Source organism: Daucus carota, chromosome 4 (assembly GCF_001625215.2).
Source record: "Daucus carota subsp. sativus chromosome 4, DH1 v3.0, whole genome shotgun sequence".
In the NCBI taxonomy this organism is placed as follows: Eukaryota; Viridiplantae; Streptophyta; class Magnoliopsida; order Apiales; family Apiaceae; genus Daucus; species Daucus carota.
In genome coordinates this window covers 15,219,731-15,291,819 of record NC_030384.2, presented here as the reverse complement: position 1 = coordinate 15,291,819, position 72,089 = coordinate 15,219,731, and the positions used below count along the sequence as shown (strand labels likewise).

Here is a 72,089-nt window from a genome sequence, read left to right as displayed (position 1 = left end):
TATAGAATGGCACCGGTAGAAATGAAGGAATTGGCAACCCAGTTACAAGACTTGTTAGAGAAGGGAGTGATTAGACCCAGTGTATCCCTGTGGGGAGCACCAGTGTTGTTTGTGAAGAAGAAGGATGGTAGTATGAGACTATGTATTGATTACCGGGAACTTAATAAGTTAACTATTAAGAATAGATACCCATTACCCCGTATAGATGATTTGTTTGATCAATTGAAGGGAGCGAGATGTTTTTCGAAGATTGATTTAAGATCGGGATACCATCAACTAAAGATTAAACAGGAAGACATACCTAAAACAGCTTTTAGAACCCGATATGGCCACTATGAGTTCTTAGTGATGGCCTTTGGATTAACCAATGCCCCCGCAGCTTTTATGGATTTAATGAACAGAGTCTTTAAACCATATTTGGATAAATTTGTGATTGTATTCATAGATGATATTTTGATTTATTCCAAAACCACTGAGGATCATGCAACCCACCTAAGGATGGCTTTAGAGATATTGAGAAGAGAGAAGCTGTATGCTAAGTTTTCAAAGTGTGAATTCTGGTTACAAGAGGTTCAATTTCTAGGTCATATAGCAGTAAAGAAGGAATTAAAGTAGATCCCTCCAAGATTGAGGCAATTATGAATTGGGAAAGGCCAAGGACACCAACAGAAGTTAGAAGTTTCTTGGGTTTGGCAGGTTATTATAGAAGATTTGTTCAAGATTTCTCAAGGATTGCTGTACCAATGACAAGGCTTACCCGGAAAGAAGAAAAGTTTGTGTGGACTGAAAAGTGTGAAGAAAGTTTCCAGGAATTGAAGAAAAGGTTAGTATCAGCCCCAGTGTTATCATTTCCAGATGAACAAGGAAGTTTTGTAATTTATAGTGATGCTTCTCATAAAGGATTGGGTTGTGTGTTGATGCAACATGACAAAGTCATTGCTTATGCATCCAGACAACTCAAACCCCATGAGCAGAAGTATCCTACACATGATTTAGAGTTAGCAGCCATAGTGTTTGCATTGAAGATTTGGAGACATTATTTATATGGAGAAAAGTACGAAATCTACACGGATCATAAAAGTTTAAAGTATATCTTTACGCAGAAAGAGCTTAATATGAGGCAGAGGAGATGGTTAGAATTGATAAAGGATTATGATTGCACTATCAATTATCACCCCGGAAAAGCAAATGTAGTGGCAGATGCTTTGAGTAGAAAGGAGAGATTGAATGTATTGACGTTACCCAAGGAAATATATAGAGAATTCGAAAGGCTGGAATTGGAAGTTAGAGTGAGAGAACCCTCAGAAGCTGGATTATATACAATGACTTTTCGACCAGAGTTACTAGAAAAGATAAGGAAATGTCAAGAGACCGTAATGGAACAGGATGTTAATAATTTGGTTGGGGAAGAGCTATGCACCCAGAAAGACGAGCAAGGTATTGTAAGATTTTCTTCTAGAATATGGATTCCACCAGTACAGGAGTTAAAGGATGAAGTTTTAAGTGAAGCACATAGTTCCGCTTATAAAATTCACCCTGGGAGCACTAAGATGTATAGAGATTTGAAAGAGAATTATTGGTGGCCAGATATGAAGAGAGAGATTGCAGAGTGGGTAAATAAATGTTATACGTGTCAAAGAGTGAAGGCAGAACACCAGCGACCGAGTGGATTGTTACAACCCCTAGAGATTCCAGAATGGAAATGGGAGCATATTGCGATGGATTTTATAGTTGGATTACCTCAAACGAGGGCAAATCACGATGCCATATGGGTTATTGTAGATAGACTAACTAAGTCAGCTCATTTCCTTCCCATTAACGAAAGATTCTCATTAGACAAGTTAGTCCATATGTATCTGAAGGAGATCGTCGTTCGTCACGGAGTTCCAGTCTCCATTGTATCCGATCGAGATCCACGATTCAACTCGAGATTCTGGAAGAGCTTTCAGGAATGCTTATCATCCACAAACTGATGGTCAGAGTGAAAGAACTATTCAAACAATCGAGGATATGCTACGTGTTTGTGCTATCGACTTTAAAGGCAATTGGGACGAACATCTACCGTTAGTGGAATTCTCATACAACAACAGTTATCATGCAAGCATCGGAATGCCTCCTTATGAAGCTCTATATGGACGTAAATGTCGATCACCCGTATGTTGGGATGAAGTAGGAGAACGTAAATTACTTGGGCCAGAACTAGTTCAGCAGACGAAAGAAGTGATTGAAACCATTCAAAGAAGACTGATTGCAGCACAGAATCGTCAGAGAAAGTACGCGGATCAAGCCAGGAAGGATATGGAATTTGAAGAAGGAGAACCTGTATTACTGAAGATTTCGCCATGGAAAGGACTATCCCGATTTGGCAAGAAAGGAAAGCTAAGTCCCAGATACGTCGGACCATTCGAGATCTTGAGGCGCGTTGGTAAAGTGGCTTATGAGTTAGCGTTACCCCCACATATGGAGCATATTCACAACGTCTTTCATGTGTCAATGCTTAAGAAGTATCATCCAGATTCTAGGCATGTGATAGAATATGAGCCAGTAGAGCTTCAGGCAGATTTGTCTTATGTTGAGAATCCAATAGAGATTCTAGATAGGAAGGAGAAAGTGTTAAGGAATAAAGTGGTGAAAATAGTGAGAGTATTGTGGAGAAACCCAAAAGTTGAAGAGTCAACTTGGGAGTTAGAAAGTGATATGTGTGAGAAATATCCTCACTTATTTTCTTAGTAGATTCTGAGGACAGAATCCTTTTAAGGGGGGAAGGATGTAATATCCGGGATTTCGACATGTGTTTATTTATACCAGTATGTAAATATTTTGTGAATATTATGTGAATTAATTGTGAATTATATGTTAAGTGACTTGTTGAATGATCGTCTATGTATGTTATGACTTGTTAAATTATAATTTTTGTATGATCAGATCAAAATATGGAGAATTTAGGCACTCATTTGGCAAATTATGGATTATTATATGATTTGATATTTGATTTAAGGATTTAATTAAGTATATTATAAAATATTATTATTAAATTGATTTTAAACCCGTTTACTCGATAATTAAACCCCGGGGGGCTTCCGGGAAAGTTTCGCCGGTTTGTTATTTGAGACATTCTGAACAACTTTCGTGTTTTAACTTTTCCCATCTGGTGTAAGGATTTACGTGAAAGATTTTCGGAACGATTTTATGAATATTTTATTATTATTTATCGTATCAATAATTGTGTACACCGGATAATTTTAACAACCCAAATTATCTTGACTCAAACATTATATTTTCGTACTTCGTGCCAGACAAAGCTCGGAGCCCCATAAGTTTCTCGTAATGTGTGTATTTAATATTTATCTTCAAAGTCGGTCCCGAACGGATCAGTTTTATTGATACTTAATGATTAAGAAGTGTATTTTATGTCCGGTATGATCCAAATGGGGGCCAGTTATTCGTAATTATAAATAGGATAATTATTATTTTATTTTTCATAATTATCATTTCAATACACGAGAATCGAGAGAAACCGAGTTATCGTTCTTCGTGTTCTTGGAGTTAAATTGAAGATATCAAAGCGTAGAATCCATATCAAGCATCAAAAACCACTCTAGATTCACAGGTTAGAAGTAATTAGGGTTTTTAAATTCGAATTAACTAGGGTTAAATTAGGGCTTTTTGATTTTGATGTGTTTTATGTGATTTTATGCTTCCATGTTGTAGATAATCTTCTCCTGATCATTTTGGTATATCATATGCATGATTTGGAGTTCAATAACATGTTCAAAATTGAGTTTAATTGTTCGAATTAGGAATTAGGGTTTATAGCCGTTTGAATGTTTTTAATTGGAAATTGGGGTTTTGTTATTCTGGAGTTAGAAGGGTAAATTGAAGTGTGGAATAGATTGGGGATGTGTAGAGGAGTCGACTGGTGGTATCAGAAGTAGGGTGAGGTGTCGGGATGGCCGGAATCGAAGGAAAGAAAACTCGCCGGCGACGGCGAGTTTCTTCGCCATTTTCCGGCCAAACCACAGCTTGGTTGATCAAATTGATTGTATGAATAGATTCCTGGTGGCTTGGAGAGCCGATCTGCACTTTTTGAGCGCCAACGGAGGCCGGGAACTCCCCCTCTGGCGACCGACGGCGGTTCGGGGGCGGCGGCCGTAATTTTTACAGTTTATCCCCTGAACTTTTGAAGATGATGAAAGTTTAGCACTGTAGTTTTAAAACTTGCGATTCAAACCTTTAAGTTTCAAAAACTTGCAGTTTAAACCTTGAAGTTTTAAAACTTTTAAAAACTGATTTATTTTAAATTCTTTTAATTTCGAAAATCATTTAATTATTTTCAAAAATAGTTTTTAATTATTTCTTTATTCAAAAACAAATCTAATTTAATTTATTAATTAACTTTAATTAGTAACTAATTATTATAATTAGTCAATTAATTTAAATATTAATTGATTAATTGTTTTAATTATTTATTAATTGATTTTAATTGATTTATTAATTAGATTTAATTGTTTTAATTGTTTTAAAAATCCAGAAAAATAGTTTCAAGCTTTAGAAAATTATTCTAAAGTATATTGAAGGTTTGTTAATTGATTTCAAATGATTTCGAACCTTATTATGAGTATTCGAACTCGTTTATTTAAGTATAAATTGGTTCTTTTACCCGATTTTATTCCGAAAAATGTTTAAAAATTCATAATAAATACCTGAAAAATCATTTTTAACCCCAAGCCTTTTCTGAAAGGCTATTTTATTAATTAACTTATGTGTTATGTGCTATGTGTTACTTGATTGATATGTGAAATGCTTATGTAAACATTGTATGCCTGTTTTATTAGTATCTTTTGAACCGTCTATCGGATTTAAGTGAAACGAAAGGTAGCTAGAAACTTGTTTCGATTATGAAACAAATAGAATGATATGAGATTGAGTATTGATAGATGAATATTGTGATTATCAGAGAAGGACAGGCTTAGGAAAGGAAAGCAAGTAGTATTGGAGTGATTCTGTTTAGTGAAAGCTATAAAGAGAAGTAAATCTTCCAAATAAGGCAAGTGCTCTATTCTCAACTTATACTTCTGTAAATTCCATGAGTCACTCTTCTGTATATGATGTTGTTATCCTGGATGAACTTGGAAATGCATCTGTGGCTATATTGTGCTATTGATCCTGATTATTGATAAACCTTATTTAATCCTTTCAACACCTGAATTACGAGCTGAACCTTGATTTTGATTTCAATTAAACTTATACCCATTTCTTTGAGACTTGACAACACAAATCATTTGCTCTGATATTCTTCCATCCTTGAATGACCAAACAGTACAAGCCTATATGCTACAATTCTTCACCAAATTATACAATGTCTTACCAAATACCTATATTACTCTTTTGAAGAATGTTCACACATATACACCCTAACACTTGAAATTCCTACAAGTTAAACACATTTGAAACCTCAAGCTATTCTCACTTACATTGTTCTCTCTACAAAACCTCAGAATAGCTTCACCATATACTTGATCTTTCTTTCAACCTCAAGACATTCTTCAAACATATTGTGAGGATACTTAAACCTACTTCTGAATTGTCCTTTGATCCTGATATGTATTGAACCACTAATTATCATGATTCTGATTTGACGAATATGATTCTGTTTTGGTAATATTGCTTCTGTTCAAATGGGATTGATTCTGATTTATTGAGATATTGTTGATTTCATTATATTGTTAAAGAATTGGATGGTTTTATAAATGTGGACCAGATTCGTGGTCAGACCAGAATCGTGGTCATTAGGCCAATGTGTGCCTTGGATCCAGTGATAGAGCTGGGTATGTACCTGGCTCGGGGTTAGTGCGTGACTGATCAGCAGCCTAACCTTGGTTTTTAAATAAAAATATGAATATCCAATTCTAATCACTGCTTTAAAAAGAAATTTGATATCTTGTTTCATTCTTATGGATAAATGTTGAACTTCAGTTTATTGTTTATATTACTTGCTGAGCTGTAAGCTCACTCTTGCGATGCCTTATGTTCTTTTCCAGTGAAGAAAGAGACTACTGTTAGCGAGGACCCACAGGCTAGCCATCAAGCTAAGGTATCAGGATGAGTGTTGGGAAGCCTTGCTAGGAGTTGCTGATATTATAAACTTTTGAGTATCGTTGTGTGTAAGCACTGCGTTTTATGTGTGTAAGTTGTAAGATATGAATTGGGATTTGACGTATTATAATATAATAACTTAAGTTGTGGCTTGTTTCATACTATAACCTGGAGCGATCCGTGGATGTTTAGGGTCAATGCATATATTATTATGGTTTACAGGTTTATATTGTTGCGTGACCCCCAAGTCTATGACCCGGATTTGGAGGGTGTCTCAGTGCTCATATATCTGACTCCTCCCAGGAAGACCTCCAATGAGGGAGCGCCCTGTTTGAAGGAGAACGATACATTTGGCTTGTTTATGTAAGAATGATTTATATGAAAATTAAAAGGGTAGGAAGGAAAATGTTGTACTTAGAGGGACACCATTAAGTATGGATAGAATCTACTATTAATTGTTGAATACCTACCTTGTATTCTGATGAGCTATCGTCCTTCGGAGGTAGAGGACGAAGACTAAAGAAGACCTTGTTATGGATTTTGACGAGTAGCCCTCGTCGGGGATGTGACGCCCTCCAAATCAGGGGTCTCGATTTGGGGGTCACAACCTGACTCACAATAATATAATATGCCCAGCGGAATAAAATGCTAATATTATAAGACAATAATATGACCCGTACATGCAACTGGATCGTACACAACTTATGATATGAAACAAGCACTAAATAAAACCATTATGTGATTACACACTACACACTAGATTAGAATAACTTCTACAGGAAACTACACAAATCCTCCAAAGTCTAGATAAGTTTTATGACTAATTCATATTTTATTACACACTACAAAAGTTCTATGTACTCCTTAGGTTCTTCCTACCTGTGCGGGAAGATGAAACCTGAACAATTGGGGATGGTTAAGTGGCACCCTCTTCCTTGCGGGAAGACGCATTCTCGGCATAACCAAGTCCAGCTGAAAGATTAGCACAGCAACAACAAAGCAAGAATGAGCAACTAGAAGGCTAAGCAATATATATATATATATATATATATATATATATATATATATATATATATATAATGCTTAAATGTAAAGCATTAATGAGTGCTATCCTTCTAGAAGTAAAGAGATAAGAAACAATAGTATCTAATGGAAAACAAAAGCAATATTAGCTTAAGTAATCAAATCATAAATTTTGATTGAAACTTCCACTGACGGGTGTACTATCACAGCTGATCAGCCCGTGTGATAGCACGGGATCACACTTCATAGAAGCATGTCCTAATTCACAGGTACCAAATATAAGGCAACACATTGGCCTTTGGCAGCAAAGTATTATCATATTTCAATAATACCCAAATAGCCCTTCACTGGACCGCCGTCCCGGCCTCTTACGCAAACACCCAATCCATAAAAATGTTTTTCTTAGGGAGTTGAATCAATCAACTCTCTCATTCAACAAACTCACAATTTCACATGGTCCGGAGTAATCCCAACAATCGATGGCAACATAACTAGAATAATTAGTTAATTGCTTATTAGGAACTCAAATTTATACTGTATGGAGTATATCTAGATAGAATAGTTTTTCATTATCTATCTTGAAAGTAATTCAGGGATTCTAGTAGAATGATTACTAGAATGTAGTGAATTCAATCATTGGAATGCATTGAATTTAATCATTATTTGAGTATCTGTATGGTATATCTTATAATGGAATACAGAACAATAATTATATTCCAAGCATATAATATTCTCGGATTCGAAATACAGAATATAATAATTGCATTGGCAATAATTAAAAGTTGTGGAATAGAAGTACTTGCCTTTTGCTGTACTTTAACTGGTACTCGCTTTAGAACTTGGAGTCACTACCTACTCTTGAATCTATAAATAAAATATTGATTCCACAACTCGGTCAACTCACTAGACGTAATCATACATTTCGCGAAAGATAAACTACCCAATCGATTGTACTAATCATGGTATTTTCACCTAATTCACGTATCACATAATCAAGTGTTGCATATAATATGCGATTCATGCTATTATGAGCCAAGTATCGAATATAATATTTGAATCAATTGTTAGGTCCAGATACGATTGTAGAAGGGGGGGGTTGAATACAATCGTCACAAAATAATCGCGGCGGAATAAATCTGATTGGAATGTAACTTGTTAATCAGATTAAAATTAATTAATATAACAATGTTTTAAGTCATTATATAATTAATATGGTTCGTTTTAATGTCCACTAGTTCGTAGAATAAATTTGACAGAAAGTATTCTAACTCGGTGGAACAAAACAACCGAATGATCAAAGCACAGTAAACTGCGGATTTAACGAATAGCAAGTTTAGCACAACTTGAAAGCTTTACAATACTTTGAACAAGAACAAATGAATGAGGGAGAGCCATATTTATAGGCAAAACCCTTGAACTAGTAAGACAATGGTGGCAAAGACAATCCCTAGCTTGCTAAGACAATTTGGCACTTTGTCTTGCTATTTTAGACCTTGTAAGACAATTAAATTAATTGTCTACAACTAGTAAGACAATGAAATCCGTGGGCAAGACAATCTAGGGGTCGGTAAGACAATTGAGAAGTGCGGTAAGACAATCTGGGAGATTGTCTTACTGTTCTACAATCGGCAAGACAATCACAAGGATTGTCTTGCAAGCTACCAAGGCAAGACAATGCATCAATCGGTAAGACAATCACAAGGATTGTCTTCCCGTGTCAAGGAGGGGGAAGAAATGCGGTAAGACAATCTAGGAGATTGTCTTGCCGTGTTGTGAGAAGGCAACAGTCGGTAAGACAATCCTTTGGATTGTCTTACCTTGCTTAAAACAGCAAGACAATCCAATGGATTGTCTTACCTTGCTTGTTTTAGCAAGACAATGCCTTGTATTGTCTTTCCTTGTGTTTTAACACTTAGACAATCAATTAGATTGTCTTTCCTTCTTGTTTTTCAACTAGACAATCAAATAGATTGTCTTTCCTTGTGTATTTCAAGTAGACAATCCATTTTCCCTTTAATTAATTAACCAATTAATATTCACTTAATTATTTTAAATGCATAGATTCATAAATTAAATTAATTCGAGATAGAATTAATTTAATAAATAAATTACACATCCAATATAATTATTTTGAGAAGTGAAATAATTAATTAGATAATTAATTATCCTTTTCCTTCTTCAGCAGAGTCTTCAGTCTTCTTTAAATAATTATGATCTTCGACTTGATTGAACGACCACCTTCTCTTGACTCAGAATATTTAACCGGATGAGCTGATACACAAATGTACTGTCTGGTTCATCTGTAACTAGCTGAATTAAATATTCCTTGTCAATTAAACAATTAGGCAGTGGCTTGTTAGTCGATTCTTCGTCTTCTTAGTTCATCTTCATTTGTTGACACAATATGGAATCTTCTGAATAAATAAAGTATTTAAACTTTATACCATCTGATCTTCTGGACGTGCTACAAAAGATTATTTGTACACTGAGGCTTGATCATATTAATGAACTTCTTCCAGTGGTTTGCAGCAGCATTCTGAAATTCTTCTGACATAAAATCTTCAATAAATCATTTGACGTTCTTCGTACGGATTCCGGATAACAGTACTTGCTATTTACTTGCTTTCTTATCAGAGTTGAGTTGGTTCCTCTTAATTACAAATAGGCTTAACATATGCCTTTCAATCTCCCCCTATTTGTTTGTTAACATAACATGCAAATTATCGAGAGGATAACTCAACTAACTGATAAGACAAAGGATTAAACATTGAAAGATAAATAGCAAAAGTTTCTGGTATTCATTAAACATTTACCAGATTCAAACATTAAAGATAGATTACAAAAGGGGTGTTCCTTTGGAACATATATTACAATACCCTATAATCTATAGATCAACTTCTCCTTCTTCAGAATCAGAACTGTGAAGAATAGGAGTTGAAGGTTCTTCCCTGGATGGCTTTTCTGCAGTAGTGGCTTCACCACGTTTCTTCCTTTCGTTAGCCAGAGCCAGTTGATGCATAACTTCCAAATCCACAGGGTCCTCCTGAAAGTCAGCAGGCTGAGTCTTTGTGACTTGCTTCATCTTCCTTGTATATTTGGAAATACCATTCCGAAGACAGTAGTCAGCTATAACTTTATCAGCATCAGCCTTCTCTTTCGAAGCGAATCCCTTGGTTCTAAGGAGAGTAGATGCAAGAATCAGTTGGTTCACAGGATACTTTGGGAATGCTTCATCATTCAGATACACAGTATTTATGACGTCGTCATTGATGAACTTCAGACAATAAGGTTTCTTGACAATCTGAGGACTATTGAATTCAGCATGTTCCATCAGCTTGTCTCGAAGGAGTTCATTCAAATTAGAGCTTCTTTTAACTTTGTTACGAAGCACCCAGAGCTCAGTTACTGTAAATGACTTTAAGAATTCAACTGAGAGTCTGAATGTCCCGTTCCTCCTGGTGTAAATGATAAGCTCCCATTCATCTAGCAAGTTCCTGACAGCAACTGTAATGTATCACAGTTCAAGAGATAGGGCATGCATAAATAAATCCTCATCAGGGTTTACCTCCCTTAGATCATAGATCAAAGACATGAACTTCTTGTCGTCGAAGGGTTCCCTTTGAGGTCCATTGATGATTCTCCGTGCAATGTCCCAACTCTTACCAACTTTGTGCTTAATATCAAGATTCTTCTGCACACAGGCAGCATCATAGATTTTCTGCTTTTCCTTCTTGATTTCTTCTTCTGTAATGAGCTTGTCCTCCAGAAGCTTTTGAAAGTCCCTGAGCTTTCTCTTCCTAGCTTCATTTTCCATCTTGAATTTTTTTTCACTAACTCTTCATGTTCAAGATCTACAGCTTCCTCTTCTGTCTGGAACAGATAAGCTTCATCAAATACACCATCTTCTTGATTCTGACAGTAAGTGGCATCAAACACATCATCATCATCCATTTCCTTAGGAAAGGCATCATAATTGTCTTCCTGTTGATGCATGGGTTGCTTGCCTTTAGACTTTTCAGTTTCTCTGCCAGGTGCAGAATCAGAAGTATTGGTGTTAGTGTTCCCTTTGTTGCTTTGATTGGAGCTGTTTCCTTTGTCTTCTCCTCCCTTGCCTCTATTCTCCCCCTTAGTTGAGGGATCCTCTCTGGAGGTTGGATCATCAGACTTGGAGTTACTGAGAAGTTGATCCAGTTTGCTGTCGATTTCATCAAATTTAGACATATAGAGCTCATGGTTGGATCTCATCTCGACAGTTAAACTCTGGATATCAGCTCTAAGCTCATCCCTGTAAGTACTGGATGGCTCCTCCTCTACTTTCTTCTCTAAGGTGACCAGTTGTGCACCTTTTAACCTTTCATTCTCAGCAATTATTCTTGCAAGTTCAGCTTGTAACCTTGCAATCTGTTCCTCAAAAAGAGCTGTGTTAGTGTGTGCACTCACCTCACGTACACTCAAAGCTGTTTCACTAGCCTCTCGTGCATGTGTATCGCTCGGTGTTTGCCTTTCATCACTCGAGTCACTCATAGCTCCAGATGTACCTGTATATACTACCAATGTTCCCTGAGATGGGTTCAAAGGTAGTGGAGGAACAAATTGTCCTCCGGATGCCATTGACGGCAGATGTACTTGCACATTGCCAAGCAGCTCCTGATCATTAAAGAAAGAATGATCAGCAAATTTTTCATACATAGTAAATTGGTTTTGAAAAACTGTGCTCTCAGAAAGTGTAATCAGAAAAGTTTTCATTTAACATGTTTTGAAAAACTGACCATAGTAAGCATCCACGTAGATAAAACATTTTTGATACCAATTTTGAACAATAAGGTTTAAATTTGGTAAACAGTGGGTGTCTCACAAAAACATTCGGCACGTGTATCACTCGACACTCAAAATATCTATCAGTTTATGGGTAAAGGGGTCACTCATAAATTCTGTAAGTGTTTCACTCCACACAAATCCTGAGCTTCCAAAGTGTGATGTACCTGCAATTAAGATCACCTTTGCCTCCTCATGGAAGGTCATTGGTGGTGCAATGAGAGTTCGTATTCCCAGTCCTCGTTAGACTCGTCGGATAAATCCAAGTCATAGTCCACAAGTTGCCAACTACTTTCAGAGAGTAGTAAATCCTTTAAAGGATCCAGAGTTTGATTCTGGGAGGGTAGACAATAGGCCTTTCAATGGCATGAAACCTATGTTTCCCTCAGATACCTGTTAAGGCACTTGATCCTTAGAAGAATCCTCTACCAGAGTAGATTGCCTTTCACCTTCAAGGGTGAAAGATCCCTTTGGGGATCCGGAAATGTTCCTTCCGGGAGGGTAGACAAGGACGTTTTAGATGGCAACGTGTCCAAGTTTCCCTCAGATGCCTATGAAGGCACTTGGTTCAATAAAGAACCAGCAATTCCAATGTCTATCCCTGATATGGTCGACAAAGTTATTGCAACCGTCAATTATTTGAATATTTACAAACCACATAAATATTCACAATATTAGTTTCGCAACATAGATACCAATAAGAAATACTTTACAAGCATGCAACAAACTTAAAATAAAAATAAATATATAAAATATGATTTTCGATTTATTTTAAAAGATAAAATGTTTTACACATTAAATCAAAAATCTAATATAAAAACAATATTATATAATACACAAATATTTTGTAAAATTCAACTTTAATTAAATATAAATATTTATGAACTTAACTTTAATTCATGAAAATGAATTAACTTAAATTCAAATATTTATGCTTAATTAATTTTGAAAAATACAAAATAGATACAAATAATTATCTAAATGCTTAGAGAATAATACAGGGAAGTAATCAGGCATTTAGAAAACTACAGGTAAACATATAGACATGCATAATTACACAGATAATCATCAAATAATATACAGACAATCATATAAAATCTAATAAATACCTATAAATACATAGAAAATTCACAAAATTATATAAAAATATATAAAGCATATTAAAAATATATACAATGAGAATCATGTCATATTTAACATCCCTAGCTCACAAACCAACTTAGAGAAAGTGGATTCATCAAGTGGTTTAGTGAAGATGTCAGCGATTTGATCAGCCGTGGGCACAAAATGTAACACCACCGTACCATTCATGACATGTTCTCGAATAAAATGATACCTGATATCTATGTGCTTGGTTCTTGAATGTTGAACCGGATTGTTGGAAATGGCTATGGCACTTGTGTTGTCACAAAATATTGGAATTTTGTCGACAGAAATCCCATAATCATTCAATTGGTTTCTGATCCACAGTATCTGTGCACAGCAGCTTCCAGCAGCTATGTACTCAGCTTCAGCAGTAGAAGTAGACACTGAATGCTGCTTCTTGCTGTACCAGGAAACCAACCGACGTCCTAGAAATTGACAGCTTCCAGACGTACTTTTCCTATCAATCCTGCATCCTGCATAATCAGAATCTGTATAGCCGGTTAAGTCAAAACCAGTATTCTTAGGGTACCAAATACCTAAACCAGGTGTACCCTTAAGATATCTAAAGATTCTTTTGACGGCTATAAGATGTGATTCTTTAGGATCAGCTTGGAACCTAGCACACAAACATGTTGCAAACATAATATCTGGTCTACTAGCAGTGAGATAGAGTAAAGAGCCAATCATACCTCGATAGCTTGAGATATCAACTTTCTTACCAGATTTATCCTGGTCAAGCTTTGTGGCAGTGGCCATGGGTGTCTTTGCCGGAGAAGAGTCTTCTAGATTGTACTTTCGCAGAAGATCTCTGACATACTTTGAATGGCAAATGAAGATGCCATCTTCCTTTTGGCTTACTTGAAGACCAAGAAAGTAGGACAGCTCACCCATCATACTCATTTCATAATTGCTCTGCATTAACTTAGCAAACCTCTTGCACAAGTTATCGTTAGTAGAACCAAATATAATATCATCAACATATATTTGAACAAATATCATATTATTATCATGCAATTTGTAAAAGAGAGTTTTGTCTATGACACCTCTAGTGAAATTGTTTTCAATTAAAAACTCAGAGAGAGTGTCATACCATGTCCTTGGTGACTGCTTGAGCCCATAGACAGCTTTGAATAAGAAGTAAACAAAATCAGCAAATTCTGAATTTTCAAAGCCAGGGGGCTGTTCCAGGTATACTTCTTCTTCTAGCTTTCCATTCAGAAATGCACTCTTCACATCCATCTGATAAACTTTGAAGTTGGAGTGTGCAGCAAATGCAAGGAATATTCTAATGGCTTCAAGACGAGCAACTGGAGCATAGGTTTCATCGTAATCAATTCCTTCTTCTTGAGAATAACCTTTTGCGACCAGTCTGGCTTTGTTTCTTACAACAATGCCATCACCATCTAACTTGTTACGGAAGACCCATCTAGCTCCAATTGTAGACTTTCCTTTTGGTCTTGGAACCAGGGCCCAGACTTCTTGTCTCTCAAATTGATTGAGTTCTTCTTGCATGGCAAGAACCCAATCAGGATCAGCAAGTGCTTCATCTATTTTCTTTGGTTCTAATTGTGATAGAAAACCAGAGAATAGACATTCATTTGTCGTAGCACTTCTAGTTCTTACACCAACATCAGGATCACCAATTATAAGATCAAAGGGATGATCTCTGCTCCAAATCCTTTCCCTTGGAAGTTGTGTCCTGGATGATTCAGCTGTATTGTCAGTAAGCTGATGTGTATGACTAGTTGATCCACCAGCTCCCCCTGAGTTGTTGCCAGGTTGACTTGATGATCCACCACTAGCATCAGTGGAATCTCCAGCATTATTGCCATTTCCTCCACCATTGTCTGGATCATTATCATTATTGATGACATCACCTGTTGCAACCTCAGGTGGCACATCATCATCTGAATCAGAATCTGGATAGTTGTCAAACTTCAGAGACTCAGATGGATCAGCAGATTGTAAACTTGGTAGTTTAGTGTCATCAAATGTTACATTGACACTAACTTTCACTGACAGAGTATCAATTACAAAAACTCTATAAGCATTATTAGTATAACCAACAAAAATTGCTTCAGATGCCTTTGGTTCAAACTTGTTCAAGTTCTCTTCACCATCCTTGAGAACATAACACTTGGCTCCAAAGACATGAAGATGTTTGACATAAGGTTTCTTGTTGTTATACAGATGAAATGGAGTTTTCATATGATCCTTGTTGATCAAAGTTCTATTCTGGGTATAGCAGGCAGTAGACACAGCTTCAGCCCAAAAGTACAGAGGAAGTTTTGCTTCAGCAATCATAGTCCTTGCAGCTTCAATCAATGTACGATTCTTTCTTTCGACGACTCCATTCTGCTGAGGAGTCCTTGGAGCTGAATACTGCCTTCTAATTCCCTTTTCAGAGTAAAAGTTGATTAGAGTTTGATTCTTGAATTCTGTGCCATTATCTGACCTTACAGCTTTGACTGGCACACCTTTATCCAATTCAACTAACTTTATATGATCAATCACTGTCAACGGAGTTTCATCCTTAGAAGTAAGGAAGTAAACCCAAGTAAATTTCGAGAAGTCATCCACAATAACCAAGGCATATCTTCCTCCATCAATTGATGCAACATTTACGGGGCCAAACAAATCCATATGCAGTAAATGAAGTGGATCTGTAATGGTATTGATGGTCTTGCCTTTGTGAGATGCTCTCTTCGCTTTTCCTTTCTGACAAGCTTCACAGAGATCATCAGTTGAGAATTCCAGGGAAGGCAAACCTCTCACTAGATCTCTCTTGACTAGAGAGTTCATGGTTTTGAAGTTGAGGTGTGAGAGTTTCTTATGCCATAACCAACTATCTTCAGTAGACGCTTTAGCGTAGAAACAGTGAACTTCGTTTCCTGGTCCTGAAGACAAATCAGCTACGTATATATTGCCTTTCCTTACGCCACATAGTGAAGGACGCTTATCCTTGATATGTTTGATGATACATATCTCCTTTTCAAAGTGAACATAATATCCCTTGTCACAAAATTGACTGACACTCAGGAGATTATGTTGAAGTCCTTCAACTAAAGCAACATCCTCTATGATGATTCTTCCAATTTTGTACTTGCCATATCCCACAGTACGACCTTTGCTATTATCAGCAAAACTGACTGTAGGGCCAGCTCCTTCTCTTATGTCTTCCAGCAGGGATTTATTGCCAGTCATGTGCATTGACGCTCCACTGTCAAGCACCCAGGTAACACGAACAATTCCACTGGCACCCTGCAAAAGACAACTTGATTAAACATTCTTTGGGACCCACACTTGATTGGGTCCAGCAAACTTAAAGAACTGATTTCTATCAGGTGTAACAACAGAGCCTCTTGGACTGATATTTGGCTCACTCTTGACTGAACTTACTTCCTTAACAACAGCCTTATAAACCTTGGTTTTAGGCTTTGGAACATAAGTCTCCTTCCTAACACGAGTAGGACTAGCAGTCTTTGATCTAGCATGCTTATTGTTTGTGTGTTGTCTAGGTGATGTGTTTTTATTTTTAGCATGCAAATTTCTAAAATAAGCAGACATAGTATTGAAAGCACAAAGCATACAGTTATCAACACCACAACATTTATGACATGCATCAAAAATAGGAGCAACAGGCATATCAGTCATAGTAGCAGGAACATCAATAGATTCTACTCTAACCTTGTTAACAGATTTAAAGTTCTCAGTAGAATGACATCTATTGTCTCTGTTCTTACTATTCACAAAGTTATTAGGCTTGTTGAATTTAGTTCTCTCAGAGTTGACACCTAAACCAGCTTTAGGCAACCTAACATTGCCTTTCACTTTGATTGGTTTTAGTGATGTCAGGATCTCATCTCTTTTCTCATTACTCTCTTTCAATTTAAGGTCTTCCTGTTTGAGTTCATATCTAATGACAACAGGAGTCTCTAAAAGAGGTTCAGCTACTGAGGTTTTAAACAAAGGTTTAGGGGAATCTTTCAAAACAAAAGGAATCCCTCTCTCCTCAGCACTCTTTTTAAAAGGAGTAATGTTACTAGCCTTACCTACAGATTTGTTATAGTCAAAACCTATTCCAACAGTTCTCTTGATCTCTTGTTTATCATTAAGTTCTTTGACTATAGTGGAGGCATCCTTAAAGGCTTTACACTTCACTTTCTCTTCGTCTAGCTGAAGTCTTAAAGCAATCTCACCTTTCTCTAGAACTTTGACTTTAGCACATTGTAATCCTAAATCCATAGTCAATTGTTCTATTTTAGGTTTTAATACTTTCATCTCATTCATCTTATAAGCATGAATTTCTAAGACTAAAGTATCAATTTTAAGATTGGCAGCTTTCATCTTTTTAATAGCATCATCTCTTTCAAGTCCTAATTGCATAAAAAGTTTAGGGCATGTAGGATCTACCTGAAAGCTTCCAGCAGGAGGAGGTGAAGATGATCCAGCATTAGCCATGAGAGCAACATTCCCTATCTGCTCTTCTTCATCACTGTCTGTATCATCCCAGCTTTTCCCTTCTGCCAGATAAGACTTGCTCTTGAAACTTTGACTTCCAGAAGTGCCCTGATGCTTTCTCACTAGTGCATCATACTTCTGCTTCAGCTCGTCGTACGAATCCTTTCTCTTTCCTTGAACCTTGGGCTGTTTGCATTCAGTTGCAAAGTGTCCCGGTTCACCACAGTTGAAACATTTAAACTTGCTTCTATCCACCATCCCAGTCTTGTATCCTCCTTTGCTCGTAGAAGATGAATAACCTCCTTTCTGAAACCTGTTCACAGTAGGTTTGTACTTGTAGGAGGGGTTCTTCTTGAATCTCATGTTTCCAAATTTCTTGGCAAACAGTGATAGAGATTGATCTTCTAATTGTTCTAGCTCTTCCATTGTATAGAACTCTTCGTCACCACTAGAAGAGGCAGTCTGACCCATCTCAGGTACAACAAATTCCTGAGTGGTTTTAGAAGGAACAACAACATCCTTCTTTTCTTCCGGTGCAGGTGACTCAACAACTAGAGCTCTCGAATGGTTCTGTGTTTTACCCCAGCCATATCTCTGTTTACTCTGAACTTGCTCCAGTTCATAAGTTTTCAAAACTCCGTAGAGTCTTTCCAGAGAAATCTCATTCAGATCTCTGCTTTCCCTGATGGCAGTGATTCTGTGTTCCAGATGTTCGGGAAGTGTCAAAAGAAACTTCATGTTGACCTCTTTCTTGTCATATTAAGTCTGATAAATACTTCTGAAATCCCTTCTCCGGGATTGGAACCAAATTGTTCATACTGAGCCATCAGTATCTCTTTCTTGTTTTCCCTAACTTCCTCTGAGCCTTCATTGATAATCTCTAATGTATCCCAGATTTGCTTGGCGTTCGTACAATTTACAACAGCATTGTACATCACTGGATTTAGAGATTCAACCAAAATTAGTTGAAGAGCGTCATCTAAGTTCATCTGTTCACTCTCTTCATCTGTGTACTCAGAAAGTTCTTTCGGAATGACCTGATGAGGTATTAACACACCATCTTCTTCGTGTGCTAATATGACATTCATCGGAGTAGTAACACCTTTGTCCAAAATCCCGATGTATTTTCTGTTTGCTGTTCGGAGGAATAGGAACATGTGCCTTTTCCATAGGCCAAAGTGTTCTTGGCTGAACGGTGGGATTTTAATGCTACTAATCTTTTGGGTACTCATTTTTAAGGATTTAAAGTGAATAGTGTTTGGATGAGAAATGGATTTTTGAAAGAAAAATATTTTAAATCAAAATTAATTTTTTTAAAAAAAAATTAATTCGAATTAAAAATATTTAAATTTGAAGTGAATAGTGTTTGGAAGAGATTTGGAATTTTGAAAGAAAAATATTTTAAATCAAAATTAATTTTTTTTTTTAAAAAAATTAATTCGAATTAAAAAATATTTGGATTTAATGTGAATAGTGTTTGGAAGAGATTTGGATTTTTGAAAGAAAAATATTTTTAATCAAAATTAATTTTTGGAATAAAATTAATTCGAATAAAAAATATTTGGACGTTACAGAGTGTGTATAGGATCTGATACGGTAAAATGGTATCAACCGCTCTGATGCCAATTGTTAGGTCCAGATACGATTGTAGAAGGGGGGGGGGTTGAATACAATCGTCACAAAATAATCGCGGCGGAATAAATCTGATTGGAATGTAACTTGTTAATCAGATTAAAATTAATTAATATAACAATGTTTTAAGTCGTTATATAATTAATATGGTTCGTTTTAATGTCCACTAGTTCGTAGAATAAATTTGACAGAAAGTATTCTAACTCGGTGGAACAAAACAACCGAATGATCAAAGCACAGTAAACTGCGGATTTAACGAATAGCAAGTTTAGCACAACTTGAAAGCTTTACAATACTTTGAACAAGAACAAATGAATGAGGGAGAGCCATATTTATAGGCAAAACCCTTGAACTAGTAAGACAATGGTGGCAAAGACAATCCCTAGCTTGCTAAGACAATTTGGCACTTTGTCTTGCTATTTTAGACCTTGTAAGACAATTAAATTAATTGTCTACAACTAGTAAGACAATGAAATCCGTGGGCAAGACAATCTAGGGGTCGGTAAGACAATTGAGAAGTGCGGTAAGACAATCTGGGAGATTGTCTTACTGTTCTACAATCGGCAAGACAATCACAAGGATTGTCTTGCAAGCTACCAAGGCAAGACAATGCATCAATCGGTAAGACAATCACAAGGATTGTCTTCCCGTGTCAAGGAGGGGGAAGAAATGCGGTAAGACAATCTAGGAGATTGTCTTGCCGTGTTGTGAGAAGGCAACAGTCGGTAAGACAATCCTTTGGATTGTCTTACCTTGCTTAAAACAGCAAGACAATCCAATGGATTGTCTTACCTTGCTTGTTTTAGCAAGACAATGCCTTGTATTGTCTTTCCTTGTGTTTTAACACTTAGACAATCAATTAGATTGTCTTTCCTTCTTGTTTTTCAACTAGACAATCAAATAGATTGTCTTTCCTTGTGTATTTCAAGTAGACAATCCATTTTCCCTTTAATTAATTAACCAATTAATATTCACTTAATTATTTTAAAAGCATAGATTCATAAATTAAATTAATTCGAGATAGAATTAATTTAATAAATAAATTACACATCCAATATAATTATTTTGAGAAGTGAAATAATTAATTAGATAATTAATTATCCTTTTCCTTCTTCAGCAGAGTCTTCAGTCTTCTTTAAATAATTATGATCTTCGACTTGATTGAACGACCACCTTCTCTTGACTCAGAATATTTAACCGGATGAGCTGATACACAAATGTACTGTCTGGTTCATCTGTAACTAGCTGAATTAAATATTCCTTGTCAATTAAACAATTAGGCAGTGGCTTGTTAGTCGATTCTTCGTCTTCTTAGTTCATCTTCATTTGTTGACACAATATGGAATCTTCTGAATAAATAAAGTATTTAAACTTTATACCATCTGATCTTCTGGACGTGCTACAAAAGATTATTTGTACACTGAGGCTTGATCATATTAATGAACTTCTTCCAGTGGTTTGCAGCAGCATTCTGAAATTCTTCTGACATAAAATCTTCAATAAATCATTTGACGTTCTTCGTACGGATTCCGGATAACAGTACTTGCTATTTACTTGCTTTCTTATCAGAGTTGAGTTGGTTCCTCTTAATTACAAATAGGCTTAACATATGCCTTTCATCAATGGTCCGAAAAATCGTGACTATCATTACACCAATGTTATAACTAAACATACGATTTAATCAAATGAATAGTGATGAGAGAATGCATTTATAAAAGACAGTTCAATATATTTGCAATCATTTCCGGATTTCAAACATCAATAATCATGACTTTTATTATGAATAAATAAAATTGGGACTTGAAATGATCTTCAGACTAAAACAGTTATAGTCCCTGGAGTTTAATTTATTCATATAAATATGGTCGTAATACATAAACAACTTAGAGTCCGGACCGGATTACACTAACCATCACGTAGTATAGTACTAATAATACTACACGTGCACATAATATAACCACACAAAAATACATATCGATTTTATTAACATTACTAAGATTATTGTTATCATCGAATAACAATAACAATAATAGAATTAATAAAAATATAATCAATATTTATATTTTTTTCTTTTTCTAAAATATTCCCGGCATCCACCGTTGCCCGGGAACTCCGCTGTCGGAACCATTGTTAACCCCCTCCCTTGTTCTCGCTTCCTCCGAAACCCACATACCTCTCTCTAAATACAACCACCAGGCCACGCGACAGAGCCGCCGCCCCTGGTCGGACTCTGGCATCACTCCAACCTGCTAACCTCCCTTCCAACACCGTCCTTTCTTCTTTCTGCACCGCCACTCCCTTCCGCCAGCCTCTGTCCTCCTCTCGCAGCAACGCCGCCTCACCCATCAGCGTGCACTCACCGGCGAATCTTCGTCGTCGCCGTGCCTCCTCAACACCTGAACCTTGTCTCGTCCACAATCGACGCCAACAACCAACGACACCCAACACTCACCGAAACCCAACCGTTGTTTTCAAATCACCACCACACTCCTCCGCCTAACGCCGATCGAAAACTTCGACATCTTCTCCTGCGATTTCGCAGCCTCCGTACACCTCCAATTAAACTCGGCCAATAGCCCTCCTCTCTCCGATTCAAACCCAATCAACAATCATACAATCATATGCACGTATACACATATAGAATTACAGTGAATAAAACCCAAACCCTCACCTGAACTCTCGATTGAATGGATATGAAATTAGCACTGAAAACCCTAATTCTTCTCTTCTTTCCAAGCGCCGCAGTGTGTTACGTGTTTTTGTTTTGTGATGTTTATCTCATGTATATGACTATATTTCATACATATGTTGGTCACACCCGTAGGAGCCACATATAACCTACTGCACTGCTATGTGTCTGTTAAATACACGAAGTGGCCACGTTTAATAGATACACCTGCTTGTCACTAATTCATTTTATTACTTAAAACTATTATAAATTACACTCCCAATTTTATTAAAAAGCTAGACCTTAAAAATAATATAATTACGGGGTCCGAAAATGTTTCTAAAACATTTAACTAAAAACACCCAAAAATCTTAAATTTTCTAAGTAGAATAAATCCGTGAAAAGTTTTATTTTTGAATACTTTTTAATATTTAAATTAAATTGTCCGAATAATTTTAAAAGTGCAAATAATCAAAAATGATTATCTGCGAGATTTATAAATATTTTTAAATCAGTTAAAACATAAAAAATATCAAAATTGAAATATTCCGGTAATTTTAATTGGACAATATTTTGTAATATAAATAAACACGGATTTTAATATTTTTAAATCAAAGAATAACTCTGAGTTATAAAAATTCTAATAAACCCGATTTCTAAACTACTCACTCGGGTCGAGAATAAACAAGTATAATTATAAAATTAATCACGTACCACAATTAATTCAATTTATAGCATCAAACAATTATTATTGCAATAAATCATGTTATTCACCAAAATTAATATAATCACAAAATTTGCAATTATGCGAGAATTCATTTTATTGGCAATTAATAAAATAATCATGCTTCAAGAAAATGACAATAATTATGCATGGCCAGATAAACATTTAATAGTCATTTATATATATATGATTAAAATATCACAAAAAATTTCCCGGATATAACATTCTTCCCCCCTTAACAGGATTCTATCCCCAGAATCGACTTACGAAAACAACTGAGGATACTTGGCAAGCATTTCGCTTTCAAGTTCCCAGGTCGACTCTTCCACTCTAGAATTTCTCCACAAAACTCGTACTAAGGATACAGACTTATTCCTAAGTACTTTCTCTCGCCTGTCTAATATATGTACTGGTCTTTCTACAAAAGACAGATCTGGTTGGATCTCTATTGGCTCATACTCTATCACATGATTAGAATCAGGCAGATAACGCTTCAGCATAGACACGTGTAACATATTATGGATATGTTGCATGTGTGGAGGTAGTGCCAATTCATAAGCGACTTTTCCGACGCGTTTCAAAATTTCAAAAGGACCACATAACGAGGGCTTAGCTTTCCTTTCTTTCCAAATCTGGACAGTCCTTTCCAAGGGGATATCTTTAATAACACGGCATTTCCAACTTCAAATTCTAGGTCTCTTCTAGTAGGATCAGCATATTTACGTTGACGATCCTGAGCTACTACTAGCCTTTTCCGGATAAGTTCTACTTTTTCCTTTGTTTGCTGGATCAATTCTGGACCCAAAATCTTCTTTTAACCAACCTCATCCCAACAAATAGGAGATCGACACTTTCTGCCATATAAAGCTTCATAAGGAGGCATTCCAATGCTAGCATGATAACTATTGTTGTATGAGAATTCAACCAAGGGTAAATGTTCATCCCAACTCCCTTCGAAATCTAAGGCACAAACTCTGAGCATATCCTCGATTGTCTGAATTGTCCTTTCACTCTGACCATCGGTCTGAGGGTGATAAGCTGTACTCATGTTTAACTTTGTTCCGAGGCATTCCTGGAAACTCTTCCAAAATCTTGAATTAAATCGAGGATCTCTGTCAGAAACTATTGATACTGGAACCCCATGTCGAACGACAATTTCTTTCAAATACAAGTGAACTGATTTGTCCAATGAGAATCTCTCGTTAATAGGAAGGAAATGTGCTGACTTAGTTAATCTGTCGATAATCACCCAAATAGCATCATGATTCGCTCTAGTTCTTGGTAAGCCAACCACAAAATCCATAGCAAGATGTTCCCATTTCCATTCTGGGATATCTAAAGGTTGTAATAATCCGCTAGGCCTCTGGTGTTCCGCTTTGACTCTTTGGCAAGTATAACACTTACTTACCCATTCTGAAATTTCCTTTTTCATATTAGGCCACCAGAAATTTTCTCTTAAGTCTCTATACATCTTGGTGCTTCCGGGATGAATCGAATATCTATTGTTGTGAGCCTCTCGTAAAATCTCTTCTTTCAATTCCCTTACATTTGGGATCCATATTCGCGAGGAAAATCTCAAAATTCCTTTGTCATCCCTTTGACTTCCTTTTTCTTCTCCTGTCAACTTATCATTTTCACTACTCATAACTTCTTCTTGATGTTTTCTGATCTTCTCTAATAACTCTGGTTGGAATGTCATTGTATACATCATATCTTTAGCTGACTCAGGGGTACGAACCTCAATTTCCAATTTCTCTAATTCCTTTGCTAACTCTTCAGAATAGGTTAACAGATTCAATTTTTCCTTTCTACTCCAAGCGCCAACTACCACATTGGCCTTTCCCGGATGATAGTTGATTGAACAGTTGTAGTCTTTAATTAGCTCTAACCAACGACATTGTCTCATGTTGAGTTCTTTTTGGGTGAAGATATACTTCAAGCTCTTGTGGTCTGTATAAATTTCACACTTCTCTCCATATAAATAATGCCTCCAAATCTTAAGTGCAAATACTATTGCAGCTAGTTACAAATCATGTGTTGGATACTTCTGTTCATGAGGTCTCAATTGCCTAAAAGCATAAGCAATAACCTTTCCATGTTGCATCAAAACACATCCCAATCCTTTGTGAGAAGCATCACTGTAAAATACAAAGTCCCCTTTATCATCAGGTGGAACTAATACTGGTGCTGTTACTAACCTTTTCTTTAACTCTTGGAAACTTTCTTCACATTGATCATTCCATACGCACTTCTCATTCTTTCGGGTCAACTTCGTCAATGGTGTCGCGATCTTAGAAAAGTCCTTAACAAATCTCCGGTAGTATTCAGCGAATCCCATAAAACTTCTAACTTCAGTGGGCGTCTTTGGTCTTTCCCAATTTATAATTGCCTCAATCTTTGCTGGGTCTACCTTGATACCTTCATTACTAATTACGTGCCCAAGAAATTGCACTTCTTGTAACCAAAACTCACACTTAGAAAACTTAGCATACAATTTCTCCTTTCTCAAGACTTCCAAAGCTAATCTTAAATGTTCAGCATGCTCTTCTTCTGTCTTTGAATATATCAGAATGTCGTCTATGAACACAATCATGAACTTGTTCAAATATTTCCTAAAAACTCTGTTCATGAGAGCCATGAAAGCTGCTGGTGCATTCGTTAATCCAAACGCCATTACTAAGAACTCAAAATGGCCGTACCTTGTTCTAAAAGCAGTCTTTGGAATATCTTCAGGCTTTATCTTCAACTGATGATAGCCAGATCTTAAATCAATTTTAGAAAACCTGTTAGGCCGAATTAACACACTATATGAATTAATATAGTGAACACAATCAATAACAGAACACCAGTATAAGAGAATAATTCAACTAAACTCTTATTCACAAATCACAGTAGCTTACAAATAATCTCTTAGTGATTTATATTTTATCACTAAGAGCTGCTAGGTTACACGAATGATATTCAATTGATAACTCCTCTAGAGTAAACCCTAAGCTGTGTTTATATACACAGTTTCACAATATCTACTGATTGATTTACACTTATCTGCTTCCTAAAGTAATCTAATCAGTAGCTATCTTTTTCTTGTTCTGATTTGTATATTATCCTTGATATTTGCCTTCCTTGTTTATCCAGATCTTTTCCTAGAAACCAGCCGCCTGCAAACTCTGATCTTCGTTAAACTCTGATCCAGCTGGCAGTCATTAAACTCTGATTTCCAGATAAACTCTGATATTCGATTCTGCACACTAAATAAGTTAGATACCTGTGACATCATCAAATATGTAACAAAACCATACGGCTCCCTTAAGCTGATCAAATAAATCGTCGATTTTAGGTAAGGGATACCGATTCTTAATAGTCAATTTTTTGAGCTCGCGATAATCAATACATAACCTCATGCTACCATCCTTCTTCTTAACAAATAATACTGGTGCGCCCCACGGGGATATACTTGGTCTTATCACCCCCTTCCCCAAAAGATCTTGAAGCTGAGTTGCTAGCTCTTTCATTTCCACGGGGGCCATCCTATACGGTGCCTTTGATACTGGTTCGGTTCCTGGTGCTAGATCAATATCAAATTGCACCTCTCTGTCTCGAGGTAATCCTGGTAGTTCATTTGGAATGACATCCGGAAACTCATTAACCACTGGAATGGCTTCTATAGGTGGAACTTCTTGGTTAGTATCTATGACATTAGCCAAGTATGCCTCACAATTCTGGCGTAATAACCTCTTGGCTTGTGTGATGGTAAGAAATTTCTTAACCTGCCGATTTCCTTGAAAAGTCACCTTTTTCTTATCTGTTGTCTGCAACTTTACTCTTTAATGCTTGCAATCAATCTGAGCGTTATTCTCCGACAACCAATCCATTCCTAGGATGACGTCAAACTCGCCTAACTTAAAAGGTATTAAGTTGGCAGAAAAATGATGTCCTGCTATAACAATGTCGCACCCTGGAAAATTCTGATCGACCACAACTCGATCCTTATTAGCTAACTCAATTACTAATGCTTGTTCTAAAGGTCGAACTCCACAATTCAATTTATCAATAATATCCTTAGAAACAAAATATCTCGTAGCTCCAGAATCAATTAATACTTTAGCATTTATGGAGTTCATGGGAAGCGTACCTGCAACTACGTCTAAACTCTGCACTGCATCCTTCATAGTCATGTTGAAGGTTCCGGCTTTAGGCTGGTTCTGATTAGATGGTCCAGCTATTCTTGGCACGTTCTGAGCTAGAGGACCCGAAATCCTTGGAATATTACCCATTGCCCCTGGTGATGGACAATTCTTAAAAATATGGCATGTCTTTCCACACTTAAAGCAATGTGTTCCTGGCATTGGGTTCGGTGCCTGACTGTTACACTCCCCCGCATAATGCCCCTTTTGGTTGCACTTGTAGCAAGTCACATTGTTCCTAAAATGTTTACCACCACAAAATCTACAGCTTGACACTGGTGGATTATTGAATCTCTGCAGGTTCCGAGGACGAAACTGATTATTCTGACCTCTATTTCCCACTGGTGGTCTTCTGAACCCCACACACCGATTTGACTGAAAGTCTGGCATGTTATTAAAACGGCCCTGAGAACTCCCTTGCCTCTGACTCCCTTCTAGAGCCTCCACCTTCTTCTTTTTCCCATCTCTATTTTTCTGGGACATTTCACTTTCATTTTCAATGATCATGGCCTTCTGAACTATAGAAACATACGAAGGCATTTCAAACGTGGCCACCCTACTACGGATCCAATCCTTCAGCCCTTGCTGAAATCTTTTAGCCCTCTTTTCGTCTGTATCAACTTGATCTGGAACGAACCTTGCCAATTCAGTGAAGCGGACCTCATAATCTGCCACACTCATATTATCCTGCTTAAGTTCCAAAAACTTAATCTCCATTTGATTCTGCATGTGCCTAGGGAAGTACTTCTCTAAAAACAATACTTTAAAGCTTTCCCAAGTAATTATGTTACCTCCCTCCAAGGCTTTCTTCGATTCCCACCAGTAATTTGCCTCATTCTTTAAAAAGTAGCTAGCAAACTGGGTCTTTTGTTCCTCTCCCACTTTTGCTATATCGAATGCTTTTTCTATCTCCTTGAGCCATCCACTGGCCTCCACCGGGTTCGCAGCACCCTTGAACTCTGATGGATGAACTGCCTGAAATGTCTTAAAACTTACAGCTGGAGGAGCTGGTGGTCGCTGTTGCTGTGCTGCAAGATTTTCCATTTGTTGCTGCATGAGAGCCAACATTTGTACAAGTGCGGGATCGGCCCCACCTGCTGCCGCCGTCTCTGGAACACTCTTACGTTTAGGACCCATGAATCTGATAGAAAAGAAGCAACTTATTTAATAATTCGCAAGCATGGTTTTTAAAATATATTGCAAAATTTAAATAGCAAAAGTTTTCCTATGTACACAGTTTGAAATTAAAAAGAATTTGCATAAAAATTTTGCTAACATCTTAACACCTGTTGCATAATTACTATATAATCCTGCATAAAGTGTATTAAGTGCCGACAATAATAAAATATGAAATGGCCACTATTACCGAATCCAAATGATACAAGAACTTGGATACTTACTGAATGAAATTGATTACTATACTGATTAGTGTAAAGTAAAGCAAAACGATAAAGGGAGAAGTGATTTCTGTACAAACAATATACATATATAGGAATAAAAAGTTATACAAACATCAACTCTCATCCTCAGCCATCTAAAAGTAAACCAGTACAAGTACATCACTCATAAGGAAAAGTAATCAAAGAAGGAAAGGATCTACACAAGGGATGTCTCTCCCAACTCTGATGACTATGCAGCTGCCGCTGCCGCTGCGCCACGCATGTAATAGCTGCATCTATGTCACAGACCGAAGTCCTATACACTGCCAAAAAGGAGACTAGGTACTCGCCGTACTATAAGAGTATCTTTGTCTCGTCCTGGAAACCTTCCCTGTTAGTTCACATCCCGAGACGGAGTCTCTAGTTGCACGGCCCACGAACTGCGCGCAACTCCGACAGAATCCAGCAAATGAGCCTAGTCACCCGACGTGCCTCGACATCCCACTCGCACGTGAACGGGAACTCGGCCAATCGCTGCCTGGCGATATGCTCAATCGCTCCGATCCTGGAGCGTGCCTCAGCGTCCTCAACAGGGACTCTCCTCTCCTGGAGCAGTGTGTCCATAAGCCTCCTAATCTACGCATTCTGTCCCCGTAAAAAATCATACTCACGGACCAAGGCGGCATAGACATGATATGGAACTGCATTAGTCACACTACCAGCTGGAGCTATAGATGTGGCAGATACAGATGTTGTGGTCCTTATCTGGCGATGTATGATACGCTGGCGTCCTCCTGCATCAGTCTCAATGCCTACCGCCTGCTTCGCTTCCTCGATAATCCTCATAACACGAGCCTCCCCGGGCTCCATCTGACTAATGGGGACTTTCCCGGCCTTAACAGCTTCAACGGTCCTTCCTACACTCCTTACTAGTGCCGGGTTAGCAACTACCTCTTGAACTGATCCGACCACGAGGTCTTCTTCCGGGTCCTCTTCAGGATCTGACAGTACTGGGTTCACATCAACACTTGCTGACGAACTATGGGAGGGTAACGTGGGTACACGAGGACTCCTCTCAAAACTACTTCCGTCCGAATCATTCTCAGTGGGAGATTCCTGGAATAACACACAATAACCACGATCAGATCTGCTATAAAATGGTAATAACACCAAAAACTGTACAACTTAAGGCTAAAGACTATATTGAATAACCTCTATATGAGTTACACGACGCACTTATCTAATGTGATCTTCTTATGACTCAATTTTACACAACTTCTAAGCTTGTTTCAGTGAACATAAACTCGCCATTTCACATGGTCCGGAGTATATCTAGATAGAATACTGTATGGAGTATATCTAGATAGAATACTTTTTCACTATCTATCTTGAAAGTAATTCAGGGATTCTAGTAGAATGATTACTAGAATGTAGTGAATTCAATCATTGGAATGCATTGAATTCAACCATTATTTGAGTATCTGTATGGTATATCTTATAATGAAATACAGAACAATAATTATATTCCAAGCATATGATATTCTCGGATTCAAAATACAGAATATAATAATTGCATTGGCAATAATTAAAAGTTGTGGAATAGAAGTACTTGCCTTTTGCTGTACTCTAACTGGTACTCGCTTTAGAACTTGGAGTCACTACCTACTCTTGAATCTATAAATAAAATATTGATTCCACAACTCGGTCAACTCACTAGACGTAATCATACATTTCGCGAAAGATAAACTACCCAATCGATTGTCCTAATCATGGTATTGTCACCTAATTCACGTATCACATAATCAAGTGTTGCATATAATATGCGATTCATGCTATTATGAGCCAAGTATCGAATACAATATTTGAATCAATGGTCCGAAAAATCGTGACTATCATTACACCAATGTTATAACTAAACATACGATTTTATCAAATGAACAGTAATGAGCATATGCATTTATAAAAGACAGTTCAATATATTTGCAATCATTTCCGGATTTCAAACATCAATAATCACGACTTTTATTATGAATAAATAAAATTGGGACGTGAAATGATCTTCAGACTAAAACAGTTATAGTCCGTGGAGTTTAATTTATTCATATAAATATGGTTGTAATACAGAAACAGCTTAGAGTCCGGACCTGATTACACTAACCATCACGTAGTATAGTACTAATAATACTACACGTGCACATAATATAACCACACAAAAATACATATCGATTTTATTAATATTACTAAGATTATGTTATCATCGAATAACAATAATAATAATAATAGAACTAATAAAAATATAATCAATATTTATATTTGTTTTCTTTTTCTAAAATATTCCCGACATCCACCGTTGCCCGGGAACTCCGCTGCCGGAACCATTGTTAACCCCCTCCCTTGTTCTCGCTACCACCGAAACCCACACACCTCTCTCTACATACAGCCACCAGGCCTCGTGACGGAGCCGCCGCCCCTGGTTGGACTCCGGCGTCGCTCCAACCTGCTAACCTCCCTTCCAACACCGTCCTTTCTTCTTTCTGCACCGCCACTCCCTTCCACACTCCTCCGCCAAACGCCAATCTCCACCTACTGCAGTGCTACATGTCTGTTAAATACACGAAGTGGCCACGTTTAATAGATACACCTGTTTGTCACTAATTCATTTTATTACTTAAAACTATTATAAATTACACTCTCAATTTTATTAAAAAGCTAGACCTTAAAAATAATATAATTACGGGGTCCGAAAATGTTTCTAAAACATTTAACTAAAAACACCCAAAAATCTTAAATTTTCTAAGTAGAATAAATCCGTGAAAAGTTTAATTTTTGAATACTTTAAATATTTAAATTAAATTGTCCGAATAATTTTAAAACTGCAAATAATCAAAAATGATTATCTGCGAGATTTGTAAATATTTTTAGATCAGTTAAAACATAAAAAATACCAAAATTGAAATATTCTGGTAATTTTAATTGGACAATATTTTGTAATATAAATAAACACGGCTTTTAATATTTTTAAATCAAAGAATAACTCTGATTTATAAAAATTCTAATAAACCCGATTTCTAAACTACTCACTCGGGTCGAGAATAAACAAGTATAATTATAAAATTAATCACGTACCACAATTAATTCAATTTATAGCATCAAACAATTATTATTGCAATTAATCATGTTATTCACCAAAATTAATATAATCACAAAATTTGCAATTATGCGAGAATTCATTTTATTGGCAATTAATAAAATAATCATGATTCATGAAAATGACAATAATTATGCATGGCCAGATAAACATCTAACAGTCATTTATATATATATGATTAAAATATCACAAAAATTTTCTCAGATATAACAGGGGAGCTTGTGGAATCTTCTCGAACATATACTCTGGAAGGCTCTATCTCTGTAGCCTGGTGAGTAATCCTCATTTGGAAGTACAGACGCTCCTTGCATTTGTGGTAAGTTATGGAGCGACAGTTGTGTTGAGTTTGGGAAAATCCCAATCCGAGCGAGATTCGAAACGCCTTGGGCCAATCAACATGCTTCGAGGCCCATGAGTAGGCCTCATCATATTGGGATTCTTTCAGGAAGGCGATAGAAGGAAAAACCGAATCCCAGTAGGTTTTTTAAAATTAGAACTACATACGTATGGCTTAATCCCCTATGAAAAAGGTTACATAAGCATATTGTAAGCATTGGAAATTCTTGAAAGCGAGAGACTTGTGGAAAAAACCCTATTTTTCTTTACAATCATGAACCCTAGTCTATAATCACAACCACATCTACATACATCACCACACCCGATTCCGACAAGTAGTTATCACCACAAATCTCAATTACAATAACAACCTCAATTTTACTAACTCTTAAATTTCTCCATTAACACGGTACAAACTCTTAAACTTGACAAAGGGTCATGTTGAGATCCGGTATGGACCTTGCGATCCACATCATTTCGTGTACAATTAGGATTTGATTGGAACCATCCATCTTGAGTGTTTACTTGTTTATCATGTAAACATGATCTTAAAAAAGAGTAATAAAGTTGTGACTGGCGAGTCTACTAGTTTGGGTGACAAGAAAGAGTTACCTGCCTCATCATTATAAATGGGAATTAAAATTTAATATTTGTGAATAAATTATTTAGATAATATTTACACTTAATTATATCACAGGCGCACTCTTGCTCAACATTTTGGGTTGAATGTTGGATGTATTGCTTTAAATTATTACTTGGGTTGATATATTTTCTTTAATTTAATATATTAGGTATTTGAAGACGCCACTTGTAAATGATACAAATAAATACAGAATACATATTTCAAAATAGTAAAGGAATGTCTTGAATAAAAATAGGCATCATTATAAAACTTAAACAGTATATTAAAAAATTAAAATTGGAACAAATTTAATATTTGATCTTTAATTAACAATATTGTATGATATACAAAATAAGGGACCATTTGTTTATAGCTTTAATGTGGCTGAATAAATATGAATAGGATGATTCAATCTGTTTGTTATATTTTTTAGTTCAAAGCTGAATAAATATTTGAAAAGGATGATTCAGTCTGTTTGTTGTTTTTTAGTTTGCTGATATGAGAGAATTAGGGGTGTACACAGGTTGGTGAAACCGACCAAGCTGATCCAAACCGACCATATTTCGTCCGATTCGATCCGAAATTTTTTAACCCAATAAGTAATTGGATTGAAAAAGTATTAACCCGATTTAGTTGGGTTCAACATGAGTTTCGGGATTTATAAACCGATCCAACCCAACCCGATTCTAAATAATTTCTAACCGGGTAAGAGCAAGTCCAATGTAATGCTATTGGAGGTGCTATTACTATAATATAGCATCAGTTATAGAACTTAGCACTCCAATGCAATGCTATATGAGATGATAAAATAGAAAAATACTATACTTGGTTCTAAATATAGAACCAAGTATAACCAAGTATAAATGTAGCTATAATTGCCACATAGGCAATGCAATTGGGAATTTGGAGAGAAATGAATATAAGAACAATTTTGATTCAATTTTTTATACTCATGTTCATATTTTACATTTTTTTAGTTCTATTTTAAAACCATGCATTGGGGCATGAAAGTAATACTACATCAAAATGTACTTTTGATTTCATATTGAGCTTGCTGCCAAAAAACTCATTAACTTTTTCACCATTTTGCTAATCAACCAACAACATTTTTTACTAACAAGTTTAACCAACAATCTTTTTAAAATCATGCAAAAAAGCGGTTAATGGACTCATCATGGTTAATGACAACTGATGTGGCAAACCAAGATAGCCCACATTGCACAGAAGATTAATTAGACAAGTTAGTTTGCCAAAATAACCAACAAAAAATCTGAAATTCTTGAAAAAAAATCTATTTAATTTTTTTCATTCAAAGTGACTGAGTACGAGCATAATTACTGTACAACAAATTCTATTGCATGCTATAAATTCATAAAATAAATTAATAAGACAAAATTCATAAATTTTTCGAATCATCCGGACATAAAAATCAAAAATTCCTTTCAACAATTTAAACATAAAATCCACAAATTGCTTCAAATCATTCACATCAGTCTGCATCTCCTTGAGCTTCATTGCAGGGTTGTTCCTCAGCTTTCTTGCATACTCTGTTGCTATCCAGCTACTAGTAACAATTTTTGCATTGTAGTCCCTAACACATGTATGCTTATTATTCAAGATTTTAATTTGAAAACTTTCTTCCGTTGACATATTTATAGCCCACAATCTCCATTTGCAAATATCTGGATAACCACATACAACTAACAACCTATTGCTCTCACTTTTCAGAAATTTATACACCAACCCATTTGCAACGGCATGAGATTTGATTGCATGCTTTAGTTGCTTATGATCAGTGAATTTCATCCCAACAACCAACTGCACTTCTTTAAAATTGGTCTTCTCATTATAATATGACTCCACATGGGATCCAATTGCACCCTCATCTTTATCATCTAAGAGTATTCTGTCCTCATCATCACTAATGTAATTATCTTCTTCAAAGTTGATTTTCCCTTTTCCACCATCTTTATGATCAGCTTCCTCACTAGTTTCATCCCCAACCTCCCTAACATAATTTATATCCTTAATGGAATCATCCCTAGCCTCATTAATATGAATATTCTCACCATTATCTTCCTCCACCTCATCATCCTCATCTACAAAACTCTCTTCATTAGACTCGATATCTTCATCAGGCTCCTTTTCTTCATTATAATCATTGTCTTCAGAACTATAACTTTGTTCACTGCATTTATCTCCATCAATATCATCCCCCTCCTTCAAAGCATCTATCTCATCAGCACCCTTCTTATCCATCCCCTGATCCCCCTCATTATCCTCCTCCTTATTTTCTTCCCTAAACTGTAAAACCAACTCATATAATAGATTAGGCTTCACCATTGTACCTATCCATATATCTATAAACTTCTTCTCACTTAGCCTAGTAAACATCTCCATTAAGTCTTTATCATTCAACATTTTGACATGGTCCATCTTGTACGCATATGAAAACACTGGGTATTTGTAATTAAGCACAGCGCCAGACTTCTTACCTTCATCTTCGAAGTCGATCACCAAATCTAGCATATTACATTTATCGGATTTTCTAGTGTGTGCCCATGGGCACACACTAACAACCACTTTTTGTTGAGGTGGAAGGCTTTTATTGGCCAAAACCTCATTAATAATCATGCCACCCTGCAAATGCACAAAAAACATGACCAGTAAAAGCCCTCCACCTCAACAAAAAGTGATTCTTAGTGTGTGCCCATGGGCACACGCTAGAAAGACCCTACATTTATCTGGGTCTACTTGAATAATGACCGTATATTGCCTCCAATTGAACCTTAAACACTTGCAATCCTCCTCCATACTTGATATCTACAACCATATACAGTTAAACCTCGATTAAGTAATATCCGATAAAGTAATAACCTCGCTTAAGTAATAAATTTTGCCGGTCCCAACTTGGGCCAATGTTGTAAAGTAATATTTTCGCTAAAAGCATATATTAATAAAAATCTAGAAATTCATTAAAGGCCCAGGTAATATGTAAAGTAATAATTCGTGAATTATATATATATATATATATATATATATATATATATATATATATATATATATATATATATATATAATGTATATGAATTACAAATTTCAGTTCTTTTTTAAAATATGAATCAATAGTAGCTTGTTTCTTCTTTCCACCAAGGCCAAAATTAACCCCATCCTTGACTTTATGTAAAGCATAAATAAATTCCGGTATGTTTTGCTCATGTTGTAACAAGTAATTGTTTAAAGTGTTGATTGCTTGAAGTGCTTCATTTGATGACACGCTTGGGATGATGTACAGTACTTACATTGCACATTTTACCGTACATGTATACTCTATCTAGTGCATGCATGAATTTAGTTTTCACGTATGATTAATTATTGCATGTGACTGATTCTTATTTTTAAAAATAATGAATTATAATTTGTAAACATATAGAAATTTGGTAAAATAATAAAATATTACTTTATCAATAAAGTAATAGAATATTATTATATCGATAAAATAATAAATTCGGAAAGTAATATTTTTTCCCGGTCCGAGGGGTATTACTTTAAAGAGGTTTAACTGTAATACAAACCCAAATTAACCCAAATCATAAGAACACTAATCGAATTCAGAAACCCTAATTACTGAGTATATAAATCAGATGGAAGGAAGAATCGAAGATAAACTTACCGTATCAATTGAAGAGCAACGATTACAATGAGTGCAACAAGGTGGTCGTTGGGTAGGATTTCAACAGAGAGTAGTGGGAGAATGAGAGGTCAACATAGGTTTTAGATGTTCTTTTGATATTTTGATTTTGATTTTAATGAATTTATTGATTTTATTGTTATTTTTTATAATTTACATGTGGCAAGTAGGTGGAGTAGTGATGTGGCAAACATCAGCCATGTGAGATTTTGAATTAACCATATTTAAAATTTACTTAATTTTAAAAAGATTTTTGGTTAAACTTGTTAATAAAAAACGTTGTTGGTTAATTAGCAAAATAATGAAGAGTAAGCTCTTTCATATTATAGCGATAACTATATGTATTTCAGTTTTAGCATTGTACTTGCTCAAATGTAGAACATGAATGGGCGGAGAGCTCACACAACACACTTCTATAACTACGCTATTTTTTAGGACTTTGATCTTCTTTTTCTATACGGAGAAACATACACAATTCTGAGCAACTTGTACCCTTATAATTATATCTCGTTTACTTTGTATATTAAATTAGTTTTGATTTTATTATCACACTAATGTGGATTTTCATGTGATGTTATATTTAATTTAAATTTATTGATTAATTTAAATTATAGCTAGTTTAAAACATTTCTTATATTTAGTAATATTATCTCAAATAACAATTTTGTTACAAGTAAAAAATAAAAATTAATATCATTCAGATATTTTTAAATATATATATTTTTTTTTCAAATAAGATTATTCATTCATATTTTTAAATCATTCATCAATTTTATATTCAGATTTGTCAAATGACCCTAAGTATAGCTAGCTCGGTTGAAGCAATGTTCTAAATATCCCTGATTTATCCGATTAATTCCCTGAAAGGTGGCCAACCGATACGATTTTCGAAATCCGATTAATCTTTTCAAATTTTTCTCAATCAAAGTATGTATAATAAATTATTAAAATTGAATATTATATTATTATATTACTTTGAATATGAACAATTAAATTCCCTTTGATGGGTGTCGCCATGGCCCTATTTGCTTTTTTTTACTATTATTTTGGAGATTTATAATTCTTCTGTTTTATTGGATGGAATTTTAATGAATTAAATCCATATGAACTAGATCTATAAGAACCTCAAAGTCTTATTTCTCGTCAAACCTTTGCATGTACTCCACTACTGTCATGTTGCCTTACTTGAGATTGAAAAGTTGTTACAATAACTTGTCTTGGTAATTAGACGGTCTTGGAATGAAAGACAATTCCGAATCCGCTTTGTGTACGAACAAGGACGAGCCAATAACTCGAACGCGTTTGGTCTTTCATAGTTATCCCTCATATAATGAATTTCATCTCTTTGGTAGGAGTAATAACAATATTATTCGGAGCAACTTTTACCCTTGCTCAAAAAGACATTAGGAGAGATTTAGCCTATTCCACAATGTCTCAATTTGATTATATGATGTTAGCACTAGGGAATGTTGAGCTTACTTGCTTCTACATCAACAGTACTGAAGCCGGAATGCTAAAGACCTCATCAACTAGAAATTACAGAACGAGGCCTCGGAAAAGGAAAGTTGACCATAGAAAAGCCATACACTTCACATGTTTCTAGCGATTCACATGTCATCATCAAATGATACACCGAAAACCGTCTTTATATTGGATGGTTTGGTGTTTTGATGATCCCTACTTTCAATTGGGAGAGATGGCTAAGTGGACTAAAACGGCGGAAATATGACCAGTAGTTCAAATATATGCAGAAAGAATTTCTTTTTTTATACTTCCAATTGCGCTCATATTCATCACTGTAGGAATTGGATTCAAACTTTCCCCAGCCCCTTCTCATCAATGGACTCATATTATAAATAATTAAATAACTAATGTAATAATAACTAAATATTCAAAATAAAATTTTAATATTTAAAGACAACCAATTTTCATGTCGATTTATCCTTCTGATTAATACCTCCTTTGTGACTAATCCTGAAGTGATAGCTCATTTGGTCCAATCCCGATTTTAAGTAAAGTATTTGTTTCAGAAAACTATTTTTGTATTTTAAGTACCATTAAACTATATAGTCATCTATCTATATCATAGTTTCTGTTGCCTGTTTTGTACAGTTTAACTACCTCCTAAGTCTTTGACCCCAACCTTCCGCCTAATTTCAAAAATGCCACTGCCTACTTTTTGATGTGCACGTGTTCGATGGCCAGCTCCTGTGTCTTGCCCAGGACTCTCTACACCACTGCATCAGCTTCCCTAACAAGCTTACTTCAGCTTTCTAATTTCAGACCTACTTCAAGGTATGCTTTCCTTTTTCTTTTCCACTTACCATTGCTTTTGTCACGCGCACAAAAATGTCGACAGTTAGTTTTCACCCATCTCTGTTCCATACTGCACAACTCCGATGATCGTGTCATCATTTCAAATACAGCCTGACCTCTTTCCATCTTTATTTGTTTTTTACAGGGAGATGATGAAGATAATTCCTGGCGTTTATTCACGTCGGAGGACATGATATAAGGTTTGCTTAGTTTGCTTATTGTATGTAGAATGTTCTCTACAATCCCCCCTCCGTTGCTGATCTTTTTTCTCTTACTCTTTCGTAGGATACAAAGGGCTTAAGCGAAGAAAGACATCGAGGAGTGTAAAGCAGGAAGATGTTCTCAAATCTACGAAGCTACCGGCCCGAACAAATAACTCCTCATACAAAGATTTGTGTAATATTCTTCTCCATTGTAAAACAATTGTTGTTATCATGTATATTTTTGCAATTGAGAAATGTGATATGCATGTGATTAGTTGAATCTAAACTCATTTTAAAAAGGAATATGTATTGATTGAATTGCACAATCAATTTTAAACTGCTTCGATTGATTGCACACTGTGAAAAAGTTGTTTGTTTTTAATAAGCTAAACTCAATTCGCTGATAATCACCAGAATTAGATACCAAGCTCTGTGAAAAGGTTGTTTTGTTTCTAATAAGCATTGCCGGAATTGTATGAAACCAATCAAACAAGAGTCAAACAAATCAGAACCTGACATGCCATAAAGTTTTAAGTCAGCACAATTCTATGAAAAACTCCAGGATTAGATAACAACCATGTACGGACCTGCTAGCATTGATTTAAGAGAGAAAAATTTTAGGCTTGGAAATCATCATTAATTAGGTAGATGCTTTTCTGTTATTTGCAGCTCAATCCTCATCAAACGATGGAACAAAAAGCCAAGTTCACAATAAGGAAAAAAGAAACACGACTCCATTATCTGCACCTAATGGCCACAATGATCCTTGCAGAAACAGGGAGCGTGTGAATTTTGAAGATATGGACATTGGATCATCAACTCCAATGTCTACGCTCTCTTCTCTCCACGAGACATGTATTCAAGTCTAATTAAATCACAATTCACACACTTTTATATATCACACACTTTTATAGTAGTTTTGTATGAAGAGAGCTACTCTTAATTATTACTCTAAGATAATTGTTTGTTGTTCTTAATTTGGTTAAGCTTTTGACACTATTATGCAGCTGAGATACTTGATGGTCAGCCTGCCAAATGTTATTTGCAAAATTGTGACAGACCAGTGAGAACTCCCTTATCTGAAATCACCAACAATTTCCCAAGGAACCTATCAAACACCTCAGGCACCAGAGGTAAAGGAAGATCCAAACCATCAAATGTTGGTCATATCCATCTGAAACCGTTAGCCAGCAACCTCTATCATGAGGAATTTAGTCGGAAACCGAGCGCTGGCACTGCAAGTTTTAATGTCGATTTTGGTATTCTTTCTCAGACCTATGAAATATGTTTTATATGCTTAAATTACAGCACACATTTTTATTTTAGCTTTCTGTGTGGAAATTAAGTCTTGCCTATTATTGATAGATAAGTGTTTATTATTCTTAAATCGAACATTTTTTTTAATGCTTGCAGCTGAGATAGTTGAAGGTCAGGCTGCCAAATTTGTTTCGCAAAACCATGTCACACCACGAACAACTCCGTTATCTAATATCACCAACAATTTATCAAGGAACCTATCAAATACCTCAGCCGACAGAGGTAAAGGAAAATCCAAAGCATCAACATTTGATCCTCCCACTTTGAAACCCTTTAGCCGCAACCTTTTTGATGAGGAGTTTAGCCGCGACCCGACCACTCACACTGTACTTTTTGATGAGGATTTGGGTATGACTTCTCAATCCTGTTTTATTTCAAATATTTGCGGCGATAAAATTGCTAATTGTTTGCATTTTTTCCTTTTTGTATTGTGAAGAGGAGACTAGATTACCAGCTTCATATCTTTCTGATGATTCTCTGTCTGATTTGGACACATCATATGGTGAGCAGCCTCGAAATGTAATCGTCAAATTCCATCCTGTTGTTGTCTAATTGTTTGTTATTTTATGTAGAAGATCAATACACAGAGGAAGCTTTTGATGTTTATGGTAGTGGAGAATCTGAAACAGGTTTGTAGAATACTTATTTTTACCAAATTTCAGTAGCTCTATTATATTTTAAAGAACTCAGTATTATGTATAATTTTTTTATTTTTTACAGAGAACACACACCCAAACTTGACAAAGAATAAGAAGAGGACTACATGTGGTTCCAAATACCTTATACCCGAAGAATATGCTACTCTTGGTGCTCCTTCTAAAGTCTGCAGTTACTGCAATGCAATGATGTGGCACGAGGAGCGTGTAAACAAGAATGTCACGAAAGGAAAACCACTATTTTCTATTTGCTGCAGGAAAGGTGATGTCAAATTACCAGAACCTATGGAGACTCCAGAATACTTGCGCAGTCTTTATCAAGATGAGGTTGGAGGTTCAGATTTCCAGAGAAGCATTAGACTATACAATGCCATGTTTGCATTTACCTCTGCTGGTGGGAATGTGGACCATTCCATTAACAGAGGCAGGGGTCCCTACATTTATCGCCTAAATGGTCAAAATCACCATGTTTTTGGCTCTTTAATACCGGATGATGGCGACACTCCTAAATTTTGTCAGCTCTACATATATGATACTGCAAATGAGGTTAGCAACCGTCTGCGGTGGGTTAAGGTGTCTGATGAACAACCTGTGAATGCAGAAATTGTAGATGGATTAATTAAAATGCTTGATGAAACTAATGAGTTGGTGAAGAAATTTCGCAGTGCACGTGATCGTTGGGAGAACAAGGACATATGTGATTTGAAAGTCGAGCTAAAAGTGTGTCGTGCTCAGAATGGCAGGGAGAATCATGTCTCTGCATCGAACGAGGTTGCTGGCATTATGGTTGGTTCTAGCTCCAATACAACTCCTGACCGGGATATCATAATTGAACCAAAATTTGGAAAACTGAAACGTGTGTCCTATATTCATCCCAAATTCATGGCGCTTCAATATCCATTGCTCTTTCCGAATGGAGAGGATGGATACCATGATAAGATTCCATTCCAGAGTGCTGATTTATCAAACCTGAAAGATCGAGATTTCATATCAATGAAAGATTATTATGCGTACCAGTTTCAAGTCCGGCACAATCAATGTGAGCTTCCTCTGTATATCTTAGCTATCAACAGCTTTATTTAGTTCCTTAATAACATTATCTGTTTACTTTTATATTATGCAGCTTTGACAACCAGATTAGGTGGGAGACTCTTCCAACAGTATGTTGTGGATGCATTTTCTTCGATTGAACAAACAAGATTGTGGTGGTTTAGGAAAAATCAAACAATTTTGCGGAATGAGTTATATAGTCATATATGTGATTCTGTCAGAAATGGTGATTTGAGTTCATCTAATGTTGGTAAAGGTGTTATCTTACCAGCTGGATTTGTTGCCTCTAAAAGATACATGCAACAGAACTTCCGGGATGCGCTTGCAGTGTGTCGTCATGTAGGCCATCCGGACATATTTTTGACGATGACAACTAATCCATTATGGGATGAAATTCAACGAATGATGCAGTTTCTACCTGGATGTAAGTCTGAGAATTCACCAGATATAATTTCTCGGGTTTTTCGGTTGAAACTTGATCAGCTCACAAATGACATCAAAAAAAAGTCATTTTTTGGAACCTGTGTCGGAGGTATGCAACTTTTCTTTAAGCCAGAAAATTTTTAAAATAGTCGGAATGTGTTTGCTAATTTGGCTTTGAACAGTCATGTTTGTTGTAGAGTTTCAAAAGCGTGGCCTCCCCCATGTGCATATGCTTATTTGGCTTGACAGTAAATCCAAAGTTTACCTCAAGAACAATGTAGATAAATTTGTTTCGGCAGAGATTCCTGATCCTGTGAAAGATCCTGTTGGGTATGCTGCGGTCAAAGCTTTCATGATACATGGCCCTTGCGGATTGCAGAATACTAAATCTCCATGTATGAAAGGTCTTAAATGTATTAGGCATTTCCCTAAGAAGTAAGTGGTTCATATAATTTGTGCGTTTCATATTTTAGGACATATTTGTTACAGATGTCTAACAGCCCTTCCTTTGTATTAGGTACTCTGCACGCACAATGTTTGATGAAAGTGGTTTTCCTATCTACCGAAGACGAAGACAGAACATAACAGTTCATGTTCGGAATGCAGATTTGGATAATCAATGGGTGGTCCCTTATAATCGTGATTTATTGGTAAAGTACCAATGTCACATGAATATTGAGATTTGTTGCCATGCGCGTAGTTTGAAATACCTCTTCAAATATTGCTTAAAGGGACACGATACTGCTACTGTTCATGTGACTGGGAAGAAAAAAAAACAGTCCAACCAAAATGGTGCTGAGCCTGTAGATGAGATTGATGCATACTTTGACGGTCGCTACATTTGCGGGGCAGAATCAGCTTATAGGATTTTTGGTTTTCCTATTCATTATCGTACTATATCCGTAGAACGTCTTCCATTCCATCTTCTAGGTCAGAAAAACTGCACATTCCATTCTTCCCAGCCCTTAAACAAGGTAGCTGAACGTGAGAAGGATAGATTCAGCAAATTAGAAGCCTTTTTCCATTTGTGTACTGTTGATGTGTCTGCCAGGCAATATACTTATCAGGAAATACCACAACACTTTGTCTGGGATGATGGTCTAAGAAACTGGAAGCCAAGAAAAAGAGGCTTTCAGATTGGTCGACTATCGTACACACATCATAGTAGTGGTGAGGTATGGTTTATGAGGTTGTTGCTGACGAAAGTGCGCGGCCCTACTTCTTTTCAGAGTCTGAGAACTGTGAATGGTGTCTGCTATGATTCTTTCCGTGATGCTTGCAAAGAGTATGGTTTGCTTGATGATGACAAAGAATGGCATGAAGTTTTAACTCAGTGTTCGTCAGGTGGTCTGCCTCCGCAAATCAGGCAGCTCTTTGTTCACATTATTGTTAACTGCAAGGTAACAGACTTATGTAATCTGTGGACATCTCATTGGAAGCACATGGTTGATGATATTCTTTTAAAAAGAAGGCGATTAAACAAAGATGACAGTCTGATGTTGGACGACAAACAACTGCAATTTTATGCTCTTGCAGGTAATTCTTCTGCCTTTCTTATTTGCTTTCTTGCATATACTCATCAACTTCTTTTCTTTTTTTATATTTCATTTATATTGCAAATCTTTCATAAGCGCACATACACTCTAAGTTGTAAATTGTTTCTGTGACCAAATTTTTTTAACCAATATTGAAGATAAATTAAGGTATGCAGTAGACCAATTTTTATTTATTTGAATTTATAAATAAATGTCTTTAATGTATCATAAAGTCAACTCTGCTTTGTTGGATTTTTGTTTAACAAACCAGAACTATATTGTTCTCAGAGTTTACAATTTGTCGTTTAATATATTTGTCTTATTATGTTGTAGAAATTGATGATCTGCTGAGGTCTATTGGTAAATCGTTAAAGAATTTTCCTCAGCTGCCACAGCCACCAGAGACTTATCTCAACCATGGGAGTAATAACCTCATTTTAGAAGAAACCAACTACAATATTCTTGAAATGGATTTAGAAAACAAGAAGTTGGTGTCCACAATGAACGAGGAACAATTAAATGTCTACAATGCTATTTTAGAGTCTGTTGGTAAGAAGAAGGTGGCCTTCATTTTGTTCATGGCAGCGGAGGTTCTGGCAAGACTTTTCTATGGAGAAGTTTGATCTCAAAGTTAAGGTCACAAGGTGACATTGTTCTACCTGTTGCCTCTTCAGGGATTGCTGCGACACTAATGCCAGGTGGTAGAACAGCGCATTCCCGGTTTAAAATACCTATTGTCTTGGATGAATTATCAGTGTGTGCCATTGGAAATAAATCAGATATTGCTGAATTAATTAGGCATACAAAACTCATTATATGGGATGAAGCTCCCATGCAACACAGATATGCCTTTGAATGCTTGGATCGTTCTCTGAGGGATATTATGAAATCTTCTGATCTAACTCGCGCTGCTTTACCTTTTGGTGGAATTACTGTGGTCCTAGGAGGAGATTTCAGGCAGATACTTCCGGTCATTCCTCATGGAGACAGGGCTGAGATTCTCGGGGCATGTATAACCAGATCGTATCTTTGGAATATCTGTAAAATTTTTGTTCTTACCAAAAACATGCGGCTCAAGAAAGGTGCATCAGATGTTGAAGTTAATGAATTAAAAGAATTTGCTAAATGGGTGCTTGATGTAGGCGATGGTAAATTTACTACATCTAACAAAGCAGATGATGGATTGAATGAGGACAGTATTCAAGTGCCTCTAAAGTTTTGTGATTTGGAAAATGACAACTCAGTTGAAAACATGATCTGCAGCATATATCCTGATTTTGTCCACAACTCTATGAATCCAGAGTATCTCAGCGAGAGGGCTATCCTGACTCCCACTAACCAAACTGTTGGTCATCTCAATTCTCTTATTGTAGACATGATTCCTGGTGATGAAGTTACTTATTACAGTGTCGACAGCGCAGAAGATTTTGGTGGCACGGAGGCTGATTTGCACTGTGCATTTCCTATTGAGTATCTTAATTCTCTAAGTGTGCCAGGTATGCCGGCTCATGATTTGAAGCTCAAAGTTGGCGTTGTTGTAATGCTAATGAGAAACTTGAATCAAACCCTTGGCCTTTGCAATGGAACTCGAATGATTGTAACCAAGTGTTTGAAATTTTGTGTAGAGTGTGAGGTTATTTGTGGATCTTTTAAAGGCACACGACATTTTATTCCCCGAATGGAGCTATGTCCGAGCGACTCGCTACTGCCCTTCAAGCTTGTGAGGAAACAGATGCCACTTCAGATCTGCTACGCAATGACAATCAACAAATCCCAGGGACAATCTTTAAAGACTGTTGGTTTGTTTCTGCCAAAACCCGTCTTCAAACATGGACAGTTTTATGTTGCAATAAGACGAGTCACATCTCCTCGAGGCCTCAAAGTTTTTATTGATGATGATCGTGGATTTCCAACTAATGTCACGCAGAATGTAGTATATAAAGAAGTGTTTTATGCTTTGCCAAGGTAGGGATATGTCGTAGTTTTTGTTGTAAGAACTTTACATAAGCTTTTGGTTCCCAGGTTGTCTTTCAAGATGTTAAGTTCAATTTGTTAAAGCAGCTATGTTGTCTGCTTTGTCCACCCTAAATGAACAGTCCTCTTTTTGTATAACAAATGCTGCCTATGCTAATGTTCCTTTACATACGCTTTGTCTGTTCATAGGTTCTTGGTTTTTTGCACATTTAAGGAATCATGATTTTTGTTGTGTTTTATTACAAATAATTACAGACTCTTTGCTAATAAAGAGAAATACCAGACTCCGTCAGCTGTTAATAGAAATGGACACAGATAAGAATGCACACGATCTCTTCATACATGCCAATACGCAAGAAACATAACGATTACTGCAAATATTTCCAAGTCATAATACAGGTTTTATGAGACACTAAGGCAGACATAGCAACGTTGCTGAACAAAATACGTTATCCAAAAACAGACTAAGCTCTAATAATAAATGGGAAATTTAAGCAACGCTTAGTAAACACTACAATTCTGAATTAAGCTTATTGCTCAGACTAATCAGTTGCAGTAACTTGAAAGGTTTTGTTTCCCCTGAATTTGAAATGTAGTTTCTTCCCAGCTCGCAGATTGTTCTTCAAAGTGAAATTGTTCCAGCCAACACCCAACCGACATGTCTTCTTTCTCCTCAGGTTTGCAATCTCATAAGACTTTGACTTCATAATAAGTGTCACAACTGTTCCTTTGTTCCACTTCTTATATAGTTCAAACAGGTACCTAGGTAAGAACTATACCAAACATGAAATGGTTTAGTAGTGTACTATAGTGCTTAGTTATAACTTATGAGTTTCATATTTTTCTTATGTTTAACTTACCACTCCATGGTTGTTTTGGTCGACATGTGACTTTAATAATTCTACTGTGAAATTGTATTGACCTTCAGCCTCCATGTCTTCCTCTTCTGATTCTGCAGAGGCTGATTGCTCTTCATCTATTTCTTGACCTCCCGCTTCACCTACAAATGCCATTTTACATGCACATATGTAATTTCTGAGATTGAAAGAAAAGAACATCAAAGAAACAGGAGTTTTTTTGTTCTACCTTCATCCTCATCGCTGTCTGTTATAACATACACTTGGCGACCTTTTTCCTTTCGAACCGTTTGTAGGCTCAGTTTCTTTGTCAGCTCATTAAAGATTTCAACACCCTCTTCGTTGTATATTGAACCATAGAATGTAGAATTTCCAACGTATTCAAAGAAAATGGAAAATTTCTCGCGAACACCATAATGGACCATCAGATTCTTGATCCCAAATAATAATTTGGTGGTGTTAGAGAAGTAACAACTGAAAACCATTCCATCAGGCAAATATATGTGGGCATTGTCTTTAATAAATGCTCCACATTTTTCAGCAAACACAATGGGAATTTCCTGACAAATAATACAATTTTTATTTAAATTTAGCATGCTTACAAGTAATCTAAATCCACACTCAAATCAACAGAGCAAAATTTAAGAAACATTTACCAACTCTCCTGTATGCAGATTTATCCAATTAATAATTTTGAACCATTTCATGTAACCCTTCCCAGCAACGCTGTCTGTTTTGTACAAGAGACAGAGTAAATCCTAAAAGACAAATATACAATTGCAAAAAATCATTTCACAAAGATCTAAAGTGGAACCTCTACCTTCTTTGTAGACCTCCTTAGATTTCTCTTTGTGATAGACAGCAACCTTACACTGGCCTTCATGTGTGCAGGTTGTAAAAATACATCTGTCGTCGATTGCAAGCTTACAAGACTTGCAAAATTTGTTCCATTCAGGACCAAACAACAATCCCGCCCTGTGCCATTGCAATTTTATTTTCCAGAACAGCTTTTCAAAACCAATTTCAATCCAATTCATCTCTGGACTGAGTCCAATATGCAGACCATCCTCTTTCAAAATTACCTACACCAGCACAGTCTAATTCAACACACATGAAATATTAATCAACTAAAAAAATTTGACAGTTAAAGTGCTTTTTACCTCAGTCCAGCTGTTGCCCTCGAGGTGTTTTGCAGTTATGACAACTTCACACTCTAAATCAAAAGCAGAAGACGAACTGTAAGAAAACGTGTGTTGCATTTTTTCTTTCTCTATTTCACTCATCTGGAAAAAAGGTTGCTTCACAAGCCCTCTACTTGGCTTACACAGGTAATCCACTTCTACAGCGTATTCATTAAAAATTTCAACTGTGAATTCAGTTCCACCAAAATGCTCCAGCACAACCAGGTACCAGGGATTGACATTAAACTTTTCAAATAAACTGTCTACCCCTTCAATAGTTTCAGAAGAACTATCAATCCTACCTATGCAGGTATTGCAAAAAGGCAGGTGCAAACCTATGTTTTTCAGAGCAACTGATCCAAATTCAACAGCAAAGGCAGAAGGTAATTTCTGTCAAGTACGCAACCAAAATTAAACACAAAAATATACTAAAACAACAGTAATGAACATGCTCCGCATAATTTTAATTTAAGATTGTTATAATACCAGAACCCCGGATTGGTTTCTCCCTTCTACAATACGACATATGAAAGACTTTCCAAACCTTGAATAGGTCATTGGGAGAGAAGCTGTGAAATATGATAAATCAATGACGACTTAGATGAACACAAAAAACCATCAATGACACAAACTGGAAACTATGAAATGCATACCCTTCATGCTCTTGGCTGACATCCTAAGCAACTACAATACACAGAAAATTAACAAGATATGAATACCATGCACTAAGACACTGTAATAGAACATATAAGTCATCATCAAGAGATTAGGGTTTTTACCGCGCAGAGACCTCTACTCAGATTTTCCACTAAGGCACTGGACACATCTATGATCACTACAGTTACGAATATATTTTACTTAAATGACTGGCTGCTTGCAACCAAATAAATTACATTGATTACTCTGGAAACTGTGAATTTATTAAACTCTCCTCAACTGCCTATTTGCACTTTGGAACCGTTATATTTTGAATTCTTTCCCTCATGTCGAGTATTTCATCCGTACAAAGCTAAAATTGATCACAAAAGGAGTTGTAAAACATATAATTCTAAGACATAATATCCAAAGAAATTCTTTAAAAATATATTCATTTCATATATTATGTGACAAAAACACTTTTCAACCAAACTTATTAATTTTGTTTTTTTCCTAAGAAAAAGGTGCACTAGCTTATATTTGCGCTTTTCAAAGTAACTATTATATTATTTATAAATCAAATATTAATAACTGTAAATGATACTTCCTTCGTCCCCAAAAAAATTGTAAAAAATGAATATAAGCAGAAATCACTATTACTTGGCAAACCTATTGCAAATTAAAAAAATAAACACATTTTGTTAATAATTATCCTTAACCAGACATCGTGCTGTCTTATATAAAACACTAGCGCACAGTAACAAACAATAACATTCAACCTGGATCGCTTATTATCCAACTATTATCTCTAGATCGCTTATTAGATAAATCTTGACATATCATTTTTTAATCATCAAATGAATTTAACACGTTGCACAGTCATGAGAAATTATTAACTTACCAAAATTAAACATAACTAGATTAACTACATATATTCATTCACATTCTTACTGTTTTCTCAAACAATTAACATTTGACCTTTACATAATACATGTAAACTTCACTATGTTTTAGCAAACAATCACAGTTACTTATGTATCGTTTTCTAAAAATAACGACAATACATATATAGCCTGACAAAAGTTATATAAAAAAAAAACACAAACACTGAAAGTTAAACTTAGTTATATTGGCTTCATACATTATCTTACATTTTTTTCTATTCTACCATATTGTAAAATCTTATAAAAAAATTAAAATAACACAACATTGAAAAGAAAATACAGAACTAAGTTATGTATCGTTTTCTAAAAATACCATACAACAATGGTATCAGCTGGTATCACATGACAAAAGGTATATCAAAAAAAGAAAAACACAAACACTCAAATTTAAACTTAGTTATATTAACTTAATACATTATCTTACATTTTTTTCTATTCTACCATATTGTAAAATTTTATAGAAATTTAAAATAAATTAACATTGAAAAGAAGATACAGAACTAAGTTATGTATAGTTTTCTAAAAATACCGTACAACGCATATATGACCTTACAAAACTTCTATCGAAAAAAGAAAAACACAAACACTAAATTTTAAACTTAGTTATATTCACTTCATATATAATTTGCCAAGTATAAATCGAAATTAAGCTACAGATTTATACTTTGCAACTTTTACAGATCAAATCCGCCGGCCTATTTGGTTAAGTGCACTTCTAATTAATAGAAGGAAGTGTGTCTGGAAAATTAAAATCACAGCCATTAACCAAAACATGCGTGTCTATTTCTCAGTCCTCACGCAGATCTCCAAAAACATATCACCCCATTACATGAGCGCGTACCTGTAGGAGATAGAGTTTCTCGAGCCCAACCACTTTGACATTGAAGGCAGGAAGAACTTCAATTAAACCACTGTAAGTTCAAGCTGTCTCCCCTTTTCTTTGGTTTTTAATGCTTAAGCCTAAATATTGAATGCCTCTGCAACCACAAAGCTTCACGAATTGAAAGCTCTTTATTCTACTGCAGCACACACTCATGGCTTTGAACCCCTACAACCCTATTAGCACTATCGACCCGACTACGTATGACTGGAGCTGTAGAGTGAGGGTGCAATCATTCTGGAAAGGACTAAACAGAGAGAGTCAGGAATTTTGGGGACTGAATATGCTCCTTATTGATGATTCGGTTTGCTCCCTTACTAATTACTCTGTAACTTCATTTCATATTAACATAAATTTAATAAAAATGAGTTGTTGTATTTACAGAATTCCAGAATACATGCTTTTGCAAATTCAAAATATTGTGATGACCTCCTAAAAGAAATAAAGGAAGGACAAATTTACACAATATCTAATTTCAAAGTAAAAGATTATCTTGGTGATGAAAAATTCCGAGCTGTTCGCAATAAAAGACATATTTTTTTCACTCCACACACTCGATTCAAGGAATGCAGCGGTTTAGGATTGCAGATTGAGAATTATGCTTTTGACCTATTTCATTTTGATGAAATAGAAAAGCTTGCAGACGACAACAGATTCCTCATTGGTACTGAAATTTTTCATGTGCTTTGTAGATAATCACCAAATGCTAGCATACTAATGAAATTTAACTGTATGATAGATATGGTTGGAAAGGTGAAAAATATTCAGGAACTCATCAAGACCAAAAAAAACGAAGAGGATAAAATTTTATTCAAGTTTGAGCTGTCAAATGGAAGGTAATTTCTGTTAAACAATTAGAACACTTAATTGCAAGATTGCATAAAAATAATTACTTTGTCATTGCTTTAAACTTAACAGCTCCAACCTGCATGTCACACTTTTTGATTCTTTTGGAGAACAACTAGAAAAGGAATTTGCGCAGCTAGACATTCAAAATCTCTACGTTATTATATGCTGTGCAAGAGTTGGACGTTATGAAGGTGTTTTTTCAAATTTGTCAAATTTTCCAAAAATATGTCAATCCAATCAACTTCCTAAATTTTTAATCTATAACAGGAGTTCCGCATCTATCAAATTACCCCGCAACTAGAGTGTTTATCAATCCGAAACACCATTCTGTAGATGACTTGAAAAAAAGGTAATGGTTTACAAAACCCTACACTTTTTAATCTCCCTTACTTTGATCACTAATTCATTTGTAATCATGTGTCTCTATATATATTAATTTATACAGGTGCTCTGAAATGAAACCACAGACTGATATAGTTGATGTGCCAATGGGACAAGCTGAGGTGGATTTGCCTAGGAAACTAATGACGGTGAAGGAGATAAAAGGAATTAAAGCAGAGACTGGAGAGGTCTTTTCCTACAAATTGTTGAGATTATTCAACTTGCAAAGACCGCAACTTATAATTTAAAATTTTCTTGCCTATTGGTTGAGCAGGCCATTGTCCTCTGTGAAGTGACAGTGAAACGTATAACAGACAAGTCAGCTTGGTATTTCAGGAAATGTACAGGCTGTGATTTAGAACTAGAGCATGACAATGGAAAATTCAGATGCTCCCGTCCTAATGGTTGTGGTTGAATTATCCCGTATCCAGATAAGAGGTTTCATCTTTTATACTTTCATTTAAATTTGATTTAAATTAATTTAATTTACTTTATATTAAATTATATATTTGGTTTAATATTTTGGTTTAAATATAATTTCCGCTCCTCCCGTACTAATATTTAGACGTGAATAATTATATGTGCACATAGATTTCGGTTGTGCACTCTTTGCTCAGATGACACAGGTTCAATTGCAATCATCTTCCCTGATCAAGCAATTACTAGAATTCTTGACAAAACTGTCATTGATCTCCATGCAGATTGTGCTGATGTTAGTCATCCGTTATTCCGTTTCATGCTTTCTTCCACTGAAAACGACTATCAACTAAGTCATCACCTTTTCTCATTCAGGAAACTGAGGAAGAAAAATTCCCGGAAATCCTCAATTCTCTCCTCAAACGGAAATACACCGTCAACCTTGGTATCAACGAAGATAATATCAAAAAAGGTTCGACGGTTTATGAGGCTATAGATATTTTGCAGGACCAGGAGAAAGGTGACAGCTTTGATCCGAACAAAACACCTGTAGCTGAGATTCAGGATGTTTCCATGGTGACTGTATGTAATTTCCCTTAACAAATTAAAATATCGACCTATTATTTGCTAATACCCTCTTTTTACCAGGTATCTGAGACGGATGCAACTACTCATCTAACACCAAACACAGGAGATTCAACCACAATGAAGACTAGAGGAAGGAAGATCACTGAAGCATTGGATTTCAATCCAACAGATCCGTCAGCACTTCAGCCATTGAAGAGTGTCAAACTGGAAAATGTAACTTCATTTTGCCACTAACTACTTCCTAACTCAGTGGTCCAATAATTCTTTACAAATATTATCAACAGGAATACTAAATAATCTATTTCATTTTGCAGATACCAAAATGAATATTTGGTGGTAATCAATTTCCAGCAAAGCGCGCAACGATATTTTGAAGATTCAAAGCTTCTTTTGTTTGTAGACCTTAAGTGCAACATTTCCTTCTGAACACTAAATTACTTGGTCACTATTAAGTTCTGTAACAAACTTTAACAATCTTTATGCTTATTATTATTATGAAACAGTACTATTCCCATTTATTCCTGATGTTACATTTTTTTCAAAATTAATGCAAACTGTGTTAGGTCAAGTCATTTAATATTTGTGTATATGCAAATCTGAGTATGCATATAAACATACAATATCATCACTTTTTCAAAACCAAGCACCAACAAAAATGACTTCTGCTCAGTATCAAACACTTGACAAACTCAAAATCGGAGTTGATCAATACAATATCAAAGTGAGAGTCATCCGTTTATGGAGAGGTGCCACAAGAGCTGGAGAGGAATTCAAAAGTTTCAATCTCATACTCCTAGACCACAAGGTCAGTTTAAATCATTCTTGGATTTTATCATAAACCATTACACACAAATGTTACATTGCAGCATTTTTCATTTTCAGGGTCAGAGGATTCACGCATTTGTTCCAACTAAGGCTGCCGCTGAATTACAGCATCAAGTGATTGTCGGGAGAGTATTCAGTTTCAAGAACTTTACTGTTCAGTCATACAGCCAATCTGATAGGTTCAGAGTTCTAAGAAATGATAGGCAGTTGGTGTTTGGTCAGGAAGCATTGCTACAAGAGTTAGCAGATGATGGAGTCACTATACCGCAAGATGCTTTTGATTTCTACGATCATAGCCAGCTCCTTGAACTTTCAAAGCAGACTACATACCTTGCAGGTAATTACCTGACTTACGGAACGATCATAAGTATTTTTGCTCTCTCATAAATTATACTCTTATTCAGATGTCGTAGGTATCATTAAAAATTATGAAAACATCTTCGAGCTCACAAACAAGCATGGAATAAAACAGAAGCAAGCAAAATTTAGTATCACTGATGGGAGGTGACTATTTTTTTCTAAGTGCATTTTGTTTCATCTGGTTTGTTTTGTCTTACTCATATTCGTTCATTACTTTGTTATATAGTTCAAGCTTGAACGTAACTTTTTGGGACAAGTTTGGTGAAAACTTTGACAAGCAAATGAAAACTGCTATGGAAAAGCCAGTTATAATAATTATATCAGCAGCAAGAGTTGGAAAGTTCAATGGTAACAAACGTTTATACATAATGATGTTTGGTAAAAAAACCTCAAATATAAGAATTTTTCCCTGCATGCACCCAGGTGAAGTTGATATTTCAAACAACAATGCAACAAAAGTCTTGCTAAACTACAAGCACCACAGTGTATCACAGCTAAGGAAAATGTTAGCATTTTCTTTTCTTTTTTTTACTTTTCAAATTTATTTCTAATCTTACTTACAACAAATCTATTAAATCATTTTTTTTAGGTTGTCAAATCCTGATTTTGCCACAAGAGCTTTAGGAGAAAAAAAAGAAAAGAAAATGCAGAAGATCACAGTTGAAAATATTAAGAAGCTGGGAAAAGAAGCCATCGAGGTAGGATATCATTCAGTCACTACATTGCTAAAATTTATATTTACTGTCGCATGTTATATATCTTTTGCAGGGATATTACATGGCACACGTAAAAGTCATTCGCATTGACCAATTAAGGCCATGGTTTTACTATGCTTGCACAAGTTGTGGCAGAGAGCCGACTATGCTAAAACCATGCCCAGTATGTGAGAGCTGCAATCGATACGTACCATATCCAGAAACAAAGTGAGATTTTTTATTAACTGTTAAATGTATTTCTATTAAAACCTGTAAAATATGATAACAAAATTTCGGCAAGTCAGGTTTAGACTGCATGTTGAAGTTGGGGATACGTCTGGGACCCTGCAAGTTATTTTACCAGACAGGGAAGTACGTACAATTATTGGGAAAAGAGCAACCGAGTTGGTTAATGAGGTGATTAACTATTCTTGCACCGCAGTTCTTTACATTGAATAAATCTAACATGTTAATTCGAACAGTTTACTGAGGTCAAGACGCTGCCACCGTCTCTAGCCGCTATTATTGACAAAGACTATAGCTTGGTTGTCCAGATCAGTGAAGTGAACATTCTTAATGGTTTCCAAATCTACTGGGCTACTAATATTTGCAAAGGCTTCGTAAAAATTTCACAGGAAGCAGGAGATGAAATTTCCATCACTGAGGCACAAACATCACAGGTGCATTTTCCTTTCCCACAACATTATATCAACCTCATTTTGTGTTAAATATTAATTCAAATTTCAATGCTCACAGGCTACAACATCAACCTACGCTGATCAAGCAATCTCAAAAGTCAACCTAAACTCACTTTGAGATATATGGCAATGATTCAATAACTCTCTTTTGCTAATTTGTAATATGAATGTATTCGGAATATGTTGTTTTGCTTCAAACTATGGAACTGATTCGGAACTGTTTTATTATGTTCATTCCAGAAATGCTGTATACGCATTTAGTTTGCTTTAAACTTTGTTGTCCCAGCTAATCAATTTCAGTACAAATCAAAAATTTGTTTCTCCTTCTTCTATTTGAGTACTGTTGCAGCTTATCAAACACACTTGGGAAACACTAAGGACAGAGTCAGAGAAATGAAAAAGCATAATATTTACAGACCACTTCAGGTACAAAAGCACTTTTTTTTTACAATTATGCATCACATGTGAACAGAATACACAAGCAAGGTGCAGAACGATTTTGCTTTAAAGTACGAAGATTCCTTTCGATGATTGCTCCCAGCCAAAACAATAACAGTACCTATCAATAATGCATGATGAGAAGTATAATCAGACCTGCCTTTAAATTGCAAGGTTGTTGCAAGGCAACATTCATAACACCATGGATCACTTACCAGTACACATGATTTCAAACCTAAGGGCTCAGACAGCAACTAATTGGAGGATTAAGATTCGGGTGACAAGAATGTGGCAACAGATGAGCCACAATGCAGAAATAGTTGGAATGAACTTCATCTTTGCCGATGCGTTAGTAAGTGGTTTTTTCATAACCTCATATATTTGAACGCTCCAATTATGATGCTATCACTAATGCAAAACTTTCAACTACAGGGACAACGCATTCATGCATCAGTCCCTTGAGCCTACTTGCAGCAGTTTGAGAATCTTCTTTCTGAAGGAGAAACCTATGATGTGCAAAGAATTTTTGTAAGGCGATATCCAGACATGCAGATTTTCATTTGCTTTGAAAGTGATATCTACATCCAGTTGAATCATATGACTGAGATATTTGTCACTGAAGGAGTGGATATCATCCCAGCTCAGGTATTTGATTTCACTGCTTTGTCAGGTTTAATGGAAGCGGCAACCGAAAACAGATATCTCATTGGTGAGCACTTTCACTTATTACAACCTTCCCTGTACATTGGTTAGATGGATTTTTCCTAACTACATATTTTCTTATGTAGATGTTGTTGGGATTCTGCAACAAGTTGGTCCAATTACTGAGTTTACTAACAGACGCAATCAGCAACAATCTTCTATTCACTTTACCATTACTGACATGCAGTTAGTGTTTATATTGTTATACTATATAGTTATACAAATTTTGAGTATTGAACAAATCTCTTTCCTTGCAGTGATTCTGCACAGGTGGTTCTACACAATGATTTGGCACACACCTTTCATACAGAAATTCAGAATGCTGTCCGTCATCCAATTATAGTCATTATCGCGAGCTGTAGAGTTCATTTGGATAGAGGTTCCTTAACTACACGTTTGTTTAGTTGTTTGTATACCTTCGCAATGCTAAAATATTGATGCTGTAGGTGAGCCAAAGTTGACAAATTTCCCGGCAACAAGAATTTTCATTAATTATGATCATGAGGCTGTGGCAGATCTCAGAGATGCACTAAGGTCTGTAATTTTACAACCAAAACTTAAACATATGTTTGACAAATATGAAATTACTAAGCAATTGTTTTTTGGCAAAGGTTGGCTAATTGGATGCACAATTAGTTGAGCATGGAGTGTGAAACACAACTTCCCACAATGGAATTTGTTTTGTTGTTGAAACAATATTGTACCTTATTTTAATTTCAGCTTGCTTATTCATTTGTGTGACTGCGTAAAACATACTATTCCCTTATTACTATCTACTTCGTACTATGCTTTGTTTCCTTCTTCTTAGTTTTGCTCTCCTGGAAGGATGAGTAATTAAAATATTATGTTCCCTTTCTTATGATATATTGTTTTCAGCTTATGTGTTTCTCTTTTAAACAAACCAGAACGTTGTTCTCTATTTTATAATTAGTTTTTCCAAATATGCATCTTAGGTAATACGTACTTCACCAATCACCATATAATTTGCTTTCTCATTTAATTCATTTCATTATCAATCATCTACAAAAAATAACAACCTAAATTACTGAAAAATGATAAGGCCCCGCAAGGCGGACTTAAATACTACTCCCTCCATCCCATTTTAAGTGTCCATTTTGCCAAAAAAAAATTTCCCAATATATGTGTCATACTCTTTAACCCATGCAACGTTTTACTAGTTCCAATATAGTATTAAATACAACTTACTAGTTCCAACATGAAAAAAGGGAGAAAAGTGCACTTCGTGTACCTGTACTATGGCCTATACGGCACTTGCAATACTGTAGTTTCAAATCCTGCACCCGTGGTACTGGACTATCTAATTTTATGCAGTGAGTGTACCACCGGCAGTTTAACACTGACGCCGTGAGTTTAATTAGTTTAAACCATGGTTATTTCAGTCATTTCAGTCTTTAAAGACTGAACACTACCCAGAACATTGCTACACTCCTCTCCCAACATACAAACCCTAACCTTAATCTTTTGCTTCTAAAATGGCCGCAAACAACGGTAGTGAGACCAAATCGAGTGATTCCAGCCCCTTTCGTGCGATTCCCGATCTCGATCTATGTTTCTGTGACCAGGTTGTTGTTGAGAATTATTGTTGGTTCGAGGAGAATGCAGGTAGGGTGGAAGGGTTGTGCATACTCCAGGTGGGTCGAGCCACCCCATGAGGAGAGATCGGTGGCTGCTATTCAGAAAACGTTGAAGGAGCTGTTGAGATAAATGACTGAAATAACCATGGTTTAAACTAATTAAACTCACGGCGTTAGTGTTAAACTGACGGTGGTACACTCACTGCATAAAATTAGATAGTTCAGTACCACGGGTGCAGGATTTGAAACTACAGTATTGCAAGTGCTGTATAGGCCATAGTACAGGTACACAAAGTGCACTTTTCTCTGAAAAAAGGTCAAATACATAATGAGAGTGGTGCTATACATAATTAATATTTATAAAAACAAGGTGAATAGGTGTGTGAAGATAATGATAAAAACATTACATTAATTGTTTCTTAAGATGTGTGAAATTTGCAAAGTGGACACTTAAAATGGGATGGAGGGAGTAGTATATATATCGAGGGTAATAAGAGGGCAGAGTGGGTCAGAAATACACGTTAGAGTGGAGGCAATTCCATGTGCCCACATGTCCAGTTGTTCACTACACTTGCCTCTCTTGCTTCAACTCTTGTTTTTCAATCTCTCTCTCTCTCTTCTCTCTTTTCCAACTTGCTCAGCAATCACACATACATCTTGGTGTTAAACATTGACACACAATGAAGGAGGGAAACGATGGATTTGTTCGTGCAGATCAAATTGATCTTAAAAGCTTGGATGAACAACTTGAGAGACATCTCAACCGTGTTTGGACCATGGAGAGTAATATAAAGAAACAAGATCAACTTTCTTCTAGTTTCGGTGCTGCATCCGCCACTGTCACACCGACTGTTATTGCTGCCACTTCCGCCCCGCCCGCGAGGCAGAGGCAGGAGTGGGAGATCGACCCTGCCAAGCTTATTATTAAAACGGTTCTTGCTCGGGGCACTTTTGGCACCGTTCATCGTGGCGTCTATGACGGCCTTGATGTTGCTGGTCAGTTTTCTACTTCAATTCTTGCCATCATAATTATACAAGTCTTTTTAATCTTCATAAGGATCACACTTTCTTTTTACGTGTCCCGACTCTTCATTTTATCTATCTTGGCCGAGGTCAAAAAATATCAAAAATATTGTCGAATCTGACACTCAGATATCAAACAAGAAACGAGTCCGAAGAACCTACTTTTTTTTTGTTATATATACAAAAACTTTAGTGTTCTAGATTCCATTTAAATTTTGAGCATGAAGGGTTATGAGGTCCTCTTGGCCGAGGTCAAAAAATATCAAAAATATTGTCGAATCTGACACTCAGACATCAAACAAGAAACGAGTCCGAAGAACCTACCTTTTTTTTTTGTTATATATACAAAAACTTTAGTGTTCTAGATTCCATTTAAATTTTGAGCATGAAGGGTTATGAGGTCCGGTTAAAAATTGTCGGCTAAATTATCGAAAGATGTGGACCTATGTTTTGGCTCATCTTATTGTTCTGTATATGCATGATCAAAGTCTTTAACAGATACCATTCTGCTCTTCCCCACCTTGTTTCTCTGTGTCAACTAGTAATCTTTAAATATTACCAATATACTATACAGATTATAGTTAGGGGCTGATAAATATTAAACACTTCATTTTATTTTCTTTTATTGTTGGAGTCATAAATGACTGCTATTGTAAATGTTATCTCATCTCATGGAAACCGTGACCCTACTGCACGGATTTGGCTTGAACCCAACCAGGTGATAGTAATAAATTAGTGGTGTAGTTTCACTTTGACTTTCACTTAATCCAAACTGTTAATCATGGTTTTAAACAAATCTTCAGGTTAGATAATGTAAATAACTATTTATTTATTATTTTTGGTCATCATCGAAGTCATTGTCAGATTTATTGTATGTACAATAATTTTGTTTATTTAAGTCTAATAAGTCATCAGCTGCAGTATTTGATTAGAATTTTGTTTTGTGTCAGCTACTGGTTTTATATATTTATATCGTTTTTTCAGTCAAACTGCTGGACTGGGGGGAAGAGGGCCACAGAACAGAAGCTGAAATACAGTCTTTGAGGGCTGCATTCACACAAGAAGTTGCCGTTTGGCATAAGCTTGACCATCCTAATGTAACTAAGGTCACTTTCTAACTTCTGCATCATCCTCAACTGTACACCATTTTTGGTAATTAATATAGTTGCATATATTGAAATAATGAGACAAAGCAGAATATGAAAATGAAAGACAAGACAGAGGAATGGGCATGATTCATGTGATTTTGGAGTAGGGTACTTGATATTTTGGAGTTAAAGCAATAAACACACAACTTTTTTATGTGCGCAACATTATTTTTGATAGAACAGTTTTGAGCAAAAGATTTTTTTGGTAGTTATTTGCATAATTGTTCAGTAGACTTTAATGTTAATGATATGAGATTAGTTAGTTATTTGGAGCAATTGTGGGTTTAAAATATTTAGCTTATCTAGTATCATATTTTCTTAATCACTTAAAAATCGCTAGTGTTTTAAATGACATGTTTGAATTATTCTATATGTTTGAGCAAAAACTATAAACTTAAACTATTTAATGAAAATTGTAAATGCGTTGCGAAATCCTTTTAACACATTACAATCAGTAAATAGCTTTATTTGTAATGGTTTTTGGTATACTATTATAATATAACTTTTGAGTTTATTTTCTGCACTTGTGCTATTAGTAAGTGACTAATGATAATGAATTTGTATATCAAAAACTGAAAACTAATCATTCAATGTTGTTTAAGCATTTCTGTCTATTACTGGTGCTTGTCGCCATTTGCAGTTTATAGGGGCAACAATGGGATCTTCGGGGCTAAAATTACAAAGTGAAGGAGGACCAATTGGCATGCCAAGTAATATATGTTGTGTTGTTGTTGAGTATCTTCCCGGTGGTGCCTTGAAATCTTATCTAATAAAGAACAGGAGAAAAAAACTAGCCTTCAAAGTGGTTGTACAGATGGCACTTGATTTGGCAAGAGGGTAGGACAATTTTATGATTATATATATGGTATATATATTATATACCATGTTATAGAAGTTTATATTTTATGCGTAGAAATGTTTACAAGCGTGGAAAATCAAATTTTGTAGGTTAAGTTATCTTCATTCTCAGAAAATTGTACACAGAGATGTAAAAACTGAGAACATGTTACTGGATAAGACACGCACTGTGAAAATTGCTGACTTTGGCGTTGCTCGTGTTGAGGCTTCTAATCCAAATGACATGACTGGCGAGACCGGGACACTTGGTTACATGGCTCCTGAGGTATGTAACCATATGTATCCAGTACTTTTATTACAGTAGCAAGTCATTTTTGTCATACTTTTCAGATTTCGGTTTAGTGAATGCATCTTAAATGCTTAAGCCCACTTCCTAGAAATTCCTAAAGCAGTCATATCAAATGATCAATATCCTCCTATGAAGTTAAATATTCATATATCACAGTTCGCATTTGCTCATGTTATCAGGTAAAGAATTTTTACTCACCAGGCACCACTGCCTTGCCCGCTTCTTAATCCCACCTGTTCTTCATATCAAAAAGTGCTTTAGATGTATTTTGCAGTATAATATCTATTTTTTTTTCTAGAAGTATATCAAAAAGGCGGTTATATTTACTAGTCTCAATATCTTTATATAAGATGTTAGCTGTTGTTTTGAAGATGGCACATGGAAGGTCTTAGTTGCCAAGGACCTTTTATTTTTTGTGTGTTAAATGCATTGGTCAAGAACAGAGCACACATATAACCATTATATAAAGCAACTAACTAGTAGTCCGGGTATATGAATGGTTTACAGGTTCTGAATGGCAACCCTTATAATAGAAAGTGCGATGTTTATAGTTTTGGCATCTGTTTATGGGAGATATATTGTTGTGATATGCCTTATCCTGACCTAAGTTTTTCAGAAGTAACCTCCGCTGTGGTTCGCCAGGTATTTTTTTGATCATGAATAATTGACACTGTCCAATAAAAGTTCCTTACATGTCTGGGTAAAAACCGAAATTCATCTTAAATTTATGGCAACAGAACCTACGACCAGATATCCCAAGGTGTTGTCCAAGTTCACTGGCGAATGTGATGAAGCGATGTTGGGATGCTAATCCTGACAGAAGGCCTGAAATGGATGAGGTTGTCACTATGATAGAGGCTATTGACACATCCAAAGGTGGAGGAATGATTCCTGGTGATCAGCCTCAAGGCTGCCTCTGCTTCCGTAGCCACCGAGGTCCATGAAAGCACTAAAATTGCATTTTTAAACACAAGCACACAAGGTAGATAGAGGATAACGAAGGTATTACAAAGAGATGGTTTTCATAGCCGAGAAGATTCGGAGGATGTTGGGTACAGACCATGGAGCTATGCTACATATCTTTTGTTGGGTAAAAATGTAAAGTTCTTTTCTTCTTTTTTTTTTTTTGTTGAAATTGTTTCTTTCCTTCTCTTATTTTCTAAATACTTGCATTCACATGTGTATTGTTGAAGTGATTTTCCTCTCCTGTAATACTACCCATGTACACTTAGTGAAACTAGTCTTTTACATTCTGTACTTTTACTACAACCGGTGTGAGTGTGGTTAGCAGCTCAAGCATTATAGCTGAATAACATGTTGTTGAGATATAGGCGGGAATGTAGTTATTTATTTTCACCCATCTCTAACTTAATAAGGGGTGTTCTTCTCTCTATTTTCCCATCTCAACAGTTGTGATTGGTCTCTATACCTCATGGCTTGTAAAAGGGCTGATCTTGCCTTGGTCTTCTTTTGGACTTCTCCTTCTATAGGCTGAGGGGCTGAGGGCCTGAGGCCAACATTTGTAAAGCTAATCTCAAATTGGACAAGTTTACATTTTCCTAGTATTTTTGCTTGTTTTTTTTCCTCTTTGCAAAGCTAATCTCAAATCTGACATGTTTGCATTTTGGCTTAGTGACCTTTTAGCCCTTGAAGTTTGGGTGGAAATTCTGATGCGCCCTCGAAGTTTAAAAATGTACTTTTCGACCCTCAAAGTATCTTTGTCGTAGCTTTTAGCCTTTTTTAAAAAATACCGGTATATAACGAGGTGGACAAAGTTGACATTTCACACGTGAGGATTAAAAGGGGCATTAAACATTAAGGGTTAAAAGGAACATCGAACGTATTTAATGTATTCTTTAGGAGTTAAAAAAAACGAGATGTATACTTTAAGGGTTAAAAGGTACGCCTAAACTTTACTCCAAATATAAATTGTCAAGTTTGTTCCCCGATTTATACCGACATTTTTAAAAAGGGCTAAAAGGTACGACAAAGATACTTTGAGGGTCGAAAGGTACGTTTTTAAATTTCGAAGCCGCATCGGAACTTCCACCCATACTTCGAGGACTAAATGGTCATTAAGCCTTGCATTTTCGACTGTTTTAGGCTTGTTTTAGTAGAAAGTAAAGTAATTTTATGAAATATGATGGGTAGCCAGCAAGTTGTCATATAAGAAATAAGATTTCATAAACACACGCCGGGGATTTCTCTTTCTAAAGCTAATCTCAAATCGGACATATTTATATTTTCGAGTGTGTCAGAGCATCTCCAACTCTCTCGACTAAAAAGTGAGTTGACATATCAAAAATAAAAAATATAACTAACCTCTTGAAAAAATCACACTCTAACGAATACATATCTATTGTCTATAATTCTAGTCAATCTCCTATAAATAGACTATATTTGTCGAACCATTGACCAATAATTTTAGCAAATCTCCTGTGTGGATAGACTATCAGGGGTGTATTCGATTGAGATTTTAATGGATTGTTTTTAGTACATGGATTTTAATGGATTGTATGGGATTTTGATTTTGTGCGGATTCTTGATAAAATGTCGTAGAGTTGATAGGATTTAGGTACAATGCTTTAAAATCCCATTGATTTTGGTGGGATTTCAAAAAACTTAAAATACACGGAAGAATGCCACAAAATCCATTATTTTATGAAATGAAAAAAAATCCATCAGCATTTGAATACCATCAGATTTTAATGGATTTTAAACAATCCCAATTGAATACCATCGGATTTTATAGCATAATTTAAAATCCTAATTGAATACCACTAGATTTTATAGCATAATTTGAAATCCCAATTGAATACCTCAAGATTTTAATGGATTTCAAACAATCCCAATCGAATACCCTCGGATTTCATGAATTCAAAAAAATGCTTTAAAATCCCAATCCAATACACCCCTTTATATTTGTCGAACCTCCGACTTGGCTTTACCACCTTAACACTAGGCAATCAGACAAAGTTTCAGCTATATATCTGGACCTGTCTTTCCCTTCTAGATGGAAACCAGTTGTTGGAATGCTTGTTTTTACCCAGAAAAATACAATCCATCGTGTCACTTGACACCAAACACCACACAATCCGATGGAGATTGGAGAAAAATTAAAAGCGGGGACTTCTATCCTATAGCATCACCATTACAATTCCTCCAATTTCTTGTATTCTTTGTTATGGGAATTTTCCCTCTTTACTGCTCTACTTTTAGTCTGAAACACTTCTTGTCGCGATTGATACCTTTTAAGTTCTACATTCAATTAATAAGACTACCGAATGTGATCTATACAAACAAAAACTTAAAAAACTCCACACACCAGCTACAAAAGAAGGTTTCACATACTGTCATGAAATTTCTTGATTCAGCAGAAAACAAACTAAGTTTATTTGGACAAAAAGTACTAGCAATAGCTGCAGGGTTTCATCATACATGAGTATTTTCACAGTGATCCGTCGTTTCTTTGATAACCTCCACGTCCTTTTCCACTTCACCATGATGCAGGAGAGACTTCACTAAATTCATCATCTCTGTATTAACCTAGGTAAAAAGAGTTCACATTCCATGTAGAAATTTTTGTTTAGATCGTATATTTTCTAATTGATCATATTCAAAAACTCTCAGCTAAATAAAGTAAGCTTGTAATTTCAAAAAGGGAACAAAAAAAGCTCAAACTATAAAAACAGCAAGAGTTTAAAGGCTTCCAATTTACTGTCCTTTAGCTTGGCTATCCAACAAGGAGCCGTGCACTATTTATTAAGACAACAGATTTTGTAATTTTACCTGTGGATTCTGAAGGAAATCAAATATGTCATTTGAACATGAAGGACATTTCATGATATTTTTTTGTGCTCGTAATGTCCGCCAACCTTCAAAGTTTCTCTGTCTGATACAGGGTTTACCAGCAAAAGCACCCAACAAACAGGACTTGCAGAAGTTATGCGCACAGGGAGTTGTAAGAGGTAGAACCATCACTTTCCGGCATAGAAGACACCTGAACTCTGCACTAGTATTGCATACCCGAAGTTAAGCCTGAGCTACATATATATGGATTTCTATAATCTGATAATGGTCAAACTTAAGCAATGAAGAAACAATACCTTTCAAAAGCCTTGCTCTCATTGAAGATGCATGTGTTCTCCATTTTCTTGCCTTCCTTCGATCCTCTAGATTTTGGCTATTTTCTTTTTCTTTACTTACCGGTGGGGCTTTTATCCACATCCATCTTTCCTTCTCATCCTGGATGCGAAATATCAATCTTAGTGCAAGAATTCCACAAAATTTAAAGAATCTCACAAAATTTTAAAAAATCTGAAAGCCATAGTTAGAGGGACATCCTGAATATTACTGCAAATAGCTGTAACATATTGAATATTATATTCCATATGGAATCAAATTATGTAAAAACATGTAGTAAAAGATAACAAATTTTGAAGAACTCGCATTGCACATATTACATAATAGATACGTATATAAACTCAAGTATACTAAAGAAGACGACTAGCAGTCCCCTAAAATGAGTGATACTCTGTAAGTGTGCAAAAAGATTATATAAGCTGGATATTGTAGGTAAGCATCAAAACAATTTGGTTGATATTAATTTATATACAATTATATATTCAAATAGAGGTGGCAAAATATGGTTTTGGTTTGGTTTTGGTTCTTATAAAATGGATTTGGTTTGGATAGATGAACCAAAACCATTTCCAAACCATATATTAATAAATGTGGTTATGGTTTTAGTTTGAATTTTGGGTAACTAGTTTGGTAAGTAAAAATAAGTATTATATAATGAACAAAAGTTAATACACTCAAATCACAATATAATGAATACTAAATATAACAAAAGTATGTGTGAGTGTATGAGTTGATGGAGTGGTTTAAGCTCTTGGCTTCTCCAAGTAAGGTCATGAGTTCGAATCATTGGATGTGCATGTGTGATAATAAACAAAAAGAAAGAAAGAAAAGAAAAAGAACATAATAGTGTGTGTGTGGAGAGTTATAAGAAATCTTAAAAGTGAGACCAAATGTGGTTAGAACCATATTTTGTGAGAAATGTGAGACTAGAAACCAAACCAAATCCATTTTTCTAAATGTGATTTCAAATGGATCCAAATTCACAATTTTGGTTTGGTTTGGATTGGTTTAATGGTTTTGCATCCATATTGCCACCTCTAATTCAAAACATCAATCATAACAGGCAAAGATTCTAACATTGTAACCCCAGGAAGGACTTTCTTTTCTCTCCCTAATTTCACTGGCCGTCTTCAGCTCTTTCAAATCGGGCAATGACCTAGGTCGGTCCCCGTAGTTATTACTGCACATTTACAGGGAATGATTACCATTAAATGCAGAGGAGAACATATATGGAAGACTATTTTAAATCATAGAAACAAAGAAAAATGTGTAAGCGCCTGGAACACAGCCAGAAAGAGCACAAACCTGCTCCATGGGGCAGGATCATTATCACATCGAACGAAAAGATATCGAGGAACCTTGCGCCCCTAAAAGAATCATGTCAGCCAATGCTCATTCTTGACCACAAATATAAATTATATTATCTATGTATTTAATATTCTTACAAGATTCTTACTTCATTACAAACTTTCAGCCAACATTTTTCAATTCTGTATATACCATCATATCGTATTCCAGTTTTTGGTACATAGGAAGGAAGTTTCTTTCTCCGAAGCCTGTGTACAAAAACAACAGGATCAAAAAGAGATCTTAAGAATTAGATATCATCTGTTATAGTAGGATGATATCATTCTCTTAAATGTGAAGCATATATTGCTTTTAACAATCAATTGCACAATATATCACACAGAAATTTACAGGTATACAAATATTAAATGCATGCACCAACATTTTAAGAAGTAATGCATAACCTGTCAAATAAGTTCATGTTACAATGGGAATTTGACTTGCCGTCTCGTCTGTAATACTTTCCAAATCTTCTATACACATCTGATCTGTCTCTCAGCCGCTTTGTCAATAGTGACCCTGAAGAGCTGCAAGAGTGGTATTTCTCATAAAGATCACAATTAAAATTTTGAAACTCTTCATCACAAATCCATGTGCAATTGGACCAGGCTAAGTTTTTCCATTTTACTAAATACTTTTGAAAGCCACCCTTGCGAGTTGATATAATTTTTGTATCAACAATGTCCTCAATTTCGGTGTGTAGATAAGAAGGGGAGAGATAACCAGTATCAAGATAAACTGATGATTCTATGGTACTTTCTTGAGAAAGATCTATGCTGTTGAAGATGTTACTAATCCCTATATTGTCCGGCAAATCCAGAACATAGATGTTAGAGTTCATCTTGTGAAGGACTTTGTATGGTCCTATTTTTCGTTTTTGAAGCTTCATGTTCTCTTCATCCAGAATATTTTCAGGACGTACATGCACCAAGACTTTATATTCAGCTTCAAATTCAGCATTCTGACTACTGTCATCTGCATCCTTTTTGTATCCAGCATTGATCATAGCAGTATCGCGTCCATCAGCTTGATCTAGAATCTTTTGAGAAAATCTACAAAGCCAAGTGTTCATTTCGGATAAATTTCTTTCCAACAGATCATTTAAATCTAACTAGAAATTATTAGAGATATGTTGCCCGTCAAGTTCACCTTAAAACTCGAACAGGATAGCCTTCTTCAAAACTAACATGTAGAGCTTCATTACAAGTCTCCAACTTTTGATGAAAGCATTTGCTATTTTCTTCACCCTTAAGCAGAATCCTCCCATCACTGTTACAGAAATAGAAAGGTGCAGACAGAAAGAGAGGGGGAGGGGGGGGGGGGAGAGGGGGGGAGAGAGAGACACACAGAGAGAGAGAGAGAGAGAGAGTCAATTCAATGCAATATAAAAACCACAAATGATGTTACAAATATGAAAATTTCAAGCCTTCAACAGTAACGTATTGGCTTAGCATATATGAAGAGGACACTAAACTACATGCCTCATATCGAAAATCAAGTTCTTACACTAAAATGAATACTGTAATCCAGGGGAATACATTCAACTCATTATCTATAAATTAGTTCTGGAATATCATTTTTCCATATATCAACATTGACCTTAGTCACCGTAACCTGAAAGAAAATCCTACATATGGACACATTGCTTGCAAAGATGTGCAGTGTACCGAAATTAAGGTAATATAATACACCTTCCTGTATAGATGAACCAGTCACCATGATCCTCGTCAACTTCTTTCCCTCCAGAGAATGCAACAGACTGAGCCCCGTGATCTGACTGGCCGGATATCCCTTCAGTGTGCGATACATGAGCTCCCCACTGTCCGCATTCTATCCAATCCTCCCAAGATTGCCCAACTAAGACACCTTGCTTTCTGCGCAGATCATTTTCTGCTAAAATTGGTCCAAAATGATCTGGTGGAACAGTAACAAATATGTTTTCCTGAAATGCACTTTTCTTTCCAGATTCATGACGGTTTGCTTTGCCAGGCTGGTTTTGTCTGTGAACAAAGTTGCAGGCCTCTGCACTCCCCTCAATGAGACTAGACTTTGCTATTTGAATGGCAATAGCAAGTGATGAGTTTATACGAGGGTTACTTACCATCTTAGATGGGATTATAGAACGACATTTTGCACAAGTTCGCTTCCCTTGTCCAACCCACTTCTGGAAACACTTGAGGCAAAAATTGTGACCACAGAGTATCTGAAATGGTAGCAGAGTTAGAAAAAGAAACCTTGAGGAAACTAATTAGTATGTGTTTAATGCACAAGTCAAAATAGGTATTTTACACCCATTTCAAAACCGAATCTTATCTTTGTATGATCTGCAGAACACATAGCATAGTTAGGGAAAGAGAATTCAACTCTCCCCTCTCTGGCACCAGCATTGTTAAACCAAACAAAACACCCTAATCCAAAATTCAAGTTAAATTAAAATAAATACATAACTATAGTAAAACTATATAAACCTCCCCTCTCCCCTTTCCCACGAAGGTAACAGTTTACGGTCCAATCTCAGTAAGAAATTTTAAATGTAAGTATTTAAAGCTGTTGGAATTCAGTGAAGATAAACACAAGATTGACCATATTAAAATGCAAAAGGAAATCAGAAAATCAGACACTGATCCCGTCTCTGTCACCCGGATTCTTCGATTTTGGTCTTATACCCGTGTCGAACCGAACATGCCATGTGTATGGGTACGGGATCTGAATTGGATCTTTCGTATAGAAACTGTAAACTTCATCTTGTACTAACCTAAGTTCAGAATGGTATCAAAGGCCTTACAACAACTTGTTCGTAAAGAGCAAGGTACATATATGACTTTTTCTATGTTATCCTTTGACTTTATGACACGGATATGACACATGTAATCACGAGTTTCATTGAGCAATTACTCAAACAATTATGATAGATTACTTTTAAAAAAAGGATATAAAGGTAGACATAGAAGCATAACCGTGGTTGGACTCTGCGGAAGCTGCATGCAGAACGAACACTTGAGGCTCTCCTCAAAAAGCTCAATAACTTGATTTTTGGGCAATACATCATCTTCCTCGAAATTGTGCAGGTTAAAGAGGTGTTTTTGTCTATTACCATTCTCGTGCTCAGATGCATCAACAGTAGGTGTACTTTGACATCTTGCGGATATGGGTTGGTTGGGGAGGGAGGAGCAGTCTGGACAGTCCCAATAAGATGCATCGGCAGGTAGAGCAGTCCCAAGACAGGGGATATGCCAGGGAGTAGCACATGTGTTGCATGTCAGAGTATCCTCCTCCAGTGTCATCTCCCCACACACCATGCAGTCCCCATTGCTGTCACATGGAAGTAGTTGAGAAACTGAACTCTCCATGGACTGGAACTGTGCTATTCGATCATGCATACAACTGGAGACCATAAATCTGAAAGTGAGGAAGGCGCAAAGTAGTAATTTAGATATACCAATGAAGTGACCGGTGGCTGATAGTGTGAAAATCCTTAAAGAGAAAAGAATTGCAACGACCTTAAACTATACTGCTCCAAGAAAATTTTCAATACATTGCCAAGTTTACGTTACTGATGAAAACATTCAATGGATTGGCACCTTTACTTTAATACAAGAAAATATATTTCAAGACTGTGACTAGATAGCCTAGTGGTAAGGTCTATCCTCTATCATCTTGACGTGAAAGGTGTTTATATAAAAAGATTTGAACATTTTAAATTTATAGTTTATATAATGAGAAAATGATTATAGTACTCCAGCCAAAGAAACGGCAAATTAAGCCTTGAACCTGAAGTCTTGAAGAATAGGGTGATCATTCCAAGGGATGTACACTTAACAGATATAATTCTATATGACAAAGCTTGCCTAAAAAACATTTAAATACTTGCATAATTGGAATTATAACTGACAAGCGAAATAATGAACTAATCAGAATGAAATTTATCAGCCAGGCTACCAAAGCTATATAAAGAAGTCTATTATGGCCTGTTTGGGAACATGGATTTTATTTCAAATTCTCGATTTGATCAAATAACCTATTTGGGAATTTGGATTTAGATTTCATTTGAAATCCAGACATTCAAATATTAGTATAAATTTCAGAATTTGAAATGACAACTTAAATCATGTCATTTGAAATCCATCATTTGAAATGAAATGCAGGTTTCCAAACGGCCACCTAAGGCATTCTTCATGCATTTTGCTTTCCTATATATTATTATAATCTCAATCAAATACTCTAAGATTCAAATGAGACCGGTCCCTCCCCGCGCGCATATAACACACAGCATGTAAACTTCCAAACCATCTTGTTGAATGGCTCATCTCTGAAAGAAAAAAGCAACCTATCATAGAAACAGAGTAGTTTGACTAGAGGGAGCAGCTACGAGCTACCTAATATTGTTCCGATGGAACCTCTTTTTAGCCCATATCCTACATTTAGGCTTAGGTATAACCAATACTAAGAAAGCGATCATCAAGTATTTCTTTTCGCTTTCCTTTTTACACATCATTTCCAGTTTTTTACATTTCAAAACTTATGTAAATAAAAAATTAATAAAATCCACTAATTTATACATATTAATTAAATATCAATCGGTACAACGAGTGCCTGATAAATTACATGTGAATCACCACCACTTGACATACTTTTCTTTCTCTTTCTCATTACTTTACACTACTTTATACACTTTTCTTAGTCTCCATGTCCATTCCAAACGTATACATCCTAGAGGGACGGAGGGAGTACATATTAATTAAATATCAATCGGTACAACCAACGAGTGCCTGATATAAATTACATGCGAATCACGAATCCTAATTAAATACCCAACTACAGCAATAGTAGCTATCTGATTATCAAATTGAAGCCTAAAGTATCAAGTGTGTCACCGGTTGTCAAGTGGTAAGAATTTAGCTGATGTGGTCATGTGGCGAATCACGTGAGAGTTGCATGCAAATAACAATAAGCGCGCGAAGAAGTTATTAGGACAAAACGAAGAAGAAAAGGCAAAGAGTAAAAGTGAATGAGTATGTTATGCATACCTATTATTGTATTTCTGTGGAACAAGAGTTCGGACTTGTACTTGTAGAAGAGGGTTTGAGAGTGGGGTGATTTGGGTCTTCCACTGAGTATAATGGAGAAGATGCTATGAATTTCTTTATTGTTTCTCGCACTACACCTTACATATGGTGTTGAGTGCACTAGATTTTGCGTCGCACTTGGTCACTCACTTGTGATAATCAATTTTTAAAAGTACAATTTATGACATTAAGTTCTGATTTTTTTACAAATCGAGTCCTTTAGTTTGGGCTAACATGTTTTATAAAAATTACTCCCTCCGTCCCTCCCATTTCTTATCGTTTGGGTTGGGCACGGAGGTTAAGAAATATGTATAAAGTAGTGGAAAAGAGAAAGAAAAGTGGGTGAAGTGGTGGGACCCATTGATTTTTAATGTATAAAAAGAAGATAGTAGAGTAAAAGTAGTGTGAAAAGGAAAGAAAAGTGAGGAAGTGGTGGGACCCATTGACTATTTTGGGTAAGTTTTGAAATGTAAAGAAATGGATGGGACATCCCAAAAAGGAAAGTGTAAAGAAATGGAAGGGACGGAGGGGAGTATTAATTATATTTATGTTTAGACATGATTTCAATGATACGATCTTGTACGATTATTTTATCTTGAAGTTCATGTCAACTGACTCAGAAGAATAATATTGAATAATTATAAATTCATGAATGAGATTATTACTTGTCAAATATCAAATATTAGTGGCATATTTCAGAATTTACGGGGGTGTATTCGATTGGGATTTTAATGGATTGTTTTTAGTCTATGGATTTTAATGGATTGTAT

The 72,089-nt window shown here is 35.9% G+C and overlaps 5 protein-coding genes across 5 annotated transcripts; 3 read left to right on the top strand and 2 right to left on the bottom strand.

The window, feature by feature from the left end:
• Positions 1 to 24,588: 24,588 nt before the first annotated feature.
• LOC108203461 (uncharacterized) lies at positions 24,589 to 28,752 on the bottom strand. The gene is made up of 4 exons (XM_064092048.1): positions 28,559 to 28,752; positions 26,450 to 27,890; positions 25,914 to 26,332; positions 24,589 to 25,348 (listed from the first exon to the last, which is right to left on the bottom strand). Exons 1-4 carry the CDS (start codon positions 28,750 to 28,752, stop codon positions 24,589 to 24,591), a joined length of 2,814 nt encoding a protein of 937 aa, XP_063948118.1.
• A 9,370-nt stretch (positions 28,753 to 38,122) lies between these two features.
• On the top strand, positions 38,123 to 45,394 carry LOC108192726 (uncharacterized). Its single transcript, XM_017372401.1, has 12 exons — positions 38,123 to 38,220; positions 39,217 to 39,299; positions 39,452 to 39,577; positions 39,858 to 40,109; positions 40,198 to 40,263; positions 40,334 to 40,390; positions 40,482 to 41,456; positions 41,541 to 41,999; positions 42,088 to 42,325; positions 42,408 to 43,426; positions 43,759 to 43,974; positions 44,100 to 45,394. Exons 1-12 carry the CDS (start codon positions 38,123 to 38,125, stop codon positions 45,392 to 45,394), a joined length of 4,884 nt encoding a protein of 1,627 aa, XP_017227890.1.
• A 4,657-nt stretch (positions 45,395 to 50,051) lies between these two features.
• On the top strand, positions 50,052 to 52,458 carry LOC108192535 (uncharacterized). The gene is made up of 11 exons (XM_017372399.1): positions 50,052 to 50,201; positions 50,282 to 50,561; positions 50,637 to 50,733; positions 50,816 to 50,937; positions 51,014 to 51,095; positions 51,192 to 51,315; positions 51,402 to 51,537; positions 51,745 to 51,839; positions 51,920 to 52,126; positions 52,193 to 52,345; positions 52,447 to 52,458. Exons 1-11 carry the CDS (start codon positions 50,052 to 50,054, stop codon positions 52,456 to 52,458), a joined length of 1,458 nt encoding a protein of 485 aa, XP_017227888.1.
• A 5,490-nt stretch (positions 52,459 to 57,948) lies between these two features.
• LOC108192444 (serine/threonine-protein kinase STY13) lies at positions 57,949 to 62,016 on the top strand. The gene is made up of 6 exons (XM_017372454.2): positions 57,949 to 58,441; positions 59,453 to 59,574; positions 60,257 to 60,453; positions 60,565 to 60,739; positions 61,271 to 61,405; positions 61,501 to 62,016. Exons 1-6 carry the CDS (start codon positions 58,126 to 58,128, stop codon positions 61,705 to 61,707), a joined length of 1,152 nt encoding a protein of 383 aa, XP_017227943.1. The 5' UTR covers positions 57,949 to 58,125; the 3' UTR covers positions 61,708 to 62,016.
• A 2,024-nt stretch (positions 62,017 to 64,040) lies between these two features.
• LOC108192308 (E3 ubiquitin-protein ligase ORTHRUS 2) lies at positions 64,041 to 69,921 on the bottom strand. Its single transcript, XM_017372435.2, has 10 exons — positions 69,211 to 69,921; positions 67,945 to 68,456; positions 67,403 to 67,522; positions 66,658 to 67,305; positions 66,363 to 66,462; positions 66,212 to 66,273; positions 65,984 to 66,086; positions 64,870 to 65,008; positions 64,553 to 64,770; positions 64,041 to 64,309 (listed from the first exon to the last, which is right to left on the bottom strand). The coding sequence occupies exons 1-10, from the start codon at positions 69,646 to 69,648 to the stop codon at positions 64,196 to 64,198; spliced, it is 2,454 nt and encodes an 817-aa protein (XP_017227924.1). The 5' UTR covers positions 69,649 to 69,921; the 3' UTR covers positions 64,041 to 64,195.
• Positions 69,922 to 72,089: the final 2,168 nt, after the last annotated feature.

Excerpts from the sequence above, each read along its gene's own strand:
- LOC108192444 (XM_017372454.2), top strand. The coding sequence starts at position 58,126 with ATGAAGGAGGGAAACGATGGATTTGTTCGTGCAGATCAAATTGATCTT. Across the intron at positions 60,740-61,270 it reads TTGGTTACATGGCTCCTGAG|GTTCTGAATGGCAACCCTTA; the intron begins GTATGTAACCAT and ends AATGGTTTACAG. Across the intron at positions 61,406-61,500 it reads CCTCCGCTGTGGTTCGCCAG|AACCTACGACCAGATATCCC; the intron begins GTATTTTTTTGA and ends TTATGGCAACAG.
- LOC108192308 (XM_017372435.2), bottom strand. The coding sequence starts at position 69,648 with ATGGTCTCCAGTTGTATGCATGATCGAATAGCACAGTTCCAGTCCATG. Across the intron at positions 66,274-66,362 it reads GGCTGAAAGTTTGTAATGAA|GGGCGCAAGGTTCCTCGATA; the intron begins GTAAGAATCTTG and ends TGATTCTTTTAG. Across the intron at positions 64,310-64,552 it reads ATTTCCTTCAGAATCCACAG|GTTAATACAGAGATGATGAA; the intron begins GTAAAATTACAA and ends CTTTTTACCTAG.
- LOC108192535 (XM_017372399.1), top strand. The coding sequence starts at position 50,052 with ATGGCTTTGAACCCCTACAACCCTATTAGCACTATCGACCCGACTACG. Across the intron at positions 51,538-51,744 it reads CTCCCGTCCTAATGGTTGTG|ATGACACAGGTTCAATTGCA; the intron begins GTTGAATTATCC and ends CTCTTTGCTCAG. Across the intron at positions 51,840-51,919 it reads TCCATGCAGATTGTGCTGAT|GAAACTGAGGAAGAAAAATT; the intron begins GTTAGTCATCCG and ends TTTCTCATTCAG.
- LOC108203461 (XM_064092048.1), bottom strand. The coding sequence starts at position 28,752 with ATGGACACACTGCTCCAGGAGAGGAGAGTCCCTGTTGAGGACGCTGAG. Across the intron at positions 27,891-28,558 it reads TTGCGCGCAGTTCGTGGGCC|ATTCATGGGTCCTAAACGTA; the intron begins GTGCAACTAGAG and ends CTTTTCTATCAG. Across the intron at positions 25,349-25,913 it reads AAATTGACTATTAAGAATCG|GTTTTCTAAAATTGATTTAA; the intron begins GTATCCCTTACC and ends TCGGCCTAACAG.
- LOC108192726 (XM_017372401.1), top strand. The coding sequence starts at position 38,123 with ATGGCCAGCTCCTGTGTCTTGCCCAGGACTCTCTACACCACTGCATCA. Across the intron at positions 41,457-41,540 it reads TCAAGTCCGGCACAATCAAT|CTTTGACAACCAGATTAGGT; the intron begins GTGAGCTTCCTC and ends TATATTATGCAG. Across the intron at positions 43,427-43,758 it reads GCAATTTTATGCTCTTGCAG|AAATTGATGATCTGCTGAGG; the intron begins GTAATTCTTCTG and ends ATTATGTTGTAG.